Raw genomic sequence first — 72089 nt, 5'->3', positions numbered from 1 at the left:
TATAAATAATGTAATGATAAACATGTCTAAAATTTCAGCTAAAAGAACCCTTTTTCTCTTTTTTTGAAAATCTTTTCTTTTTCATTTATCATTCAAACATATTTGCAGAATATGTCTTCAACATTTTAGCAGAGACAGTGATAGTTTCAGGAATACAGCTTATGAGAGAACATAACTGTTGAATCGTTTAATTTCGCTAAGTCATCAATATTTTACCATTTCTTGGTGACTTCAAAAGGGGGGGGGGGGGGGTTAAAGGCTTCTTGAACACCTCTGACAAAACAACCTCGACTGTGTTCTACATGTGTCCAAGAGACCTCTCTTTGAATGTCACGGTCGGTTAAACTCGGTCATATATTTTTAATCGTAGGGAAGATTTATTCATCAAATAAAAATCATATGCATTGTAGGTAAACAAAAAGCAACCTGTTATTTTCTAACACAATATAAAACTACAAGTAACTAGAATTCATATTTATTTTTTAAACACATTTTTTCATTATAGATGAGTATTAGGAAAAGTTATTGCCATGAGTTATAAGTATCATAGATAAAATAACTAAAAGAAAACTGTGACATATTGTCTAGAACCAATCAGATTCGTGCGTTGTATTAGCATATTATAATGAAGTATAAGATAGCGATATAAAAAAAAATATAGAAGGTAAAGAGGTAAAATTTACCCTATCTATCAAATAGTATAATAAAGAAAGGAAGTGGCTACGATTTTTATGAAATTTTAATGTCCGATTAGGAATTATATTCCCAAAATGTAAGACAAGAGTTTCCAAGGCAATTGAACACTCCATTATTTCAGTTTGTTCATTAACATGTTCATAAACGTAAAAACTATGAGAAATGTGAAAACTTGACTATGTAATTCATATTTCAATATGACTGTACCTCGATCGATCTATATTGAGAAATTCAATGTATTATAAGCTCATGAAAAAATGTACACATTTGACTTTTATTTATACCAACCCCCCCCCCCCACCCCCCACCCCCCCCCCCCCCAAAAAAAAAAGAAAAACCTGTTCATATGACTTCTCGCTCTCAATTTTCACACAAAATTTAATGCATAAAATAAAGGTAAAATAGCACATCTTGTATCGATTAAAATGGAACCAAAAAATTTACTGTGTCTTTTAATAAAAATTCAATGCTAAATTGACATAAAAAAAAAAATACTCACCTTCAATTAGCTATTTTCAAACTGTTTTCCTGTGGGTATTTATTTAATCTTATTTTATTTTCTTCTTTAAAATAACGTTGGTATTCTATAATGGCAGAGATATACAATTATGACTCGTTTATACTGTACTTTCTAACTGTTAGGAATAATTTATATTTCACGAGAAAGGGACGCCATACATTTTTTCAGTAAAAATACATAACACGGCGTTAGTCGTTTAATTTCTTTAATAATAAAATTTCACGTTTTATGAATAGTGCACAAATTACAAAATTAAGTATATGGAATACTTTAATGGGAAATAAAGACAAACGAAGTGTAGTTATTTGATTTTAGAAATTATATTGAAAAATAATAACGCCATTGTGTCCTCTTTGTTACCCCAGCAGTGTTTGTCGTGTGATTTTAAACTTATTTGACAACCGTATGAATTAGGTTTAATAAAAATAAATCCACAAGATACTGATGTACAAGTAACAGTTACTGGCATAATGCGCCGTTGCTTTATTCTTTAGTTTTTATAGAAAGTTGCACGGAATACCCGATTTCGCGGATTCAACGATACCCTAATATCGAGTATTATACGCGATTTCACGAATAATACCCGATTTCGAGTATTCTCTCCGACCTGTATAATAGAACAACACAAAATTACCTTCAATATGGTCAAAAGGTCTTGGTATTACATACTACCGCATATGCATACACATGCCTGTCAGTCCTAGAAAGAATGCATAAAAATGAGTAATCTCCCTTAGCTGATATAAAAATCTTTAATAATGATAACTGATTAATGAAAAATACCTATGCTTTTAATTGAAAAGGATTATTTAAATTATATGAAATAAAAGAAAAAATTCCAAATTTTATGATAAATAGCATTATAGTTATACAAGTTATTTACAAAACTAGTTTTACAACTTTACACTAATTTATTCATTTCACTCAGTCCTACATATGTACAATTTCATGACCGAAACCAGAGTGAAATGTCATATAAAATATTTATGTTTCTCATTTACACAAGTACACAAACTCTCAAACTTTCACTCACCATTCTAACACCTTTTTCACTCATTTTCACACAAAATCAAAATCACAATCATACAAAATAATATAACAACAGACCTGAGATCCTTGAAATACACCCTCAATGAAAATATAGATGAAGTGAATTACAGATTGTACCAAAATAGTACACTCAGGAGTCACCAAGATAAACATGTACACCCTGTCCTCTTGGACACGAAGACTGGTATATGACCAGTTCTACCCAAAAATAACTCTACCCACAAAGAGATTTCCCTCCAAAATTTCGACCAAAGAAATCTCATTGTCGGGTCACTTCATTGGTCACTGACCTCTCAATGTTTATAGCTATAAGTAAGTATAAGGGAAAACTTATATCTAATAATCCTTAATTCATTTCTGAATAATTATAATAAGAGCTTCTTAAGTATAATATACCTTAAATAAATAATAAACTGCTGAAATATAAATAAGTTAAATTAAATAAATTCCTGGAAATAATCATATCAAAATTATTTAGCAGATAATAATATGCATGTCAAATAAATGAAAAATTCTAAAATACTAAAACTAAACACTCTTTTTAAATATTTACACTTTACCACATTACATATATTAGAACTGTTTAATAAAGGCTAAATAAATCAAACACCATAGATTGTGTAAAATTTTGACAATACCGAACATGAATGTATACATGTGTGTGACTTCACTTCTGCATATACTTGACTTCATGAAAAGCGATTCCGTGGTCTAGTGGTATGTTTCTCGCTTCCCCTGAGGTCCCGAGTTCAAGTCCTGGACGGACAACTTTTTTTTTTAAATACTTTTTTTTTTTTTTACTAAATAATAGTATTCAGCACGCGAAATGAAATATTTACGAGGTCTGGCTTGTACAAACTCATAAAATCATTACAGTGTTATAAATATTCCATATAAAAAGAATCTTCTATACACTAATAAAGAATAAGCAATTAAATCTTTATATCGATAATGGTATATTTTATTTGCTTTAGTATACATGCATGTATACATTTAATAATTCTACAAATTCAGTGAGGGGGATCCAACTCCCCCCCCTCCCACCCTCCCCCCGAACTGCGCATGTTTTACTTTTTCCTTAAGCGGGGGACTCAAATTCTCTGAATTAGCTTGTTTTATTTTTCATCTTAATATAATTCCATTGAAATAGGCTCTATTCAAGATAGAAAGATATTTTTTCACGAGTCTTTAAAAATTTGATTAGATGTGTTTAGTGAACACAGGAAGTAAGAACTTCGCTTGACTAGGATTGACACTCGGTCTATGATATCAGAGCAATGGCGCGAACAATTTACTATCAAATTATGCATGATAAGAAATTCATACTTCGAAACTCTAAAACATGAAATACCGGTAAGTTCATTTTCTAACAAAGAAATTTAAAGAAAATATTGATTAAGTGTGTAAATTTTCCCAAATTAAAAAGATGTGTTTGTGAAACACTTATGCCCCAGATTGGCAGCTCATGGCGAGGGTTGAAATTTAATTTATTCTCAAATGCAAATTAAACTCAAAGGTCAATGTCAAAAGGTCAAAATTGTAGTACCCAAAGGAATGTCTTGACACACAGAATACACTTATGCAAATATGAAAGCCTTTGTACTAACTGTTCAAAAGTTATGGTCAAGCTATTTAAAGTTTTTTTTAAAAGTGGGCCAAACTCCAATATCAAGGTCAAGAGGTCAAATATTTTATACTCAGTGAAAGGTCTTGTCACAGCAAATACACATGTGAAGTGTAAAAGCCCTAGCACTAAATATTCAGATTTTAGTTTTGCTATGGTTAAAGTTAGGAATACTTTATAAAGTGGTTCAAACTCCTAGGTCAAAGCCACGAGGTCAAATTTGGGGGTACCTTAAAAAAGGTCTTGTCATAAGGAATACATCTGTGAAATAAGAAAGCAATAGCCCCACCCACTCACAGGTTATGGACAAGGTTAATGTTTTTGTGGACAAACAAACAGACGGACAGGGTAAAAATATATACCCCACAATCTTCGATTACGGGGGCATAAAAATGGACACCAGATTTAGGCTGATCCAGAGGTGTGTTGTACCATAGTGGTTTAATAAATATTTTTTTAAAATTAGGACTATTGATTTTTTTATGTATATACCTGTCTTAATCCTCGGATATTGTCTTTTTAACCATTTGCCTTCACGTTTATCCTCAATTTGAACCAGATTTGCATCTTATTTCCGGCAATTCATTTGTAAAGAGATTTTTATGCAGGTCATTTGGACAGTTTATGTGCCTTTATTTACACATTTAGTTTTATATTGAACCTTTTATGAAGGTTCTATAAACTGTCCATTTTTGCATGAAAAAAAATAAATATTATTTTGACTTAAGGTAGGTCCGTACTTTCAGAATTTTCTGTCAAACTGTTTATTCTTTTCTTTGAATATCTTGAATAAGTCATAAACTAACTAAAATACCCATAAAAGACATATCTTTGCAGGTTAATTATGCAACATGTCTCATTGTGCATACCTCAAAAATTTCAAAAGCCAAAATTCAACATAAAAAAGTGTCACATTATATTTTATCTAGCTATGTAACAAATCACATCATAATTATGATAAAACTTATGAAAATCAAAAACATTCATTTGCCAAGAGAATACAAATGGAATCCTACAAAAAGCGACGAATTTTGTCCGCGAGTGTTCTCTCTGGTCCCTTGAACATTCTTCCTGAAATTTTATTTATTTTATGATTAGTATCTGTAATTGTGCTCATTGCATTTAAAAATTGCAAATTGTCAATAGTTGTCATTTAGTACAAACACGGACATAGAATTCTTAATTGCTTTTATGGACCTAAAGCTTTTTAATTTTTTTTATACAAACTAACTTGAGATCTATATTTTTTACATTTTCATTTTAATCACTATCAAAAAAGTATTATTCACCAGAGATAGTTGTCATTATTAAATCGCCAAATCTTGAAGTAATTGTATTTGACAACATTTTTATATCATAATATCGTGTTCTAAAACAACAACACAATTGCATTGCATCGACGTCTGATTTAAATTAAATTATTCAAATTGAATCAGTAAAATTCCATGCAGAAACCTTCAATGTATATTTTCCATGGTTCAAGTTTATGTGTAAGCCCCCCCCCCACCACCACCCCCACCACCTCCACCATGTGCGTGTATTACTCAGCAAAACGAGTAAAACCAGCAAAACCACTCAAAGTGCACTAATACCATGCATACCAAGCGTGAGGTGATGTCCATAAAAATAAATAACTATATTTTCCTTAAAATTGTGAACAACGAAATTCAGTCCTAAAAGTTGGATTCTACACTGTTAATTTAAGTTGGGCGTAGATGGTTTATTGTAAATCACAATCATACAAAATTTACCTGATAAATTTCAATGGTCGGAAAGGAAGATTTTCAAATAAGTTCATAATATGTAATTATATTATTTAAACAATAAAATGCTTTCTTTGTTTGTTATTACTGGAATTAACGGAAGCAGCTGTTGCAGAAAAAATGCATAACCCGCGTTATGTAATTTTTTCTACAATAGCTGCGACCGTTAATTCCAGTAATAACAAACAGAGAAAGACATTTTATTGTTTATATTTATATCTGTTTAAATAATCATTTAAAGTAGGATTAAAAAGATTAATTATTGTATTTATGATGCGAACGTCTTTATACGTTTCATTGATGGAACAGCCACTGATCAAGAAAACTGTACAGGCGACATGCCGACTATAATTCATGCAGTGATTAACGCAATGGGTTTTCTTAAGAAATAAAGGAGAAAATATTCAGCGGATGTAAATATAATTATGTATATGGTATACAGTTTGAAATTAGAGAATGCACTAGAGCAATTAAAGCCCCGCTTCCAGTACTTTCATTACTTTAATTTTGTTTGTATAATCTGTTCTTAATTTGTTTTATCACAAAGGATCACTTCATTATAAATAGGGATCTGACCTATAGGACCGGCTTGGTTTTATTCTCTACAAAAAACTCGTCGATTTCCGATCTGGTTAATGACATTAGGCTGAATATGTATTTAATAACAATTTGTTTTTCCTTAATCTTTATTTCAGTGAGTAGAGATAGGAGGAACCCTTTCATTGATTTTCTGAGTTTGTTATCTCCAAATGTAATTGATATTTTTCTTTACTTCTGATTTTGCATAATGGTAATGTCTACTGTCTCTGAAATTCTATTTTTTATGTCTAGGCTTTATTTATCTGTGGATATAATAAAACATGCATTAATGTGTGCAAATTATATAGGCCTAAATGAAATCCAAAGGAAAACAGTTACTGATATATGTAGCCAAAATCAACGTGATTAAATTCTACGGAATATACACAATTGAAATTCATCGCAGGTCAATGCTGCCAAGAATACCTGTATCAAGAAACACAAAGCGAGTTATTCTTGTCCTCGGAGAAAGTGTGCTTGTATTGCTCCGCCTGACTGACAACTGTACATTGGATTGTTACGATTTGATCTCTCTTTAGTGTTTCTTATAAAGAAATGGGCATGCATAAAGGATAGATAATTGAAAGAAAATCCACAAGTCAATAAAAAAAACTAAAATAGTCTTTGAAAGGGCGAAAAATTAAAACTTTAAAAGTGTGGTACCAGGTGGATTCGAACCCCCGACTTTAAAAAGAAAGTATCGATAGTATAAAATACAGCCCATTTATCAACTGAGCTAGTCTGACTATAAAATTGTATGGCATAAATTTTAAGCAGATTATCAAAATCAGGTTTCCTTACTTTTTGTAGTTTTTTTTTGGGGGGGGGGGATTTCGACCCTAATGCAGGGGTGCCCCTTAAAATATCCTATCTTAAATCATTCTTTACATCCCAACTCATCAAAATATCACAGTTTTATTTAGAGGCAGGCCTGTCCTGAAGGACTTTTAGGCCAAAATACATGCAAAAATCAACGCTTTAACGGACAAAATGGTGTTTTGGTCAACTTTGGAGTTTTATTGTAAAGTTGTAAATAATAAATTTTAGATATTAAATACAAATTTGAAAAAATTAGACATATATACGTTAAAAACAACAAATAAAGATTAATTTTTAACTGTCACTTTTCCCGGGAAAGTGTTCTCTCCTATAGGTCAATTCTTTTGCCAAAGTGAATACATCCTTTTCGGAATGAATAACATAGAAAACTGGATATTGGCATTAAACGTAAATCACATGCCGTGTTTGGTAACTTGATTCAAGAACATTTTACAGGAAGAAACGTAGGGCATTTTTATTTCAAATATGAAATTAAAGCTTGACATATATATATTGTACATATAGATGTGTTAGATTTAATATTAGCTTCAATCTTAATTTAAACTTACCTATGAACTATTTATATATACCTGGCTGTATTTTAGATGGTTATAAATAAATTTAAATTAGATTTTGTTGACACGCACCTAAAACATAATATTTACTTTTGTTTGTGTTAGGCGTTATACGAAAACGAAAGTAGTCCCACAAATTACATGACATGCACCTAAAATAAAATATCTACTTTCGTAATGTGTTAAACCTAGACTGGCCTTGCCTATCTGACAAACGAAACAGACTGGCAATACCAGTCTAGCGTAAAACCTTAAACAAAAGTAGTCCTGCAAAACTCTTCTTTTACTAACATTTATGATGGATGGATTTGGACTGAATTCTGCCCTGGTATTAGGTGCTGTTTGCTTTGCTACGATGACAGTTGTTGTATTGCTGAAAGGAAATGTTTTAAAAATTGAATATTATTATGAAAAAGACGAAGAAAAAATTCGATCGGGATTCAAAATTGGAAGAGAAAGAAGAATTAACCAGAAATGATGTAAGTCTAAAGAAAACCTTTTTTTAAATTTCACATGCATGTACTTGTACAACTCATTGGTTGAAATTGGTTCAGCAGTTGATCATGTTCAAATGTTAACGGCTAAAGCATGACGAACGACGAAATAGGTTTCCTGAGTGACCTAGGTGAATCAGGTGACCTAAGAAAACCATGATTAGTCACATTGTTGTGGAAGCCCCGCTAGGGTAGTGTAGTTTGTTCAGATCATGACCCCAGGGGTATATGGTAGTGCCACAATAGATGATCAAGGTATTACATGGAAATATAGGGAAAATATACTTTAAAATCATCTTATCAAGAACAAAGTCATGATTAGTCGGATTGATATGAAAACTAGTGCAGATTCATGTTTGTTCAAATCATGAATCCTTGAGGTAGGAATAGGGCCACAATGGGAAATCAATGTTTTACACATTAGTATAAAAGAAAAAAATCTCCTCCTAAACGACAAAGTCAAGGTTACTCATATTCACGTGGAAGCATCCTCAATAAGTGTAGACTCTAGTTTCTTTAGATCAGGATCCCAAGGTATAGCAAGGAGCAACAATGGGTAATCTATCTTCTCAGGAACAGTAGAGCCATGTTCAGTTGTTTTTTATGCCCCCGTAAACGAAGTTTCGGAGGGTATATAGTTTTTGTCGTGTCCATCTGTCTGTCTAGTTCTCTCTCTCTCTCTCTCTCTCTCTCTCTCTGTTTGTCCGCAAAAACTTTAACCTTGCCCATAACTTTTGATTGAGTGGACTATGGCATTCATATTTCACATGTGTATTCCTTGTGATAAGACCTTTCTTGCGTACTTCCAAATTTTACCTTTTGACCTTGGAGTTTGACCCACTTTTACACAAAGATTTTGAACATTTATTTTGGCCATATCTATTGAACAATATATAACAGGACATTTAAACTTGACATATATATTCTTTGGACCTTTCATTGGATACCAACAACTTTGACCTTTTGACCTTGACCTTGGACATTTCTTATGAAAAAACTTTAACCTTGGCTATAAATTTTGAACGATAAGTGATAGAGCTTTCATACTTCACATATGTAATTCCTGTGAAAAGACGCTTTATTGGGTACCAAGAACCTTGACCCTTAGACATTGACCTTGCAGTTTGACCTACTTTAAAATACAACCTTGAACATACTTCACATATGTAATTCCTGTGAAAAGACGCTTTATTGGGTACCAAGAACCTTGACCCTTAGACATTGACCTTGCAGTTTGACCTACTTTAAAATACAACCTTGAACATAATTTTTGAAGGGTTAGAACTAGGGCTTTCATACTTCACATTTTTGATCCTTGTGACAAGACCTTTCATTTGATATCAAGAACCTTGACTCTTTGACATTGGAGTTAGACCCATTCATACACAAAAATTCCAAACTTTTCTTTTGGCCTTAATTTTTAAACGGTAGATACTAGGAAATTAATATTTCAAATATCAATTCTTTTAGGCAAGATCTTTCATTTGAAACCAACAATTTTGACCTTTACCTTTGAGATTTCCGAACTTATGAAAACACTTTAACTTTGGCCATAACTTTTGAACGGTGAGGGCTAGGGCTCTCTTATTTTAAAGATGTAATCCTTGTGAGAAGACCTTTCATTGGATATCAACAATTTTGACCCTTTGACCTTGACCTTGGAGTTTGACCTACTTTTCACAAATTTTAACCTTGGCAATAACATTTTAGCTCACCTGAGCCAAAGGCTCAAGTGAGCTATTCTGATCAAAATTTGTCCGTTGTCTGTCGTCTTTATTGTCGTTGTCGCTGTTGCGTTGTCGTCGTAAACTTTTCACATTTCCATCTTCTTCTCAAGAACCACTGGGCCAATTTCAATCAAACTTCCTACAAAGTATCCTTGGGTGAAAGGGATTCAATTTTGTTCAAATGAAGGGGTAAGCTCTTTTCCAAGGGGAGATAATTATGTATAAATGAAAAATTACTGGCATGTTTTAAAAATCTTCTTCTCCAGAACCACTCGGCCAAGAAAGATGAAACTCCTTTGGAAGCATCCTCTGGTAGTGTAGATTCAAGTTTGTTCAAATCATGACCCCTGGGGGTAGGATGGGGTCACAATGGGGGGTCAAAGTTTAACATAGGAATACATAGGGAATATTTTTAAAAATCTTCTTCTCCAGAACCACTGGGCCAGGAAAAATGAAACTCATATGGAAGCATCCTCATGTAGTGTAGAATTAATTTTGTTCAAATCCTGACCCCCAGGGGTATACTAGGGCCATGAGGGGGGGGGGGGTTTAAAGTTTAACATAGGAATACATAGGGAAAATTTTTAAAAATCTTTTTCTCCAGAACCACTGGGCCATGAAACATGAAACTTATGTGGAAGCATCCTCAGGTAGTGTAGATTTAAGTTTGTTCAAATCATAACCTGGGTTGGATGGGGCAACAATGGGTCGGGGTTCAAAGTTTAACATAGGAATGCATAGGGAAAATCTTTAAAAAATTTCTTTTGAAGAACCACTGTGCCAGGAAAGATGAATCTTATGTGGAAGCATCCTTAGGTAGTGTAGAATCAAGATTGTTCAAATCATATGTATGGTAGGGCCATGATGGGGGGGGGTCAAAGTCTAACATAGGAATACATAGGGAAAATATTTTAAAATCTTCTTCTCAAGAACTAGTTGGCCAGGAAAGGTGAAACCCATGTGGAAGCATCCTCAGGTAGTGCAGATTCAAGTTTGTTCAAGTCATGACCCCAGGGGTAGGGTGAGGCCATGATGGTGGGTAGGGTTCAAATTTTAACATATGAATACATTGGGAAAATGTTTAAAAATCTTCTCAAGAACAGCAAAGCCATCATTGGTCATAGTTATATGGAAGCATCCTTATGTGGTGTAGATTCAAGTTTTTTTTAAATCATGACCCCACTTGACCCCACTTTAATATTTAACTTTTTAAATCAATTTTTGCTTTTAGTTTTATATAGCCAGAGCTCATGTGAGCGTCGTGGCCCCTGGGTCTCTTGTTAACAGTAGGGACTAGAGCTTTCATGTTTCACACATGTAATCCTTGTGACAAGACCTTTTCTTGGATATCAAGAACCTTGACCATTTGACCTTAGAGTTTGACCTACTTTTTACAAACTTTAACATTGACCATAACTTTTGAACGGTAAGGGCCAACGCTTTCAAACTTCCCATATGTAATCTTTGAGACAACGCCTTTCTTTACAAACCAGAAACCTGGACCAATTGACCTTGACCCCGGAGTTTTTTTTATACCTTTTAAAATGTTAACATTGGTCATAACCCTTGAACAGGTGGTGCAAGGGTTTTATATATAACATTTGTATTTCTTGTGAAATGGCCTTACTTTAGGTACCAACATATTTGAACTGCATTTGAGAAAGGTGAACTTTCGCTATGTTGCCATACGGGGGCATCAGTGTTTCACAAACACATCTTGTTCTTTATAGAAACATCCTCAGATACAATGTAGTGTATTTCTGTACAATATCTTTTTTCGGTGTGTATGCCATTTGTTGAAGTTTTGCATTGATAATTTAATTAAATCTTGCTGTAAAACTTAAACTCAATGGTTGAAATATCTAGTTAATCTGTCCTAGTTTTTCGACCAGAGAACTAAAACGCTTCATGATTTGACAGAAATGAAATAATTTAACAGTCTTAAAAACACTAACCCTTTTCCATCTATGGTTTTGTAAAAACATCGCTTTCTCCTAAATAAATTGAAGGGATAGATATTCTACGAATATGTACAGTGCTGATATGGATATTTGTAATTTTACGAATAATATAATGTAATGTCCCTTGTTTTACCATACTTTGTTTTGCTTCTTTGACTTAAGATAAATTAGTATGCATTAAATCCCTTCAGTAACACATTTATTAAATTTTTATAGTTTTTTTTTCTAATTGTAGACTTTTATTTTTAGTGCTGCATGTTTGGTATGGAAGAAGAATGGGAAATATTGGCACTGAATTACAATCCAACACTCATTTACGATATAACCTTGCATTGATATCATAAGAATAAATTGTATGCTGTATACCTTGTTGTCGTCTTTTGTTTGTCGTTAAAATATGCAAATGGTTTTATTTGCAAAAAATTCGGAAAATTTACAAATTATGTATCAAAGAATAAGCTTTTTCTCCTTTAGCACCTATGCAATCGATTAAGAACTGCTGTGCAAACTGTTGAAATCAGCATAAAGTGAACAAATTGTTCGCAAAAAACTGAGAAGAGCTGGTATTCCGGCACGACGTCCGTACATTGGAAATCCACCAGCGCTGAGACGTGTAAAGGACATAATTATGGATTGGATAAGACGTATGTCCCTAGAATTTGCACGCGACGTCAATGACATCAACTTAACTTCTCAATTTGGAACATATGGCATGTTTGATTTTTATCACAACACACCCTAAAATCACTTTTTAAAAATTAGGTTTAAACTGAACACGTAGATTATCATGTTTAATCTGAATATGCATTTCTTTTTTTGTTTAGTCTAGGAAGGTCTTGTCACAGCTAATATACAACTTAAATATGAAAGATCTATCTCTCCTCATTCAAAAGTTATTCGAGTATTGTTTATTTTTTACAAGTATGTCAAACCTTAAGATCAAGGTGACGGACCGGTGTCAAAAATCAGGGGGGATTTATATAGTTCTTGTCAAAGACATTACACAGCTTAAATATGAAAGCACTATCTCTTCTTATTCAAATATTATGACCAAGGTTCAAGTTTTTTTTTTTTTTTTGTTTGAAAAGTAGGTCAAAGTTCAATGTCAAGGTCTTGAGGTGAAAAATCATAGTGTATTGAGAAAGGTCTTGTCACAGGTAATTTACATGTGTAATATGAAACCCTTAATATCTTCTCATGCAGAAGTTATGGCCAATTCAAAGTAATGTTTATTTTTTTATTAGTAAGTCAAACTTAAAGGTCAAAATCACAAGTCAGATCTAGGCAGAGGCAATACACATCTTTGATATAAAAACCCGATCTCTTCTCATTTATCAAGTTATAAATATTTCTGACTTTTTCACCTTGACCTTAGAGTTTTACCCACTTTAAAAAAATTAACTTCGGCCATAACTTTAGAACATCAAAAAAGAACTGTTATATTTCAGATGCATTCCTTCCTTTGGGTACCAACAATTTTGACCTTGACGCTTGGGGTTGACTTGCTTTTGAGAAACCACTACCCATATGCTGCAATACAGGGATACCGGTGTTTCATAAAACATCTTCATGTTCTCCAGTGTAATTTTACAAATTTGCTGTTCAAAGATAGTTTTTTGCACACACCTATAACCTTAATACGTGTCTGCAAAATATTACATTGGTTATATATAGACCATATCACATCCAAATGAAAGTAACACAAATTTTGATGGATGAATTCGTCATTTATTATACATATGTATAAATGACGAAAGATAATCAAAAGATACATCAGATAAAGAAAGGATCACTCTTGAAAAAAATGTGTAATTTATACAAAACATTAGTTGATCTTCCAGTGTAACATATTACATCAAGAAAATCCAAATAAACAATCTAGAATCTACAATTCAAGTAAAAATTATAAACTTTATAACCCTTACATGTAAAGCAAGTACATACACCAATTATATTGTACAGAGAAAATGTGCGTATTCCTTGTTTCTGTTACAATAGATCAGTATTACGTAAAAATAAAAACAATCCAATCAGAATAAACTAATACATGTGAAGATCTGTTGAATGGTCAATAAATATTGTTTTGATTTTTATATTTACAAGTAGATGAAATGTATTTAAAGTTGTACTTAATATTGATGTCAATTACCGAATATATGGATAATGCAAATTCAGCAATTACTATTATTTCGCTTCTAAAACTGACCAAAGTGATTTGAGAGATACGCCACGATGGTATAATTATACATAAATGTTATCACATCTTTCCCTGTACAAATGTCAATCATTCTTTATTTGATTATGATTTTGATTAAAATAACAAGATCCACGCGAGTTTTTGACGAAATAGAAAAAAAAATACTATAAACAAGTTTAATTTCATTTATTACACAATAAAACCTAATCTCATTGTCATGGTTCTCCTAGAAATCATTTCCAAAGTAGTTCAGTAGATCTAATTCAATAACCACGGATACGATATTTAAATATTGATTTTTGCTGAACCATAATATGGGTCATTCATAAAATAATATCGAAACTGAAACTAAAACAATGCTTCTTATGTAAGTATTTTATGTAAAATAACAAAGTAACATGAAAAAGGATTATCCTATATTCTTTTCTCTATTCTTATAGTCAAGGACATATATGATATGTGTCGACATTAAACGTGTTCTTTAATATCCCAGATGAAATCAGTTCGTGTTTACATTTTTGGTTTAACACAGGTGTATGGTTCAAGTAGAAAAATCTTCAATATCACTTTAATCCAGTATCAAGAAATTTGATGAAAATTATAATTATTTGGCCACGTTGCTTCGCCTGCAACACAGAAAATTAAAACATGATCGGTAAATAATACTAAATATGCGTACATTTGTCAAATTACCTCGAACCAAAACTTTTTCCGAGGTAAAGTGAAATAGATTGTTTTTAAACCATCAGTAATTTGTTTATGTGACAGAATCCCCACTTACGTCATGATTCTATTTGTCTTTTCCAATCCTGCCTCTTATACGCCTGCTACGATGTCCGTCTCCGGCGTTCTCACTTTCATATTCCCCTTCAACTGTATTTCCACTGAACATTGCAGCAAGCAAAACTACTGTTGCACAAACCAGAACTACAGAAAGAATTGGTGGCCATGGCATGTTGGATCATAGAAGAATGAATTCAACCAATGTGCAAAGAAGTCGAAAATGAAAGTGAAACATTTACTTTTCCTACGTGGTTTTATTTATAACACGCATGCTTATAACCCGTTTTATCATTGCCGTCGGAAGGAAATTAAAAATTTTATAAGTGCGCTTTAGCGCATGCAATGAAATTAAAAATTTATGAATAAAACTGAAGTAAGGTATAATGATGTATTCTCCCTTGCTTCCGATAATCCCAGCCTATTTAAAGAAAGAGATCTCGCGAGATCTTCCTTATGACTTTTGGCTGAGTTGATAAAAGATAATTTTTTTTTTATACAATATAACATTCATAAAACTTTAAGTTCATTGCAGTAAATTGATAAATGCACAAATAAAATAAGATTTTTTTTTTATTTTGTCATCACGGTAGTGAAGGTACAAAGTACTAAGTTGTTCACGGACTCAGGACTCTAGCTACTTCTTGCCGCCAAAGGTTGGAGCTCTACAAAACATATAAAAATATATGTTGAATCTCAAATGTAATTCTTAAACTGAAATAAACTTCAAATGTATAATAATACATACATGTACACATGTACCCTTAAAACAAGACTAAAACATTCTGGTAAGTGTACCTAGGTACCCTAGGGTGTGGAGGGTGAGGGGCTTATACCTTACTTCAGTTTTATTCATAAAATTTTAATTTCATTGCATGCGCTAAAGCGCACTTATAAAATTTTTAATTTTATTTCATAAAACTGAAGTAAGGTATAATGATGTATGTTTAAAGCCAAATGTTTTAGTTTTGGTTTGATATTATTTACTTCAATCTTAACACAGAATCTGAGAACCCTGAATCATTTTGGACAGGTTTATTGTAGAAAGTATAGACAGTACTTGCTGTTTTCCAGTTTGCTTTCTCCATGATTTGTTTGACAGATAACCCAAACTTGTTTGCTTTAGACGTACTAGCTCCTCTAGTAGAATGAGCTTTAAAAATATCTGTATTAATCCCTGAATCTTCTAACACTGTTTTGAGCCATCTAGCTATTGTGCAAGACTTAACAGACTTGTGTGGTTTCAAAAAACTAAGAAAAAATTTACTTTCTCCTTTTCTAATAGGTTCTGTGCTCTCTAAATATTGCAAAATGTGTTTTCTGACATCAAGTAGTTCACTTTCAAACTGACTGAATACCAACTTCATAGGCTCTTAACCTACCCGTCTTGTTTTAGTCAGCTGCACAACTTTAAATTCTATTTCCTTTGGGTACATTTGCATATGATTCAAATCTAAATGGTACAATTCTGATGACCTGCAAGCTGTTGACAAAGCCATGAGACTGACAACTTTCAATGTTAACAATTTTAGGCCTAAATTTTCACAAGGCCCTAATGAAATTAGATATTTTAATACAATATCAACATCCCATGTTTGAGTGTATCTGGGCATAAGCGGTCTGCAATTAAACACCCCCGACATAACCTGCTTGATGAGGTTGCTTTGGCCTACTTTAATACCATTGATTTCTGGGTGGAAAGCTGAAATTGCTGATCTATAACTGTTTACAGACCTGTACTCATAATCTTTTTGGAACAATTCTGACAAGAAATTAGCTATATGTTCCAAAGAGGAGAGAAAGGGATTAATTTGTCTGCTGTTACACCAGCTAGCCCAGTGTTTCCAGCAGCTGTTGTAAGCTGATTGAGTTCCCTTTCTCCAAGATGCTGCGAGTAATTCGGAAGTGTTTGTTGATAAACCTTGCACCTCTTTATATCGCCTGAAATTTTCCAGGCCACTAATTTCAGTGTCCCTTTGACTATCAGAAGGTGTGGTTCACCCCCTGGTGACAGAAGAAGGTCTCTCTGTGGTGGTAGAAGAATTGGGTTTCTTTTCTAGGCAATACTCCCATAAATCTTTTCCGATGTTTGTTAAATGGGCGATTTTGTCCCCTCCATCTTGTTCACATAAGTAACCGTAGTTACATTGTCCATCCTCAGATGAATGTGTATATTTACCTTGTTCTTTGTTATTGATCTTATAGCAATATTTGCAGCTTTCAGTTCTAAGGCATTTATGTGGATTTTTTTCTCTATCAGGATCCATGGACCCCCCATTTTTTCCTGTGAAAATGGGCAATTGAACCCCCATCCCATTGTGGATGCATCTGTCTCTATCACAAGATCTGGTTCTTTGGTTATTATTTGTTTCCCATTCCAAACTTCTAACTGTTGGGTCCACCAAGAAATTTCTGTTTTGCATTCCTGAGATAGTGTGATTTTGTTCTTGTAACTGTTTTCCTTGACAAGACATTTCGTTTTATACATTTGTAATTCTCTGACATAAAGTGAGGCTGGAATTACTGCCTCTACTGTTGCATTCAATGATCCAATTAAACTTGCCAATTCTTGGATTGTAATGTGGTTGGATCCTAATGCGTTTTGGCATTTCATTTTTATGTTCTGAATTTTGTCCTGAGGTAAATAAACACTCATTTCTACTGAATCCACTTTTAGACCCCAAAACTCTATCATTTGTTTGGGTTCTAGCACTGATTTCTTCCAGTTTATCAACCACCCCAGGTTGTGTAATAACCAAATAAGGGAATCTCTGTCCTTCATCAACCCTTCTTTGGTTTGATTCAGAGTAGAATGTCGTCCAGGTAGATTACCAGTCGAATCCCCATTCTGCGCAGAAATGCTATGATAGGTTTCATAACTTTTGTGAACAGACGGGGACCGGCTGCCAATCCGAAAGGAAGACTCTTGTACTAAAGGAGTTGCCCCCCCCCCCCCAACTGAATCTCAGGTATTTTCTGTGAGCTTGGTGTATTGGAATGCAAAAGTATGCATCCTTCAGATCTATTTTGCACATGAAGTCGTTTTTTATCATCATGTTTTTCACTACCTGAAAACCTTCCATTTTGAAATGTTCGTAAGTCACAAATTCGTTTAGTCGTTTTAGATTGAAAATGGGACGTGACCCCCCATCTCTTTTGGGGCGTACAAACAAAGTGCTTATGAACTGATCATGAACTATGTTATTGGGGTCTACAATCTCCACCGCTCTTTTTTGTAACATCTCTTGAATTTCTGCATCTAGAATTTGAAATTCTTTCTCTGAATAATTTATTTTTGGGACAGATGTTTGACTGGGTGTTTTTAAGAAATCTATTTTGTACCCTTCTAATTCTGTCAAGACTGAAGTGTCTTTTGTAATCTTTTCCCAATTTGAAACAAAAATGTTTTAGTCTGCCCCCCAGTGGGATTTGATTTTGTACAATCTCTCTTAATTTTAATTTTTCTACACCTGGGTGGAGATTGTGATGATCCCTCAGAACTTTTGACATTTGTTCTACTACTATCGGTATGTTTACATGTGACGTCATTGACAAACTTAACATACCTCTGTTTCTTTGTAATGGCGCCTCTGCCGGTGTCGCATAATTAACGTACCGGATATTTCGCGTTCCGGCCGGAACCTTAAAATCATAATATTGGTTCCGAATTTTACTGTAAAATAGGTTCCGGCTATGGCTTCAATGTTTGAATCGCGATATATCTGTCAGATGTCTGCCAGTTGCCATTCTACCTCCAACCATGGAAGGTGTCAGCACCTTCTTGTCTACGGGGAAGAACCCCAGTAACAGCCCCGAGAACGAGAAGAGGCGAATTAGGAAGCAGGCCAAGTCTTTTTCATATGAGAACAACCAACTCTACAGACTGAAAACTGTGGTATGTATAGTAACTATTTTCTCTTTAATTAGATTACTTAGTTTTACGTACTGTAGTATTGTAATTCTTGAAATTAAAAATCGAATTTTGATTTAGTGCTTTTATCTGATTAACTATTAAAATTTGAGAGACTGGTTCTAAAGATGCGATAATTAAAGCCTTTTTCTATCAGCAAAGTTGACTTGCTTGCATTTTGTAAAGCCCCCCCCCCCCTTGAAAGTTCTAGAAAAAATGTTTGGCAGATCCAAATTTTTAGCTTACAGGTGCCCTGACAAGAGTCAACCTCATAAATAATTAGGGTCTTATTCTAGAAAACTATTCATGTATTGCTTTTTTAAATGATTAAGTTTTTTAGGTCACCTGAGTAAACTCAGGTGACCTATTGCTATCTGTTTTCGTCCGTCGTCGTGCGTCGTGCGTTGTCCGTTAACATTTGAACATTTTCAGCTTCTTCTCTGCAACCACTGAACCAATTTCAATCAAATTTCGCACAAAGCATCTATTGGTGAAGGGGAACAAAAATTGTGAATTTCATGGTCCCTGCCCCCCTGGGGCCTGGGGGTGGGGCAAAAACCACTAAAATTAATGCGATCTTTAAAAATCTTCTTCTTTACTCCTGGACATCAAGCAGTCAAACTGTTTGCATGATTGTAATCAGCATTGAGTCCTCTACCAAAGTTATGAAATTCATGGCCCTGGGGTCAGGGCTTCTATTGCTAGGGCGGGGCTAAATAAGTGTATAGTGAAAATGCATTGTTTCTTTGAAAATCTTCTTCTCTGCTCCTGGGTATTAAATAAACTAACTAAGTGCATAGTTATGATGAGCAAGTGTGCCTCTACCAAAATTGTGAATTTTATGGCCCCAGGGTCAGGGGTTCTGGTGTTAGGGCGGGGCTCTATAGATTATATAGTGAAAATTCATGAATTCATTGAAAATCTTCTTCTCTGGTCCTGAGTATGAAATAATCTTACTCAGTGCATAGTTATGATGATCAAGAGTGTGCCTCTACCAAAACTGTGAATTTTATGGCCCTAGGGTTAGGAGTTCTGGTGTTAGGGCGGGGCTCTATTGATTATATAGTGAAAATACATGAATTTTATGAAAATCTTCTTCTCTGCTCCTGGGTATTAAATAAACTAACTAAGTGCATAGTTATGATGAGCAAGAGTGCCTCTAGCAAAATTGTGAATTTTATGGCCCCAGGGTCAGGGGTTCTGGTGTTAGGGCGGGGCTCTATAGATTATATAGTGAAAATACATGAATTCTTTGAAAATCTTCTTCTCTGCTCCTGGGTATTAAATAAACTAACTAAGTGCATAGTTATGATGAGCAAGAGTGCCTCTAGCAAAATTGTGAATTTTATGGCCCCAGGGTCAGGGGTTCTGGTGTTAGGATGAGGCTCTATAGATTATATAGTGAAAATTCATGAATTCTTTGAAAATCTTCTCTGCTCCTGGGTATTAAATAAACTAACTAAGTGCATAGTTATGATGTGCAAGAGTGCCTCTACCAAAACTGTGAAATTCATGGCCCTGTGGTCAGGGGTTCTATTGCTGGGGCGGGGCTAAATAAGTATATAGTGAAAATGCATTGTTTCTTTGAAAATCTTCTTCTCTGCTCCTGGGTATCAAATAAACTAAATAAGTGCATAGTTATGTTGAGCAAGAGTGCCTCTAGCAAAATTGTGAATTTTATGGCCCCAGGGTCAGGGGTTCTGGTGTTAGGATGGGGCTCTATAGATTATATAGTGAAAATTCATGAATTCTTTGAAAATCTTCTTCTCTGCTCCTGGGTATTAAATAAACTAACTAAGTGCATAGTTATGATGTGTAAGAGTGCCTCTACCAAAATTGTGAAATTCATGGCCCTGTGGTCAGGGGTTCTATTGCTAGGGCGGGCTAAATAAGTATATAGTGAAAATGCATTATTTCTTTGAAAATCTTCTTCTCTGCTCCTGGGTATTAAATAAACTAAATAAGTGCATAGTTATGATGAGCAAGAGTGCCTCTAGCAAAATTGTGAATTTTATGGCCCCAGGGTCAGGAGTTCTGGTGTTAGGGCGGGGCTCTATTGATTATATAGTGAAAATTCATGAATTCTTTGAAAATCTTCTTCTCTGCTCCTGGGTATTAAATAAACTAACTAAGTGCATAGTTATGATGATCAAGAGTGTGCCTCTAGCAAAATTGTGAATTTTATGGCCCCAGGGTCAGGGGTTCTGGTGTTAGGGCGGGGCTCTATTGATTATATAGTGAAAATACATGAATTCTTTGAAAAAAATTCTTTTCTGCTCCTAGGAATTAAATAAAATAGTACATAGTTATGATGAGCAAGAATACCTCTTCCAAAATTTTGATTTGATGGCCCTAGGGTCAGGGGTTCTAGTGATATAAATAAAATAGTACATAGTTATGATGAGCAAGAATACCTCTTCCAAAATTTTGATTTGATGGCCCTAGGGTCAGGGGTTCTAGTGATAGGGCGGGGCTCTATTGATTATGTAGTGAAAATACATGAAATCTTTGAAAATTTTCTTCTCTGCTCTTGGGTATTAAGCAGATGAACTACCTATGTAGTTATGATGAGCAAGGACCCTAATCTTCCAGAATTGTGAATTTCAAGGCCCCAGGGTCAGGGGTACCATAGGGGGGGGGGTGTACTTATATACTGAAACTGGATGAATTGTTTGAGATCTGCTCCTTGGTATTAATCAAATATTTTTGAAAAGCAAGGGTGCCTTTTCAAAAATTGTGCAATGTGTGGATCTAGGCCCAAGGGTCAGGGGTTCATGTGTGATAGGGGCATTACTGACTATTGCTGAATATTACTGATTACTTGAAATGCATTTTTTGTTCCCCCATCCTGCCTATGGGTATTAAGTAAACAAACCAAGCAACTGTTAAGTGTATTGTTATGATGATCAATGGTGCCTCTTTCAAAATTGTGAACGCCACAGCATCTGGCTTAAAACATGAATCAAATTAAATCACTGGAAAGTTGTTGCATAATGCTCAGGTGACCTATAAGGCCCATTGGCCTCTTGTTTGAATTTCTCTTTTTTTTATAATCATTGAACTTTCATTTAAAAACATGATTTTTCTAAGGTAAATTTACTGACCAGGGAAAGGAAATGATGAGATTTACCTAAATTTTGAATTAAAAAGAGTATTTTAGCTTTAGAGTGCAGGTATCTGGGATACCTAGAATACACAGTTGTAATGGTACCTTCCAGTGTTTTGATAACCATTTCCTCTGGTTTCTAATTTGTATGCTATGGTATACAGGTGAGAGATACCTATAGTTCACAGCGTCAAAGGTTAAACTCTTAGTGATTTGACTAAAAATGTATTTATTGATTAAAACAAAGAATTGTAAGAATTTTTAATTTCAAAAAACTTTTATAAAATTTCTATAAAAGAATCATTAAAAAACATGTTCCCTTGAAATCTAATGAGAGAAAAACAACTTTTGCAAAAGCATATAATTCTGGTAACTCCCCTTGACTTCAAAACCTCTCATTAATATTGTGCTTGTACTATTATGTGAAAATGTTGCTTTAAATGACAATTGGCTGCTTAAGGTATGTCACTCGTGGAATTTGTTAAATCAGGGATTTTTTAGTTATATTTTGGATAATTACTCATAAAGTGTAACTCAAAATCGCAGAGAAAATAGGGGGTCAGTGTGCATCTTACTGTCAGATCTACAGTAAAATCAAGTTGACCTTTTTGCACTTAAATTTTAACTCTTTGGTTAATTACTTTAACCTTTATCATATTTAATCAGAGGTAACAATGGCAAAAAATATAATTATATTTTACGTAAAATAGTTTGAGTAATATTTATCATTGAACCAATCTTGCAAATTAATGCCAAAAAATTATTGTGTGACCTTTTTGCACAAAAAAGTTACATATTTTGGGGTATTAAAAAAGTAAATAGGCAATAAAACATTTCCTGAAATCAAGCTTTTTAAGACTTGAGTGCCGATCAGTCACAAGTATCGAGTACTTTAAAATAATGAAAGAAAAAGTTGGGGTCATTGATGTTGATTTTGAAATACTGGTCAAAATACCCCCGGTATGCAATTTTCAGGCGAAAAATGGTGTAAATTTTATCTTGACTTATTTGACATATCTTCATTTTTTGGGGAAAGTTTTTTGAAGGAAGGTGTAAAATTTGTTCTAAAATATAAATCTGAAAGCTCAAATGAGCTTTTATGATAACATTTTGTTCGTCGTCCATCAGCCTCTCTGTCTAGCTGTCTCTAAGTCTGTCAGTATGCATGGGCGTCGAAAGCAAATTAAAGCAAATTGAAAGGGGGGCTAATTAAACCAACAAAAAAGGTAAAACCCAATTTTCAATGCATAGAGATTGTCTGTATTTGCAAAAAAATACGGGGGGCCAAAGTTTTACAAAGGAATATGTAGGAAAAATCTTCTTCTCAAGAACAACAAAGCCATAATTGGTCAAATTTATATGGAAGCATCCCCAGGTAGTGCAGATTCAAGATTGTTCAAATTAATACCCCCCGGGGTAGGGTGAGGCCACAATGGCCGACCAAAGTTTTACATATGAATATATAGAAAAAATCTTTAAAAATCTTCTCAAGAACAACACAGACATGATTGATCATATTTATATGGAAGCATCCTCAGATAGTGTAGCTTCAAGTTTGTACAAATCATGACACCCAGGGGTTGGGCAGGGCCACAATGGACGACCATAGTTTTTCATAGGAATATATAGGGAAAATCTTTAAAAATTTTCTTCTCAAGAACAACAACGCCATAATTGGTCATATTTGTTCAAATCATGATCCCCGGGGGTAAGGCGGAGCCACAATGGACGACCAAAGTTTTATATAGAAATATAAGAAAAAATCTTCTTCTCAAGAACAACAAAGCCTTAATTGGTCAAATTTATATGGAAGCATCCCCAGATAGTGCAGATTAAAGATTGTTCAAATCATGATCCCTGGGGGTAGGGCGGGCCACAATGGACGACCAAAGTTTGACATAGGAATACTAGTATATAGGAAAAATCTTTGAAAATGTTCCTCTCAAGAACAGCAAAGCCATGGTTGGTCATATTTATATGGACATAAATTTTTCTATAATTGCTTTTGCAGGTTATCCATGTTTATTTTAGCCTTTTAAAGAAGGAGAGGGCATTGGAACAGTGAATGAAGTTTACATCCTGCCATGCTTCTTGATGGAGAAGTGGAGGAGAAGAGACTACAACTACCTGTATACCAAGGTGAAGTTCTCTTCCTATAGGTATATCCTTGTGACTATATGTGAGAACCGCCACTGGACTCTCCTTGTGGCGGATGTCAAGAGAAGAACCCTTTCCATCCTGGATTCTCTTGGACATCCAACCACAGATGTCGAAAATTTATGGAGGTAAATAATTTGTCTCATAATTTTATTCTGAAATTTTAAACAATAAAATTTCTGAATTGCATTTAAATTTTAGCATCTTAAATAATTTGTAGACTTGATTTTTAAAATCTATTTTAAAAGAAAAAATATTAATTTTGAGATAGATATACAAAATATTGCTAATTAAATTTCTTAATTGCTTAATTATATTCCTAAGAATGCATTAAAAAAAAAGAACAGCCTAAATTCTCTGTTATTTACTATTTACTTTACTTTTATGACGGGAAGTACATGTTCACACGGGAAAAAAATATACCCAAGAGGATCTGCAAAGGAGCATCCTGGGGTAGTGTAGATTCTAAATTGTTAAAATCATGGCCCCGCGGGGTAGGGAGGGACCACATTAGGGAGTCATAATTTTATATAGAAATCTATCCTTCTCTCAAGCACCAGTGGGCCAGGAAAGCTGAAACTTAGGTGGAAGCATTCTGGGGTAGTGTAGATTCTAAATTATTAAAATAAAGATGGGGGTTGGGAGGGGGGTAGGGGGGCCACAATAGATGTAAGTAGAGGGAAAATCTGGTAAAGAACTGCATCACCAAAGTTACTCAGGTGAGCGATGTGGCCCATGGGCCTCTTGTTTCTTGATAAAAACCTGTCTTTACCTTCCATCTCTAGGAAGGCTCTTGATTACTTTTATTTAATTGGTTTGGGAGAGGGTGCAAGGCCACTTTTTTAGTAATTTATTAACTAAAAATTCCAAAGAGGGATCCCCTTTTATCTGTCTTGATGCCGATGCTCCAGATGCAATATTTAAGATTCAAACTCGATATTACATATAAAGTTGTCCTATAAATCCAATATTATGAACATCATATTAAACGTTACGGTTTAGAGTTACTGAAGTAAAGAAATCCATGTTTTGAAATTTTCAATCAGTTCCTATTCACTTTTGTTACTCAGAACAGAAGACCTACTTTACTTTCCCGAGTGTCAATTATTTAGCCTGGGACTAAAATTATACATAATCATAATTAACGGTCTGGGTAACAAATTTCTTAATTTATGTTTGTTTTCTCATTTTAGAAGAAAGATAAAGTAACCCGTAACAAATTCCATGGTAATATTTAACGTTCTGGGTTACAATTTCTGAGAATTTCTCAGGCATATTAATTAGCTGTTTCTTCCTTTCTAACTCTATATCAGGGATCAAATATTTTAGAACCAATACTATGGTCGTAATTAACGTTCTGGGTTGCGATTATTATAAGATAATTCACATATATTTGCTACTTTGTTTGTTTTCAAGTTTTTGACGAAGCCTAGTTAGTCCTGAACCAAAAATAATGGTCGTAATTAATGTTCCGGGTTGCAATTTCTGAAAAAAAATTCATATAATTTTGCTACTTAGCTGTTTTTTCCCAGTTTTTGATGAAGCTGCCCAGAACCAAAAATTATGGTCATAATTAACGTTCCGAGTTGTAATTACTGAAAGATATGTTTCTTTTCCACTTTTTGACGAAGTCACGTAAGCCCGGAACCAAAAATTATGGTCATGATAAACGTTCCGGGTTGCAATTACTGATAGATATTTTATATAATTTTGCTACTTAGTTGTTTGTTTTCAAGTTTTTGACGAAGCCAAGTTAGCCCGGAACCAAAAATTATGGTCATGATAAACGTTCCAGGTTGCAATTACTGAAATATATTTTATATAATTTTGCTACTTAGTTGTTTCTTTTCCACTTTTTGACGAAGTCAAGTTAGCCCGGAACCAAAACTTATGGTCATGATAAACGTTCCGGGTTGCAGTTACTGATAGATATTTCATATATTTTTGCTACTTAGTTGTTTCTTTTCCACTTTTTGACGAAGTCAAGTTAGCCCGGAACCAAAAATTATGATCATGATAAACGTTCCGGGTTGCAATTTCTGAAACATATTTCACATATTTTTGCTACTTTAGTTGTTTGTTTTCAAGTTTTTGACGAAACTAACTAGACCCGGAACCAAAAATTATGGTCATAATAAACGTTCCGGGTTGCAATTACTGATAGATATTTCATATATTTTTGCTACTTAGTTGTTTCTTTTGAAGTTTTTGACGAAGCTAAGTTAGCCCGGAACCAAAAATTATGGTCATGATAAACGTTCCGGGTTGCAACTACTGAAACATATTTCACATATTTTTGCTACTTTAGTTGTTTGTTTTCAAGTTTTTGACGAAGCTAAGTTAGCCCGGAACCAAAAATTATGGTCATGATTAACGTTCCGGGTTGCAATTACTGATAGATATTTTATATAATTTTGCTACTTAGTTGTTTCTTTTCAAGTTTTTGAAGAAGCTAAGTTAGCCCGGAACCAAAAATTATAGTCATAATTATCGTTCCGAGTTGCAATTGCTGAAAGATATTTCATTTTTATTTCCATTCTTAGTTGTTTGTTTTCCATTTTGTTACAAAGCTAAGTTAGCCCGGAACCAAAAATCATGGTCATAATAAATATTCCGGGTTGCAATTACTGATAGATATTTTATATAATTTTGTTGCTTAGTTGTTTCTTTTCAAGTTTTTGACGAAGCTAAGTAAGCCCGGAACCAAAAATTATGGTCATAATAAACGTTCCGGGTTGCAATTACTGATTGATATTTCATATATTTTTTCTACTTTAGTTGTTTCTTTTCCACTTTTTGACGAAGTCAAGTGAGCCCGGAACCAAAAATTATGGTCATTATAAACGTTCCGGGTTGCAATTACTGATAGATATTTTATATAATTTTGCTACTTAGTTGTTTCTTTTCCACTTTTTGACGAAGTCAAGTTAGCCCGGAACCGAAAATTATGGTCATGATAAACGTTCCGGGTTGCAATTACTGATTGATATTTCACATATTTTTGCTACTTAGTTGTTTCTTTTCAAGTTTTTGACGAAGCTAAGTTAGCCCGGAACCAAAAATTATGGTCATAATAAACGTTTCGGGTTGCAATTACTGATAGATATTTCATATATTTTTGCTGCTTAGTTGTTTCTTTTCAAGTTTTTGACGAAGCCAAGTTAGCCCGGAACCAAAAATTATGGTCATGATAAACGTTCCGGGTTGCAATTACTGATAGATATTTTATATAATGGATGTATTCGCTTTGACAAGAGATTTAACCTATAGGAGAGAACAATTTCCCGGAAAAGTGACATTTAAATATTAATCTTTATTTGTTGTTTTCTATCGTATATATGTCTAAATTTTCCAAATTTGTATTTTATACCTAAAATTTATTCTTTACAACTTTACAATAAACCTCCAAAGTTGGCTGAAACACCATTTTGTCCGCTAAAGCATTGATTTTTGCATGAATTTTGGCCGAGAAGTCCTTCAGGGCAGGCCTGCCCCTAAATAAAATTGTGATATTTTGATAGGTTATGATGGAAGGAATGATTTAAGATAGGATTTTTTTAGGGGCACCCCTGCCCTAGGGTCGAAATTCACAAAAAACCTACAAAAAATAAGGAAACCTGATTTCGAAAATCTGCTTCAAATTTATACCATATATTTCTATAAACGGACTAGCTCAGTTGATATATGAGTTGGTTTTGCACCGTACCGTGAAATCCTTCTTTTTAAAGTGGCGGGTTCGAATCCACCTGGCACCACACTTTTAAAGTTTTAAATTTCGCCTTTTCAAAGACTATTTTAATTTCTTTTTAATAGACTTGTGTATTTTCCTTCAATTATCTATCCCTTATGTATGCCCATTCTTGATACAAGAAAAACTAAAGAGATGTCAGATCGTAACAATCAAATGTACAGTTGTCAGTCAGGCGGAACAAACCTCAGTATAAGCACACTTTCTCCGAGGACAAGAATAACTCTCTTTGTGTTATTTGATACAAGTATTCTTGGCAGCATTGAGCTGCGACGAATTTCAATTGTATATATTCCTTAGAATTTAATCACAATGATTTTGGCTACATATATCAGTAACTGTACTCCCTTGGCTTTCATTTAGGCCTATATAATTTGCACACTTTAATGACATGTTTTATTTTATCCACGGATAAATAGCCTAGACACAAAGAATAGAATTTCAGAGACAGTAGACATTACCATTATGCACAATGAGAAGTAAAGACAAATATCAATTATACATTTGGAGATAACAAACTCAGAAAATCAATAAAAGGGTTTCTTCTCTACTCACTGAAATAAAGATTTAGGAAAAAAAACAAATTGTTAAATATATTCGGCCTAATGTCATTAATCGGAACGGAAATCGACAAGCTTTTTGTAGAGAAAAAAACCAAGCCCGGTTGTTACAACGCACTTTGAAAAATTACGCACTTTGAAAAAAAAATTTCAAAGTGCGTTAAAATTTGGGACCAAGCTAACGCACTTTGAAAAAATTATTTTTTTTTCAAAGTGCGTTAATATCGACCACATTAACGCACTTTGAAAAAAATGTAAAGATTGATCAATATTCCTTCAAATAATCGGTATGATAAAAAAACAGATTCTGGTTTGATAATTTTTTCATGATAAAGTCACAGTAGGACCTGAGGTATTGACGTTTTTTAAAAATATTTAAGGTTTTGATAAAATAAAAGGGAAAATTAAAGGGTCTTGAAAAAAAGAGTGACGATTGTTTAAGTTCATTAATTCGTTTCGTCCTTTTTTTTTATTCTAGTCTTTGATAAGTAGATGTAAATGTGTATAGGGGGCACTAACAGAGGACAGCTTCAAGCAACTTAGCATTTATCATGATAAAAAGGGGCCAATTTGATTGTTCAAAACTATGAAAATTCTTTCACTCTCATACATTTTACTGTACTTAAAAATTTCTTGTTTTCATCTGTTTTAATTAGCTCATTTATTATTGAAAGTTTTCAACGTCATACCAGTGAGGTAAATACATAATTATATGAATGCTTTGAGTATAGCATAGACATCAAGACTGGGCGAAGGGCCAGGGGAGGGGATGGGGGGCTAAGCCCCCCATTTATTTTGGAAAGATATATACATCGTATAAGCATTGAAAATGCAGCATACCCTTTTTAGGTTCATTGCTCCCCTCTCCCGTTTGTTACCGACACCTATGTATTGGAAAGATAGAGATTTGGACTGAGGGATCTTATACCCGTCTTCTCCTCTTTTCGACAGGAGTAAATCAATTCATTTTTGAGGTTAGGGTTAGGCTTAGTTTTTTGAAAGATAAATAAGTAAAATAACAAATAAAATCTTTCCATGACTAAAATATGATTTTTTTTTTCAAAGCGCGTTAAGTGTCTCCATGGTAAAATATATTGATGTAGAATCTTAACGCACTTTGAAAATTTTTTTCAAAGTGCGTTGATATTGTTCCACTTTTAACGCACTTTGAAATTTTTTTTCAAAGTGCGTAATTTTTTCAAAGTGCGTTGCCACACCCGGTCCTATAGGTCAGATACCTATTTATGATGAAGTGATCCTTTGCTACTTAGTTGTTTGTTTTCAAGTTTTTGACGAAGCCAAGTTAGCCCGGAACCAAAAATTATGGTCATGATAAACGTTCCGGGTTGCAATTACTGAAAGATATTTTATATAATTTTGCTACTTAGTTGTTTCTTTTCCACTTTTTGACGAAGTCAAGTTAGCCCGGAACCAAAAATTATGGTCATGATAAACGTTTCGGGTTGCAATTACTCATAGATATTTCACATATTTTTGCTACTTAGTTGTTTCTTTTCAAGTTTTTGATGAAGGTAAGTTAGCCCGGAACCAAAAATTATGGTCTTAATAAACGTTCCGGGTTGCAATTACTGATAGATATTTCATATATTTTTGCTACTGGGTTGATTCTTTTGAAGTTTTTGACGAAGTCAAGTTAGCCCGGAACCAAAATTATTCAATATTTCCCCAGTAATACCCTGACCTTATTCAGAGGTTTCTTATGTGAAACCCGAAGTAGATCTACCCTGTGTTTTATAATTTATATTTATTGTTACGTTTCTTTGGATTGCATGAAGGCATCTTTTCTAAAGATTTAGGTGGCCGTGAAAACGGCCGTTTGTGTTTGTCTGAGACAAGGATAGGCTTAGGCTCTCTCGCCACGGATACGTCTGGCAAGCTGGATATCCTTTGGCATGATGGTCACTCTCTTGGCATGGATAGCACACAAGTTGGTATCCTCAAAAAGTCCGACAAGGTAGGCCTCGCTGGCTTCCTGGAGGGCCATGACGGCTGAGCTCTGGAAACGCAGATCGGTCTTGAAATCTTGAGCGATTTCACGGACAAGGCGCTGGAATGGGAGTTTCCTGATGAGCAATTCGGTGCTTTTCTGGTATCTCCTGATCTCACGGAGAGCAACAGTTCCTGGCCTGTATCTGTGAGGTTTCTTAACGCCACCGGTGGCTGGTGCGCTCTTACGGGCTGCCTTGGTAGCCAGCTGTTTTCGTGGGGCTTTGCCTCCTGTAGATTTTCTTGCAGTCTGCTTGGTACGTGCCATCTTCCCTGAATTCAGATAAAATGAATGACGAAGGACGAGTGTAGAATAGTTTTAGGGGAGATCCGTTCAATTCTGGACACGGGGTAATTCCGGACAAATAATACAGTCTTTCTCTTTTGTCTTATTTTTCGGTAATTCTGTATTGTTAATTATAAATAAATGAAGTACATTCGGAAAGCGGGTGTCATTGTTGTCTTTTTTAAAAACATTATAATGATTCTAGGTTATTCTGAATGCTATAATAACGTCAAAAGTTAGACTTTGGACTTTTATGTCAATGAAATCCATTAGGCGGCAAAATTTGATCAAATTAAGGGCAATCTGACATAGAATTAAAACAACAGCTAAGATAAATATTGATTTCCATTTATTATTATAAATTTCTTATGTAGAGAGCATATTTTTAAAAAGAAAAAATATGATGAATAATACAAAATAATGTTAATTTTTTCATTAAATTTATCAAACAATGTGTTCTGATTTCCCCCGCTAATTTTTTTCTAGGTGGGGGAATTCCGGACGCTGGTTTTATGGGTAGACAGACATTTCGGCCCATCGACACCTCGGCCTGTGACGGTTGACACCTATAGGCCTGGACGGGTCGACCCAAAATTATTGACACATCGGCCCATATTAAAGACCCAAGAAAAAGTTAGTCCAGTGTCTGAATTATTGTTTTTATTTAATTAATTACTCTTTCTGACGATTAAACAATTTTCTTCATAAAAATAAATTTGGGAAGGGGGAGGGCTCTATAATATCATTTCTATGCAAGTCCCTAACCGGCATCTCTCTCTCTCTCTCGTGAAAATGTGCAATATACATGCTAAGTAATGTAAAACAAGCATGCTTTGTCTAACAAAGTGGCATGTTGTTGGAATGTATTTTCTCACAATTTTTTTTTTCAAAGCACATATTGCTCTCCTGTCCGGATTTACCCCGCCTCTGTCCGGAATTACCCCATGTTGTCCGGACTTGCACTATTTCACCACCTGAATTCATTTTATTATCAGTAAAAGATATTTAATTGTGTTTCATGATGATATTCATTGCATTTTGTTGCCAAAAAGTGTTTCCATACTTTACCACTTGAAATCAGAGTGTGTTGAGTGTTTATTTTCGTTTGCTGGGTGTTACATATTAAAACATGACAAAAGTGTCCAGAATTGGACGGATCTCCCCTATACGGTTCCGTGGCTCGTGAATATTTTTTGATCAAGCTTCAAGATCAGCGCGCACGAAGTAAGGGTGTTTGTGATTGGTTCGGGATCTAGAAAGACACCTTGTGATTAGCCGCTTGTAGCGCGCTTCGATTGGTCTTAGCTGAAATCATTTCAATCCACCTTTTTGCACAGAATTTGTACTTTGTTAAAATCAATGTTTTGCTGTTTTAAAAAAGAATTTTAACAGACCCACTGGCTGAAAAAAAAGAAAAGTACAGTCACAGTAATTAGGACAATAACCGTGATGACAGACATTCAGCACTCACTTAAAATATTAATTCTATTATTATTTTTAATTGTTATTAATTATGATATCACATATAAACTTTCCTTATTTATTTCTTAAACCTTGATTTTCATTTAAGGTGTTCATGTGCTTTATAGCCATGGGAATACATAAATATTGAATAAATGAAATAAACAAGAGTTTGATGGCTCTTTACTGGTTAGCTTTCTTGGAATCTTGATATTTTGTTTTCACTTCTGCTTTGTGTATTCTTTGTATCAGTTATCCTCTTTAGCTTAAGATACTTTAATAAAAGCATTTATTTAAAAGTATTGTCAAACTTAAGGTCCAAGACCTTAAACCTTGATTATATTTAGAAATAATATTTTGAAGTGTGTCATCTGTACCATGTAAATAAACATGCAAATAAATGAGGGTGTTTCCATTTCAGGCATCTTTCAACCATGTAAAAGCTACAGGCCATTTGCATGAAAATTTGCAGTTGTAGAAATTAATGCAACAAAGTATGCACCCATTCATGCCCAGTGTGAGACATGAAAGTTATGGCCATAACACCTATACTCTGACTTGTGTATTGCATGATAGTTGAATTCTGAATTTCACAACCAGTGCATGAGTGTGGGGGGTTCTGTACATACACATATATAATGATTATATATTTATTTCTTTCACCTGAAAATAAAATGTTCATAAACTTTACTTACTGCTATATGTAAGTGTTTCAGGATATTAGAAGGAGAAAACATGCATGCCTTTATAATATGCCTGCAGGCTATTTTCAAACATTATTAATATATATGCATTCATCTCATAATACCAGTTCACCCTAGGTTTACAGTGCTATGGAGTTTCAATATGTAGAATGAGGGCATGTGTAAGATGATTTAGAAATTTTAACACTATATATCCTCTATTAGTTAGGTATAAGAGAATATCACACACACACGTTTCATTTACGACTGATATTGAGGCATCTTTTCTAAAAATGTGGGTAGCCCTGAAAAGGGCTTTTAATTTTTTTTTTTCTTTTTGGTTCAAGCAGACTGCTTATTTCTTGGCGGCTGCTTTCTTGGGAGTCTTGGTTTTCTTGGCTGCTGCCTTCTTGGGGGTCTTGGCCTTCTTGGGCTTGGCTGCTGCCTTCTTTGGTGACTTGGTGGCTGCCTTTTTCTTGGGGGACTTGGCTTTCTTGGGTCCGGCTGGTTTCTTGGCAGCTGCTGCCTTCTTCTTGGGTGTCTTGGCCTTCTTCTCTCCGGCTGGCTTCTTGGGCTTGGCGGCGGCCTTCTTGGGCTTGGCTGCCTTGGGTTTGGCAACTTTCTTGGCTTTAGGCTTCTTTTCGGTCTTGGGTTTGTCTCCAAGTTTGAAAGAGCCACTAGCGCCTGTGCCCTTTGCCTGCTTCAGAGCACCCTTTTTGACACCGTTCTTCAGGGCCATCTTCAGGTGGGCGTTGATAGAGTTAACATCGTTGCCTACTTTGTAGTTGGCCATGATGTACTTGAGAATGGCCTGTCGGGATGAGCCACCTCGTTCTTTCAGAGATGCAACGGCAGCGCTGATCATGTCAATGTACTTGGGGTGGGCAGCAGGCACCTTAGGCTTTGCGGCCTTCTTCTTGGCTGGGGACTTTGCTGGTGCGGCAGTATCGGCCATGGCTACTTGCGAGTGTAAAAACGTCGACTAACTTCTCAGGAACTGTGAACAGTGAAATAGTCAGGTCACACGCCTAGAAAACATCCAGTGTGTCGAGACGTCTGTATTTTTGTTCCTGCATGTGTGTTTCAATGTGGGTATTTGCACCCTTGCTGCAGCTTAAAGAAGGAACATCATCCCGATATACCAGAAGAATCTCCTACTCTATTAGTCTGTCTATCATTCTATCTATTTGCATTTTTAGATTGTTCTTATTGCAGTGTTCAAATTCAACAAAATAGGCCCCCAGACTGTCATGATTGAATTTCGTAAGATAAATTGTTCACTCGAAAGGACAGAATTCAGTAAAGATATCTAAATTTTTCTTAAAATACACATTTAAGAATGATGATTTGATTTTCCCGGCCTGTAATTATAATCAGTCCCCCCTCAAACTACGAGAAACACCCAACTAAGGACTATGTACTGTACTACACAGTGTTATGCCTGTACTAAACTGGCGCTGTGTGACTATGACAATGACTTTGTTCTCTAAAACGTACAATCTAATATAAATACATGATTGAATATTGTAGAAACGGGACAGGTAAAAATATGCAAACGCCATAAGAAAGGAGAGAGGGAGAGAGAGAGAGAGAGAGAGAGAGAGAGAGAGAGAGAGAGATGAAATAACATTATAATGCATGAAGGCAAATAAGTATAAATAAGCATTAAAGCAGTATTTCTAAAAATAATAATAATAATAAATGAATAAAAAAGAAAAAACAAAACAAAACAAAACAAAACAAAAAAAAAACAAAAACAAACAAAATATGTGTATACTTCTTAAGATTTCTTTGACAATGGACCGTGTAACACTTAACAATTCAAATCTCTAAAATTATTTAGAGTTTCAGAATGTTAATATAATAGTTCAAATTTCTTAATTTCAAAAACTCAGACTGATTTCGTATATTATAATTTTTAGTTCAAAAACCTAAACTTTCAAATTTCAAAACAGGTTTTAACATTTTGAGTTTTTGTATTTTTATCTTAAATATTCACACAACAAATATACTACAGTTCAGTGCCGTACATAAAAAGAGGAAAACTTGTTGGCCAAAATATTTAAAATTGCAAATGAAGTGTTTATAAGTATTATGAGGGTGTTGATTTTTCAAACGAAAACCAGAAATATATTTTGCTATCTTGTATTGGTCCCTGTAACACTTAACAATTCAAATTTCTAAAATGACTTAGAGTTTTTAAGAATGTTAATACTTTTGTTCTAAATTTCAAAAACTCAAAATGTTTTAGTATATTGAAATTTCATATTTTAGTTCAAAAATCTAAATTTTTCAATTTCCAAACAGGTTTTAGAATTTTAATGTTTTAGATTTTTACCTTAAATGTTCAAAATTCAAATTTCCAAAAACAAATTTTGTAATTCAAAATTGTCTTTTGGTTATTTGAAATTAGCTTCAAACTTCTAAAATCCAACTTTGAAACGCTTTAGATTTTGAGAAATTTAGAATGTTGATTCAAATGTTCTGATTTCAAATAACCTAAACACTTTAAGTTTTTAGAATTTTACTTTAGATATCCAAAGTTTAAACCAGGTACAATGTATATGGAATTTGATATTTTGGAGATTTAAAGTAAACTTCTAAAAACTCAAAATGTACAAAAGTGTTTTGATTATTTATAAAAAGTTCCATCTCCATTTCTAAACAAACGGTAGATTAAAAACTCAAAAGTTTAAAATACAAAATTTGCTTTTGGAAATCTGAATTTTGAATATTTAAGATAAAAATACAAAAACTCAAAATGTTAAAACCTGTTTTGAAATTTGAAAGTTTAGGTTTTTGAACTAAAAATTATAATATACGAAATCAGTCTGAGTTTTTGAAATTAAGAAATTTGAACTATTATATTAACATTCTGAAACTCTAAATAATTTTAGAGATTTGAATTGTTAAGTGTTACACGGTCCATTGTCAAAGAAATCTTAAGAAGTATACACATAGTTTGTTTGTTTTTGTTTTTTTTTTTGTTTGTTTTTTTTTTTTGTTTTGTTTTGTTTTTTTTTTTTTTTTGTTTTTTATTCATTTATTATTATTATTATTTTTAGAAATACTGCTTTAATGCTTATTTATACTTATTTGCCTTCATGCATTACAATGTTATTTCATCTCTCTCTCTCTCTCTCTCTCTCTCTCTCTCTCTCTCTCTCCTTTCTTATGGCGTTTGCATATTTTTACCTGTCCCGTTTCTACAATATTCAATCATGTATTTATATTAGATTGTACATTTTAGAGAACAAAGTCATTGTCATAGTCACACAGCGCCAGTTTAGTACAGGCATAACACTGTGTAGTACAGTACATAGTCCTTGGGTGTTTCTCGTAGTTTGAGGGGGAACTGATTATAATTACAGGCCGGGAAAATCAAATCATCATTCTTAAATGTGTATTTTAAGAAAAATTTAGATATCTTTACTGAATTCTGTCCTTTCGAGTGAACAATTTATCTTACGAAATTCAATCATGACAGTCTGGGGGCCTATTTTGTTGAATTTGAACACTGCAATAAGAACAATCTAAAAATGCAAATAGATAGAATGATAGACAGACTAATAGAGCAGGAGATTCTTCTGGTATATCGGGATGATGTTCCTTCTTTAAGCTGCAGCAAGGGTGCAAATACCCACATTGAAACACACATGCAGGAACAAAAATACAGACGTCTCGACACACTGGATGTTTTCTAGGCGGTCCGCGCTCGGTGTAAACAAAAACAGCAAGTGCGTGTGACCTGACTATTTCACTGTTCACAGTTCCTGAGAAGTTAGTCGACGTTTTTACACTCGCAAGTAGCCATGGCCGATACTGCCGCACCAGCAAAGTCCCCAGCCAAGAAGAAGGCCGCAAAGCCTAAGGTGCCTGCTGCCCACCCCAAGTACATTGACATGATCAGCGCTGCCGTTGCATCTCTGAAAGAACGAGGTGGCTCATCCCGACAGGCCATTCTCAAGTACATCATGGCCAACTACAAAGTAGGCAACGATGTTAACTCTATCAACGCCCACCTGAAGATGGCCCTGAAGAACGGTGTCAAAAAGGGTGCACTGAAGCAAGCAAAGGGCACAGGCGCTAGTGGCTCTTTCAAACTTGGAGACAAACCCAAGACCGAAAAGAAGCCTAAAGCCAAAAAAGTTGCCAAACCCAAGGCAGCCAAGCCCAAGAAGGCCGCCGCCAAGCCCAAGAAGCCAGCCGGAGAGAAGAAGGCCAAGACACCCAAGAAGAAGGCAGCAGCTGCCAAGAAACCAGCCGGACCCAAGAAAGCCAAGTCCCCCAAGAAAAAGGCAGCCCCCAAGTCACCAAAGAAGGCAGCAGCCAAGCCCAAGAAGGCCAAGACCCCCAAGAAGGCAGCAGCCAAGAAAACCAAGACTCCCAAGAAAGCAGCCGCCAAGAAATAAGCAGTCTGCTTGAACCAAAAAGAAAAAAAAAATTAAAAGCCCTTTTCAGGGCTACCCACATTTTTAGAAAAGATGCCTCAATATCAGTCGTAAATGAAACGTGTGTGTGTGATATTCTCCTATACCTAACTAATAGAGGATATATAGTGTTAAAATTTCTAAATCATCTTACACATGCCCTCATTCTACATATTGAAACTCCATAGCACTGTAAACCTAGGGTGAACTGGGATTATGAGATGAATGCATATTAATAATGTTTGAAAATAGCCTGCAGGCATATTATATAAAGGCATGCATGTTTTCTCCTTCTAATATCCTGAAACACTTACATATAGCAGTAAGTAAAGTTTATGAACATTTTATTTTCAGGTGAAAGAAATAAATATATAATCATTATATATATGTATGTACAGAACCCCCCACACTCATGCACTGGTTGTGAAATTCAGAATTCAACTATCATGCAATACACAAGTCAGAGTATAGGTGTTATGGCCATTATAACTTTCATGTCTCACACTGGGCATGAATGGGTGCATACTTTGTTGCATTAATTTCTACAACTGCGAATTTTCATGCAAATGGCCTGTAGCTTTTACATGGTTGAAAGATGCCTGAAATGGAAACACCCTCATTTATTTGCATGTTTATTTACATGGTACAGATGACACACTTCAATATTATATTATTTCTACATATAATCAGGGTCTAGGCCTTGGACCTTAAGTTTGACAATACTTTTAAATAAATGCTTTTATTAAAGTATCTTAAGCTAAAGAGGATAACTGATACAAAGAATACACAAAGCAGAAGTGAAAACAAATTATCAAGATTCCAAGAAAGCTAACCAGTAAAGAGCCATCAAACTCTTGTTTATTTCATTTATTCAATATTTATGTATTCCCATGGCTATAAAGCACATGAACACCTTAAATGAAAATCAAGGTTTAAGAAATAAATAAGGAAAGTTTATATGTGATATCATAATTAATAACAATTAAAAATAATAATAGAATTAATATTTTAAGTGAGTGCTGAATGTCTGTCATCACGGTTATTGTCCTAATTACTGTGACTGTACTTTTTTTTTTTTTTCAGCCAGTGGGTCTGTTAAAATTCTTTTTTAAAACAGCAAAACATTGATTTTAACGAAGTACAAATTCTGTGCAAAAAGGTGGATTGAAATGATTTCAGCTAAGACCAATCGAAGCGCGCTACAAGCGGCTAATCACAAGGTGTCTTTCTAGATCCCGAACCAATCACAAACACCCTTACTTCGTGCGCGCTGATCTTGAAGCTTGATCAAAAAATATTCACGAGCCACGGAACCGTATAAAACTATTCTACACTCGTCCTTCGTCATTCATTTTATCTGAATTCAGAGAAGATGGCACGTACCAAGCAGACTGCAAGAAAATCTACAGGAGGCAAAGCCCCACGAAAACAGCTGGCTACCAAGGCAGCCCGTAAGAGCGCACCAGCCACCGGTGGCGTTAAGAAACCTCACAGATACAGGCCAGGAACTGTTGCTCTCCGTGAGATCAGGAGATACCAGAAAAGCACCGAATTGCTCATCAGGAAACTCCCATTCCAGCGCCTTGTCCGTGAAATCGCTCAAGATTTCAAGACCGATCTGCGTTTCCAGAGCTCAGCCGTCATGGCCCTCCAGGAAGCCAGCGAGGCCTACCTTGTCGGACTTTTTGAGGATACCAACTTGTGTGCTATCCATGCCAAGAGAGTGACCATCATGCCAAAGGATATCCAGCTTGCCAGACGTATCCGTGGCGAGAGAGCCTAAGCCTATCCTTGTCTCAGACAAACACAAACGGCCGTTTTCACGGCCACCTAAATCTTTAGAAAAGATGCCTTCATGCAATCCAAAGAAACGTAACAATAAATATAAATTATAAAACACAGGGTAGATCTACTTCGGGTTTCACATAAGAAACCTCTGAATAAGGTCAGGGTATTACTGGGGAAATATAGAATAAAAATTATTGTATTTAGGAAAGTACACAGAAATATACCGGCTAAAATGACGACAGTTTGCAGTCGTATTATTGTTAATGAACAAGCGAGTGTCTCGCACACACACGAAACAAAACAAACAAACAAAAAACACCCTTACACACATTCATTCAGCAGTGTAGAAATAACACAAATGCATCTGATAACATTGATTCATCAAAAGAAGGGAATAATGAAGAAAAACACTCGTATGTCTCTTGTGTATTTCACGTACAAATGACAGATTAATTGTATTTATTAGTCACATTATGCAGAAATATGAATACATCTTGCTTATTCGGATAGAGAGAGAGAGTGTGTGTGTACAAACAATAAAACATTGAATGCTGCTTTTAAAGGAAAATTGAGAAATACTATGACAAAGTTAGTTTATTGATCTCCATTCAACAATTGTGATTTAACCCTTTATACATTGATTATAAAAAACCTATAAAATTTTATTTCATTTTTGTTTGTCTGTTTCTTTCTGGGTTTTTTAATGACACATTCGTTAAATATGTATATAGTGGTGTCAGGTTTAATTCAGATTATTGGTTTTAATGTAATACTCGGATTAAAAAAAATAAATAAATAAAATAAATAAATAAATAAATAAATAAATAAAAAAGAAAGAAAGAAAGAAACCAACCAAACAAAGAAAAAAGTAACAAAATTCCTATCAATAAATATTTAAAAAATCGAAAAATTGAATTATATCTTAATATTGAACGATAAAATATGGAAAGGCTGATTTTTATGATGGCTTAAAAATATGGGACACGGTTTAGTAGCAGCTCAAGGGCATACAAATGTAAACAAAAACATACGTAAGGCGCGCAGAGCGTAAACCAATCGCGCTGTGGCTTTCAGTGTGCTTTCGAGACTTGCCGAGTTTTCAAGACATTGTAGTTTCTAGCGCGTCGTGTAGTGACTGCTATATATACCGTGATCCCGTCGTGTTAGAACATTTCAGAAGATTATCTACTGAGAGCTGAACTATGTCTGGACGTGGTAAAGGAGGAAAAGGTCTTGGAAAGGGGGGCGCTAAGCGTCACAGGAAGGTCCTGAGAGATAACATCCAGGGTATTACCAAACCCGCCATCCGTCGTCTTGCACGCAGAGGTGGAGTCAAACGTATCTCTGGACTCATCTACGAAGAAACCCGTGGTGTCCTGAAAGTTTTCCTTGAGAATGTCATTCGTGATGCTGTCACCTACACAGAGCACGCCAAGAGGAAGACTGTCACAGCCATGGACGTTGTCTATGCCCTGAAGAGACAAGGACGTACCCTCTACGGATTCGGTGGTTAGATACCCCTATGAGCATTTGCTTTTGAAGAAGCAACAACAAACGGCCGTTTTCACGGCCACCCAAATTCTTAGAAAAGATGCCTCTAAACAGACGTGTAAAAAGAAACGTGTGTGTTAATAACTTGACAGTTCTTTGTTAAATTATATAATTGTCAACAAATATATGTTACTGGAATGGGGCATAACATAGCTAGTCCTGCAGTAACTAGTTCACAGGGTAGGGAAAACAAAACTAATTATTTTTTTATGTTCCTATAATCCGAATATAATTGATTTACATTTTATACCATGTCTCCTTTCTGATTTTCAAAGAGGGGGCCGGGTTGAGAGAGAAAACATCCCCCCCTCCCCTAATTGTTAAAATGCATATGATATTCTACAAAGACACATCAAGTACACACAGCAAATTAAACAACGCATAGGGTTAGCTATCGTTACAGCTTTCTAAGACTTGTTGATCAAAGAGACTTTAAAAAAAAAAAATGAATAGATAAATACAACTCTGCACACAACTCTTCTGGTCAATTCTATTCTGACAAGGAAGCAAGAGTTATCCTTCTTGTCATAAACTTCATATTCCTTGAAGTGATTAGATGCTGATTTTTCCTCAACATTTGACCCTTTCATCAATAAATTTATATATAAATTCACAGTTGTCTTTTTTTCTTTTTGGTTCTTCTTCACTTTATTATATTTGCATCCAAAGCCAACACAAGGTACAACAACATTGACATGGTTATTTTTTTTCAAAAGAAACAAAAACATCTATTTCTAAAAACCAGCATGGTTTAATAATGTGATGAATCTTGGTCCTCATCCATGTGGGAAACAAACAAATGCACACACACACATAAAAAGCAAAATGTTAAGCGAGATGACATTTTTATAGGCTAACGTGTGAAACACTAGGATTCATATATTTATTTATTTCATAACATAATATATACATATCCAATATGATCCTGGTACATTTTGCGTTGAAATAATAAATACTAATGTATTCATATAATGAATTGCTAACATGCAATGGGTTTCTTTTCTTGTTCTCAAATTTTCCCCTGAAATACACTTTATATATGAAGACCTTTTTCTCATGCTCTCAGCTTTCATGTCCTGTGAAGATAACCTGTAATGGGTAATGTATTTTGTTTTTTGCATTGTTGAAGGGGTTACTCTTCGCCAGTACACACAATAAGGCATGTATTGAGACAGGTAAGTATAAAACTCGTTTTATTTTACAAAAATCCTATACACTTTACAGCTGATTGATAACTTTTTTTATTTATTTATTTATTTTTTTTAAATGTTTTATTATTTTTTCCTCATATAGTTTCACTGACCTTTAAGCTCACCCAGTGATGTGATTCTGCATATATAAGAGTGTCATATTAAAGTGTATATTACATATTCATACATTGTCATACACAATGTATGTCAAAAACTCCTTTCTCTTTGCTACACGACTCGGACAACTGCAAAATATTTGTATAATTATGATATCATGGTACTCAGAGAACGAAAACAAAAAGAGTCGATGAATGTACGAGAAACTTTCTTAAAATCTGTCTCAGACATATGTAACAATTTCCCTAATCTTGATTTTGATGAGAAGTAATATGGCTTTTTACAAATGAAGATGAGACAATCTTAAGATTACTAAGTCAATTCATATCAAAATATTGTATATGATTTTTGAATATTACTATGTTGTATTTACAATATTTGCATACCACCATGGGTAAATTGTTTTAATGTTTCATTATGTACATTGTCTCTATTTTATGTAATAATATACTTGTATCTGTGTTATGCCCCCAGTGGGACCATGATTGGAAATAAATAAATTCTATTCTATTCTGTATCTCAGAACAGCAGTGAAAACTGCTTTCAGAGTGACAGCCTGTGAACTTGTTACAGTGCTACAGAATATTACTATGCTGCCTAAGTATCATCATTTAATAAATACTTTAATCAAGATCCCCGACTTACTGTGTGTACTGGCCCTAAGACAGATTTGTTTTCGTATGTGATAATCATGTTAATAAATTGTTCTGTGGGGCCCTTGACTTGATATTTTTTTTGTTTTGTTTTGTTTTCTTTTATTCACTGTCTGTAAATATTTAATGTACATAAATGAAGGGCATTAAATATTCAAGTATTCTTCTGAATACTGTGTTTTGTGTGTGTCTAAGTGAGTTTGTTGGTGTTACTAAACACTAATAATTCATAATTGTTATATATTATAAACGAAAGCAACAATTTAATACTAATGTTACTTAGAAATGAATAAAATAATTCAACAAGGTAAACACAACCCATAAACACCTTATACACATTCGTTTCTCAAGACCGTAATGCAGGCATCTTTTCGAAAAATTTGGGTGGCCCTGAAAAGGGCCGTTTTGTTTTGATGAACTACAAAGTTGCAGTTTACTTGCTGCTGGTGTATTTGGTGACAGCCTTGGTTCCCTCAGAGACGGCGTGTTTGGCCAATTCACCGGGCAGGAGGAGACGGACAGCGGTCTGGATCTCTCTGCTGGTGATGGTTGATCGCTTGTTGTAGTGAGCGAGTCGGGAGGCCTCGGCAGCGATTCTCTCAAAGATGTCATTGACAAAAGAGTTCATGATGCTCATGGCCTTGCTGGAAACACCAGTGTCTGGGTGGACCTGTTTCAACACCTTGTAGATGTAGATGGCGTAGGATTCCCTCCTCTTCCTGCGCTTTTTCTTGTCCCCAGTTCTCTGGGCCTTGGCCTTGGTGGCTGCTTTCTTAGCTCCTTTAGATCCGACTTTGGGTGGCATGTTGACAGAATGTGTACAAACTGAAAACTATGAGTGTCGATTCGCGCTTCGCTGCTTATATATCGCACGGACGGATAACGGCGGACAAGTACAGTACGAACCCTCGAGAAAACTAGTGTTGTTCGGCGCGCGACAAAGTGTGTAAGATACGGTCGTGCCGATTGGCTACACATTTCAATCCGCCTGCGTGTTTAAATAGGGTCTCGAAGGCAGTTTATGTTATTCGTTGATTTCCTATCTTGAGCGTCAACTACTCGTAACTATTCAAAGATGTCAGGACGTGGTAAAGGAGGCAAAGTGAAGGGAAAGGCCAAGAGCCGATCATCCCGTGCCGGACTTCAGTTCCCCGTGGGTCGTATCCACCGTCTGCTGAGGAAAGGCAACTACGCCGAGAGAGTGGGAGCCGGTGCCCCCGTGTACCTGGCCGCCGTTCTTGAATACTTGGCCGCCGAAGTCTTGGAGTTGGCAGGCAACGCCGCCCGCGACAACAAGAAGACCAGAATCATCCCCCGTCATCTGCAGCTGGCCATCCGCAACGACGAGGAGTTGAACAAACTGCTGTCCGGCGTGACCATCGCCCAGGGTGGTGTCCTGCCCAACATCCAGGCCGTGCTCCTCCCCAAGAAGACCCAGAAGTCCGCCAGCAAGTAAAAAGTCTGTCTAGGACTTTGAAAATAAACCAAACGGCCGTTTTCACGGCCACCCAAATTTTTCGAAAAGATGCCTCTATCAGAGCATAATTTAAGAAACGAAATGTGTATACTATATTCAAAGAATGCTGCAGCACTATAAGTATAAACGACATGTCATGTGTTTTTTTCCCAATCAAGAAAATTGACAGTCAGATCTGTGCCAATATTAAGTAAGGCAAAGGGTCACTTTTTGTCCAATTTTGTATTTCATTACTTAAACCAGAAGATGTGTACATGTAGTTATTTTCTTTTACTTAAAAAGCTCATTTAATTTTAAGTAAAAGATAGTTCATCACTTAAAACATCAGCTCTAAAATTCAAGATCAGTGTTTATAGTGAGTATGTTACTTAAATTCTCGTTTCTCACTTCAATATATTAATATATATTTTTAACATATCGATGCCGATCAGATTATCAAGAAAGACTCTTTGTGGTAAAATCTGTCAAGAATTATTGTTACACCACTGATTTTACAAAATGTTGTTGCTGTTGTTTTTGTATAATGAAATATATGGAGAGAAAAAAAATAACAAATTATATTCACTTTTGGCACACATCTGTGCATGGTCATATCAAAGTGAGTCTTAATTGCAGTTGTATGCTACTGATTACATTGCAAATTCCAATTTTTATATTAAAATTTGGGAAATAGTCTTGTCTCAACATCCTGAAAGCAAAATGATAAACAAATCCCTGAGAATAAACTGTAAAATTGTCAAGGCAAACATTTCTAACTTCAAATGACTATGATTTCTCTAGTAAATAAGAGTCTTAATTTTTTAATTTTATGGTGCTTAAGTCATTTTAAAAATGGGCTACAAATACATGTAACGCTACAATAATATTTTACAAAATTTCCATTTATTTTCTAGAATTTTGTTTGCAGTTTCTTCTGCATATTAATTTCACAACTATTTAATATGATGTAATTCTGTGATCATTTTAACACCTGCTCAAAACAGAGATACATGTGTTGAGTATATTCTGTTGAGACATTTCAGCATTTTTCTTTTTTCTTGGCGTGTCATCTAAGTGTAGGTGAGTGATCTATTAGAGTGACATGTGTTAAAAGTGAGAAACATTCAATGTCAATTTTTAGGAAGTTGAAACACCAGGGCCACGTTGAAAAACAAACTTATTAAAATGTATAATATATGTACATAAAGTATAGAAGGGAGTACAGGACAAGAAATTTGGGGGGAAATCGAATCGTGCTTGAATTTATCTCACAATATTAATATTTACAGTTGAAATAAATGGCGTACAGATAAATGAAATCAGGATTCACTTAAATGGTTATTAACTGTGTATACATTATAGTTGTTACGTACAATGTCATACATGAGGTTTATAACAGTAATAATGATAAGCTATAAACTATGCGGAAAGTATTTTATAGATGACTCTGTTTTTGGCTAATTTAAGGACGACACAACAAATATACTACAGTTCAGTGCCGTACATAAAAAGAGGAAAACTTGTTGGCCAAAATATTTAAAATTGCAAATGAAGTGTTTATAAGTATTATGAGGGTGTTGATTTTTCAAACGAAAACCAGAAATATATTTTGCTATCTTGTATTGGTCCCTGTAACACTTAACAATTCAAATTTCTAAAATGACTTAGAGTTTTTAAGAATGTTAATACTTTTGTTCTAAATTTCAAAAACTCAAAATGTTTTAGTATATTGAAATTTCATATTTTAGTTCAAAAATCTAAATACCTTAAATGTTCCAAATTCAAATTTCAAAAAACAAATTTTGTAATTCAAAATTGTCTTTTGGTTATTTGAAATTAGCTTCAAACTTCTAAAATCCAACTTTGAAACGCTTTAGATTTTGAGAAATTTAGAATGTTGATTCAAATGTTCTGATTTCAAATAACCTAAACACTTTGAGTTTTTAGAATGTTACTTTAGATATCCAAAGTTTAAACCAGGTACAATGTATATGGAATTTGATATTTTGGAGATTTAAAGTAAACTTCTAAAAACTCAAAATGTACAAAAGTGTTTTGATTATTTATAAAAAGTTCCATTAATATTTCTAAACAAACGGTAGATTAAAAACTCAAAAGTTTAAAATACAAAATTTGCTTTTGGAAATCTGAATTTTGAATATTTAAGATAAAAATACAAAAACTCAAAATGTTAAAACCTGTTTTGAAATTTGAAAGTTTAGGTTTTTGAACTAAAAATTATAATATACGAAATCAGTCTGAGTTTTTGAAATTAAGAAATTTGAACTATTATATTAACATTTTTAAACTCTAAATAATTTTAGAGATTTGAATTGTTAAGTGTTACATTGTACATTGTCAAAGAAATCTTAAGAAGTATACACATAGTTTGTTTGTTTTTGTGTTTTTTTTTGTTTGTTTTTTTTTTTTGTTTTGTTTTGTTTTTTTTTTTTTTATTTTTTATTCATTTATTATTATTATTATTTTTATAAATAATGCTTTAATGCTTATTTATACTTATTTGCCTTCATGCATTAACAATGTTATTTCATCTCTCTCTCTCTCTCTCTCTCTCTCTCTCTCTCTCTCTCTCTCTTCTCCTTAATGGCGTTTGCATATTTTTACCTGTCAGATTTATATTCAATCATGTATTTATATTAGATTGTACATTTTAGAGAACAAAGTCATTGTCATAGTCACACAGCGCCACACACAGGCATAACACTGTGTAGTACAGTACATAGTCACACTGGGTGTTTTCTTTGAGGGGGTCCAGGCCGGGTAAATCAAATCATCATTCTTAAATGTGTATTTTACTTTAGTATCACAGTTCTGTCCTTTCGAGTGAACAATTTTACACTCGTAAGTAGCCATTCAATCATGACCAGCAAAGTCCCCAATTTGAACACTGCAATAAGAACAATCTAAAAATGCAAATAGATAGAATGATAGACAGACTAATAGAGCAAGATTCATTGATATCGATGATGTTGCCTTCTTCTAAGCTGCAAGAACGGGTGCAAATACCCACATTGAAACACACATGCAGGCCAACTAAAAATACAACGATGTCTCGACACACTGGATGTTTTCTATGGCCCGAAGAATGGTGTAAACAAAAACAGCAAGTGCAAAGGTGCACAGGCGCTATTTCACTTTCAAACTTGGAAGTTACAAACCCAACACTCGCAAGTAGAATGGCCTAAAGCCAAAAAAGTCCCCAGCCAAAAGAAGGCCGCAAAGCCTAAGGTGCCTGCTGCCCACCCCAAGTACATTGACATGAGAAGCGCTGCCGTTGCATCTCTGAAAGAAGGCAGCAGCTGCCAAGAAACCATCCCGACAGGCCATTCTCAAGTACAAAGGCATGGCCAACTACAAAGAAGGCAGCAGCCAAGTTAAGAATCAACGCCCACCTGAAGATGGCCCTGAAGAACGGTGTCAAAAAGGGTGCCTGAAGCAAGCAAAAGGCACAGGCGCTAGTGGCTCTTTCAAACTTGGAGACAAACCCAAAAAAAAAGCCTAAAGCCCTTTTCAGTTGCTAAACCCAAGGCAGCCAAGCCCAAGAAGATGCCGCCAAGCCCATCCAGCCGGAGAGAAAAGGTGTGAAATTCTCTTATGTCTAAGGCAGTATAGAAACCAGTGTTAAAATTTCTAAATCATCTTACAAATGCCCCATTGTACATACCAAAACTCAGCCAAGCACTGAAAACCCAGGGTGAACTGGCATGATAGCCAAATCAATATAATCACACATTAATGTTTGAAATTAGCCTGCAGGCATATTACTATATTCTCCTTGAATATCCTGAAACACTTAAAAAAAAGTAAAATTTATGAACATTTTATTTTCAGGTTAAAAAAAAATATCAGATATATATATATGTGTGTGATCATTCTCAACTATTTTAAATCATGCAATATATAGTCTGAATAGGTTTATGCCCATAACATCTCACATGCCTCACACTCGGCATAAAACTCCATAGCACTGCAAACTTTGTTGCATTAATTATGAGATGAATGCATATTAATAAATGTCCCGTAGCTTTTACATGGTTAAAAGATGCCTGAGAGCTAAACACCCTCATTTAATTACAGGTTTATTTACATATTTTATTTTCAGATGACACAAAATCAATATATATTATTATATATATATAATCAGGGTCTAGGTCTTGGACCTTAAGTTTGACAATACTTTAAATGTTCCTATTAAAGTCTCTTAAGCTTAAGAGGATAACTAATACAGAGAACACACAAAGCAGAAGTGAAAACAAATATCAAGTTCACACTGGGCATGAATGGGTGCATACTTTGTTGCAAACCTTTGATCTGAGTTTTTTCATTTATTCAATATTTATGTATTTACATGGCTATGCACATGAACAGGGATGGTAAAACTTCACTGTTTCCTGCATGTTTATTGAAATCCAATGTTCAAGAAATACACACTAAAAATATTTTACATGTCATGTTAATTACAATTAATAACAATTAAAACTAATAATTGAATTCAATATTTTTAAATGAATGCTTTTATGTCTAAAGTCATCACGGTAAAGAGGATTGTCCTAATTATTGTGACTGTAAATTTTTTTAGCCAGTGGGTCTCTTAAAATTATTTTCAATAACAGCAAAACATTGATTTTTCCAATATTTATGTATTCTGTGCAAAAAGGTGGATGAAATGATTTCAGCTAATGAAAATCAAGCGCGCTATAAGCGGCTAATCATATGTGTATCATAATTAATAACAATTAAAAATAATAATACAATTAATATTTAAGTGAGTCTATGAATGTCTGTCATCACGGTTATTGCGCGCTGATTTCGAAGCTTTTTTAACGAAATCAAAATATATTCACGAGCCACGGAACCGTATAAAACTATACTACACTCGGCATTCGTCATTCATTTTATCTGAATTCAGAGAAGATGGCACGTACCAAGCAGACTGCAAGAAAATCTACAGGAGGCAAGGCCCCACGAAAACAGCTGGCTACCAAGGCAGCCCGTAAGAGCGCACCAGCCACCGGTGGCGTTAAGAAACCTCACAGATACAGGCCAGGAACTGTTGCTCTCCGTGAGATCAGGAGATACCAGAAGAGCACCGAATTGCTCATCAGGAAACTCCCATTCCAGCGCCTTGTGCGTGAAATCGCTCAGGATTTCAAGACCGATCTGCGTTTCCAGAGCTCAGCCGTCATGGCCCTCCAGGAAGCCAGCGAGGCCTACCTCGTCGGACTTTTTGAGGATACTAACTTGTGTGCTATCCATGCCAAGAGAGTGACCATCATGCCAAAGGATATCCAGCTTGCCAGACGTATCCGTGGCGAGAGAGCCTAAGCTTATCCTTGTCTCAGACAAACACAAACGGCCGTTTTCACGGCCACCAAAATCTTTAGAAAAGATGCCTTCATGCAATCCTAAGAAACGTAACAATATATAAAACACGGGGTAAATCTACTACAGGTTTCACCTATTAACCTCTGAATAAGGTCTGGGGATTACTGGGGAAATATTGAATGAAAATTATTTATTGTATTTAGGAAAGTACACAGGAATAACATTACGACAGTTTTGCAGTCGTATTATTGTTAATGAACAAGCGAGTGTCTCGCACAAACACGAAAAAACAAACAAACAAAAAACACCCTTACACACATTCATTCAACGGTGTAGAAATAACACAAAGGCATCTGATAACATTGATTCATCAAAAGAAGGGAATATGAAGGAAAAAAAACCGTCTCTTGTGTATTTCACGTACAAATGACAATTGTATTTATTAGTCAATTATGTAGAAATATGAATACATCTTGCTTATTCGGATAGACAGAAAGAGTACAAACAATAAAACATTGAATAATATGACAAAGTTAGTTTATTGAACTCCATTCACGAATGATTGTGATTTAATCCTAGATACATTGATTATACTTTTTTTTTCCTACCTCGATCATTACAACAATAAAAATATGGTGAGAGAGAGAGAGAGAGAAACAAATAAACATAAAATTTGTGCATTCCCTGACAACCTATAATATTAAAAGTTCACTTCATTCCTTTTCTTCCGTTTTTTTTTTGTTTTTGTTTTGTTTTTTGTTTTTTAATGATACACTTGTTAAATTTTTATATCGTGGTTTCAAATTAAATTCTGATTATTGGTTATAATGTAATACTCTGATAAAAGAAAGAAAGAAAGAAAGAAACCAACCAACAAAGAAAAAGTAATAATTATCCTATGAATATAAATATTAAATCGAAATATAAAATAACTGGTATATTCTAAATATTGAACAATAGTTATGGAAAGGCTGAAATTATGATGGCTTAAAAATACGTGACACGGTTTAGTAGCAGCTCAAGGGTATACAAACGTAAACAAAAACATATGTAAGGCGCGCAGAGCGTAAACCAATCGCGCTGTGGCTTTCAAGTGTGCTTTCGGGACTTGCCGAGTTTTCAAGACATTGTAGTTTCTAGCGCGTCGTGTAGTGACTGCTATATATACCGTGATTCTCGTCGTGACAGAGCATTTCAGAAGATTATCTACTGAGAGCTGAACTATGTCTGGACGTGGTAAAGGAGGAAAAGGTCTTGGAAAGGGGGGCGCTAAGCGTCACAGGAAGGTCCTGAGAGATAACATCCAGGGTATTACCAAACCCGCCATCCGTCGTCTTGCACGCAGAGGTGGAGTCAAACGTATCTCTGGACTCATCTACGAAGAAACCCGTGGTGTCCTGAAAGTTTTCCTTGAGAATGTCATTCGTGATGCTGTCACCTACACAGAGCACGCCAAGAGGAAGACTGTCACAGCCATGGACGTTGTCTATGCCCTGAAGAGACAAGGACGTACCCTCTACGGATTCGGTGGTTAGATACCCCTATGAACATTTGCTTTTGAAGAAGCAACAACAAACGGCCGTTTTCACGGCCACCCAAATTCTTAGAAAAGATGCCTCTAAACAGACGTGTAAAAAAGAAACGTGTGTGTTAATAGCTGGGCAGTTAGTTCTATGTAAAATTATTAATTGTCAAGAAATATACCGTATGTTACTGGAATTAGGCGTAACATAGTTGGGTTACTATTCCTGCAGTAACTTGTTCACAGGAAAACAAAACAGTAGTTATTGTTTTATGTTCTTATAATCCGATTATAATTTATTTAACATTTTATGCCAATGTCTCATTTCTGATCTTCAAAGAGGGGCCCAGGTTGAGAGAGACCCCCCCCCCCTCATTGTTAAAATCCAATTGATAATCTCCAAAGACACATCGAGTACACACGGCAAATTAAACGACATGTAGGGGTTAGCTATCGTTACAGCTTTGTAATACTTGTTGATCAACGAAACTTTATAAAAATAAAATAAAAACAAAAAAAAATTCAAGAGCCCAAGTAGTGTGCATACAACTCTTCTGGTCAATTCCACTCTGACAAGGAAGCAAGAGTTATCCTTCTTGTCATAGGCTCCATATTCCTTGAAGTGATTAGATGCTGATTTTCCCTTAAAGGTACTTGGACACAGATTTGAAGTTAATTTTTTCTGTATAATATCACGAATTATATATTTTAATACCATTTCACACAAAAATTAAAAAAATTTTATATTAAAAAGATATTAAAACTTTAAATTTTTTGGCCGGTTTGATTGACACATCCTTGCACTTTCACAATTTTTAACTTTATTCTTTATCCTTAGGAAAAATGGCAATCTTTATTATATATTAAAACAAATCCAGAAAAATAATTTTATTCAGAGTAGAAATGTTAGAAAGCAAAACTCCTTCACAAGTATCGTCATTCCGTTGTGTACAGAGTTTAGCAAATCGAACACACTCGTGTTATGTACACAGTTTTTGTAAACAAGGCAAGAGCGTCTACGTTCGGTGGTTAAACCCCTATGAGCATTTGCTTTTGAAGTTATTGTTTGGTGTTTACGATTCACCGGGTGCGTTTAATTGCCAAAGTCTGCTCAACAACTGCACGGACTGACAATACATTGTGTGTTTGTTTTGCTTTCGAACATGTCTACTCTTAATTTTCTGGATTATAGTATTAATATTTTTCATTAATACACAAGAAATTGTCATTTTTCCTAAGGATTAAGAATAAAGTTAAAATTTGTGAAAGTGCAAGGACACATAAAAAAAAAATAAAAATTTTAATAACTTATAAATGAAATAAGATTTTTAATTAATTTTTGTGTGAAATGCTATTAAAATATATAAGTCGTAATATTATAGATGAAAAAATTACCTTCAAATCTGTGTCCAAGTACCTTTAACATTTAACCCTTTTAACAATATAAAAATTATATTAATTCACAGTTGCCTGTTTTTCTTTTTGATTTTTCTTCACTTTATTATATTTGCATCCAAATCCAACACATGGTACAACAACAATGACATGGGTTTTTTTTGTTTTCAAAAGAAACAAAAACATATATATTTTTGAAAACCAGCATGGTTTAATAATGTGATGAATCTTGATCCTCATCCATGTGAGAAACATGCATACACATAAAAAAACAAAATGTTAAGCGAGATGACATTTTTATAGGCTAACGTGTGAAACACTAGTTCCTAGGATTCATATATCTATTTATTTCATAACATAATATATACATATCCCATATCATCCTTGCACATTTTCCAGTAGAAATAATGAATGCTATCATAATGAATTTCTAACATGCAATGCATTTCTTTTCTCTTTCTCAAACTTTCCCCTCAGTGAAAAACAATTTATCAATAAATGAAGACCTTTTCTCATGCTCTCAGCTTTCATGTCCTGTGAAGATAACCTGTAATGGGTAACGTTGTTTTTATTTTGTTTTTGTATTGTTGAAGGGGTTACTCTTCGCCAGTACACACGATAAGACATGTATTAAGACAGGTAAGTATAAAACTCGTTTTATTTTACAAAAATCTTATGTAATACACTTTACAGCTGACTAATAACATTTTTTTTTTTTTTTTTTTTTTTTTTTAAAAAAAATGTTTTTAATTATTATTTTCCTCATGATATGATTCTGTATAATATATAAGAGTGTCATATTAAAGTGTATATTACATATTCAAGCATTGTCATACACAATGTATGTCAAAAACTCCTTTCTCTTTTCTACACGACTCAGACAACTGCAAAATATTTGTATAAATTATGATATCATGGTACTTAGAGAACTAAAACAAAAAGAGTCAATGAATTATCTCAGAACACCAGTGAAAACTGCTTTCAGAGTAACAGCCTGTGAACTTATCTATTTTCATTGATAGTTGGTTGATTCACCATTCTTGTTACAGTGCTACAGAATATTACTATGCTGCCTAAGTATCATCATTTAATAAATACTTTAATCCAGATCCCAGACTTACTGTGTGTACTGGCCCTAGGACAGATTTGTTTTTTGTATGTGATAATCATGTTATTGAATTGTTCTGTGGGGCCCTTGACTTTTTTTTTTTGTTTTCATTTATTCATCGTCTGTAAATATTTAATGTACATAAATGAAGGGCATTAAATATTCAAGTATTCTTCTGAAAATGTGTGTGTGTGTGTGTGTGTCTAAGTGAGTTTTTAGGTTTTAGAAAACATTAATAATTCATAATTGTTATTGTAAACAAAGGCAATAATTTAAATCTAATGCTACTTAGAAATAAATAAATTGAACAAGGTAAATACAACCCATAAACACCTTATATATACATTCTTTTCTCAACACCGTAATGCAGGTACTATACATGACTCGGATAACATGTTTTGACTTACATGGAAGTGGTCCACGTAAATCTGTAGATGAAATTAAAACTTTTGAACTTTTTTAAAGGTTCCTGAAAATAAATAGATATACCTAAAACAATAGAGATAACTTTTTGTTATACGATATTCTGTTGCTGTGAAAATTAATTTAGAACAATTTTAGTTCATAATTTTTTGCTTGTTAACACTGAAATATTAACGAGGAAGGAACAACAACAAAAATAAGCTAGGTTAAACATTTTTTTTTTTATCTTATTTCATTTAATCTATGAGCATCATTTTATTTATAGTTCTGAAAATAATTTCGCCTCTGTCATTTGTTCATTATTTTGCCAGATTTGAGAAACTTTTAAGAATTATTTTTCTTCTCTATTGGAAGAGATGTTTTAGGATTCATTTTTTAGCATTAAAGCATTTCGGTACAAAACATTATGTAAGATGCACCGATGTTTCAATGTTTACGTGATTGATGTAAATGTTGAGAATGCTGGAGCGGATCTCATACAGAAAAACGATTTCCTTTCCAAGATTTTGATAAAATCCTCGTGTCTTACACCTAACTTTCACGTTGTCTCGTATTAGTATATCAAAATTACATTTATTCATCCGTATTCGATATTTTGAAAAAACACTAAAATGTCTATGCTTCGATTAACATTACGTGTAGGAAATAAATCAATTAGAGACGTATATATAGCGAAATAGCTAGATGTAGCAATGAAACGGGGTCTCAAATTCTAAATAGGTCTACATTTAAATTAACAGTGGACTAGAAGAGTCAACTTGAAAAGTCAGAATTAAGTATAAATAAATGAAATAAAAGAACCAATATAAAAGCTGGACGTGTAAAAACGTAAATTATGTTATGACGTTATCACTCTGTTCTACAAAAATTGCCATTGGGATCTTTTGTTGTGATGGCAATAAAATGTGTTTTGAAATAATATATTCCATTGGGAATCTTTTAATTAATCATTCCTTAACATTTTGATCAGTTTCTCCCAAAAGTCATCAAAAGCACAGGATTCTTCGGGATATTCAATAAAACAGTCTTTCTTCACAAGGCTCCTAACTTTATTGGGATATCCACTGTTGTATACTTCCGGTAGCAAGATCAAAATAACAAATATTCTGTGTTTCCACGATCCTTGATTTCCTCCACTTTAGCCATGTTGAGCTCATAGTCACGCCATTTTGATTTTAAATATCTTTTGGAAACAATACAAAGAACCTTTTTACTTTCATGAATTCCAGTCATAATAGAATCCACTTTGGACAAGCCTGGGAGATAATCCCTGTCTCTTACAAGAAGTCGTAATCCAGCGTTGGTTTCAAGCCAGGGTATGACATCTCTCCGTACAAATGTTCTCTCTATACCAGCATAAGACAGAAAGACATCATATTCATAGTTTAAATCTGTAGAATTATAAACATTATGTTTGTTCCCAACTCGGAATTTTAATTTAGTTTTGTAAATAATATAACGAATCTTCCACCTGTTCCTAACCAACAAAACTCCTGTTAACAAGCTTATACATACAGCAAGTGAAACAGAGCCTGCTATATACCAAGTCAAAAATGATCTACAGTTCTTCTCTAAAATAGAAATGGACCGATCCAGATTTTCAAATGAAAATTTCAGTTTTTCTGGCGAGCACTGATATTGCTGAATATATACAAAATTAGCTCTATTGATCCTTAACCAATTAAGAAATTTTTCATTATCACAGGAACATCCTAATAGATTACCGGAAAGATCTACGATTAACTTAGATCTTTGAAAGGCATTCTCCAAATGTTCGCGGGTTTTTTCATCAAAAGATCTTATCCGATTATCTGATAGGTCCATCAATAATAAATTTGTCATATGATCAATTTTTAAATTCCATCTTGATATCTGGTTGTCACTAATATTTAAATATTTCAACCTCGAAGAATTTTTCAGCAGTAAGTTTGGAAGTTTGGAAATTCTACAGAACGAAATGTCTAAGTTCTCAAGGGATAAAAAAGACTTGAACGTTTCACCCAATACATCTTTCTCCAGATCTTTGCCAATGTCATTGTGAGATACATTTAAATTCAGGACTTGTCCTCCATCATTAAGTATGTATGGGGAAAAGTGGGAGATAAAATTGTTGGAAATGTCCAATGTTATTTCGGTATTCGTATGTTGAAAATAAAGAGGACCTTCCAAATAGTACACGAAATTATTCCGTAAATTTATAATGCGAAGACTCGGTGCAGAGATAAACTTTTTATTAATCTGCCAATAAAGTCTACTAGAGTATGCGTATATTTCTTCCAGATTTTTTGGAAATATAACAGTCACGTTCGTACTAGTGTAGATGTCTTTAGGAGTTTGGTGATTTGTTACTTCTTGGCAACTGGAAACAACATCATTACACAACTCAGTCTTTTCTTTACAATCATTTCCAATACCATCAAAGGACGCCCTTGGTGGATACTTCTGAAAGCTCACATTATATACTCGCAAATTCTCAAGCGTGCTAAATTCTAGATAATATTGACCTGTTGTCAATTTGTTTTCGGCCACCGATAATATCCCTAAGGTTTTTGGAAGATTTCGTAAAACTCCACGAGCAAAATTTTCCAATCGGTTACTGGCAACATTTAATTCGGTAAGGTTAGTGTTTTTGAGAGAAAGAAGATGATGACATTTTATTTCTGTTCCAACTCCAGCTCCACAATTAATTCCATTAATGTTTAGAGATTTTATCATAGTTTTGCTCAAATTATATGTTACATTAGGCAGGGACGCAAATCCTAACTGGCGATTGTACGAAATATTAAGATGTTGTAATTTTGGCATGTTGCTGAATGCTCCCTTATCAATATCCTTTACATTGCAGTAGGATATATCCAAAACCTCAAGGAATGGAACATTTTTAAACATTTGCAAATCAATAGAATCGAGATTACAATTTCCTACATTCCCCGACATATCTAAAACTTTAAAATTCCTTAAACGCAAGAAACTGTTTCCAAATTTTGTACTTGCTATCCCATTCATTTTTATTATTGAAAGACAGGATAAATTTGCAAAACCATCTCCTGGAAAGGCCATGTTATATTGATTGCCACTGTTTCCTTTTATGTTCAGTACTTGTAACGCCGACAGTCCTTTAAAAAGGTTCTCGAAATTTGAATATTTTAACCGATTTCCCTCTAGGTTCAGAAACCGAAGTCTTGCTAAATGTTCGAACGGATTTCCATCAACAGTCGTTAAGTTATTATCAGATAGGTCGAGAGATATCATCTTTTCTGGAAGTTTTAAACTCTTTGACTCGATAGTCCTGATCTTGTTTTTACTGAGGTCTAACCAAGTGATGCTGTCATTCATAACTGGTATTGCAGTAAGATTCCGTTGAGAGCAATCCACACGAATTCCATTCTCGTACGAAAAACAATCACACTCAATACTACTAAACCGACAAGAAATAGTCTTCCCTACAACCATTTGCAAAACGGCTATTGATATAGTCACGGAAAACCATATAAGATTTTGTACTCTGTTATTCATAGTAAGAAAACGCCGTATCTTCTCTGTGTTTTAAGAGTATATACTAAGTGATATATTACTATAATTCTGTAACTTAAGCGTAAAAGATGTTTATATGGAGGAAAAAAAAATCAACAAGGAAGCTTAAATTATGTAATGTTGTACAAGTAGTACGAACACTTCAATTTGTGAAAGTTTTAATTGGATTTCATTTTCATAATTTTATCACAAAGGATTTATATTTGATTGAGATATGTGTAAAATTAAAATGTGATTCGTAGAAAAAACGCTGAGGACAATTACATATTACTCATATATTAGAGATAAAAAAAAAATGTTTGCTGTAATTGTTTCTCTTTCAGTCATGTCAATACTGTAAAATCACATATTTTCGTGGGATCAAATTTTCGTGATTTGATGAAAATCTTTTGGTTTGTGGGGTTTTGATTTCGTGGATCAAGAATTAATGAGTACTTATGCATGTAATATTTTACATTTAGTGGTAAACATGAATTCGTGAGTCTAGTCATACCTCGAGAACAACGAAAATTAAATCCCCACGAAAATTTGTGATTTCACAGTAATACGTTATTCAGTGTTTACTAGAACTAAAATAGCTATTCTTTATGTAATGAATGGGTAGACCTTATTAATATGCATTTTTCCCTACGATTATTAATTTTTTTTAATGGAAGACTTGTTTAAGAAAATAGTTCAGACTTAATTTTGCAAGTGAAAACCGAGTAAGAACAGTCAGGGTTTACTGATGCAAAATATTTTCGTTGAATCACTTTCCACTGAAATGGCACTTCACACTCTCTGAAGATTATCTCTTTATTCACAAACATTGTACTTGTAGCAAGAAACAGGATAGGACTACTTATGATTACAATTACTTGGAGAATTATCTGTAGAATTAAATGTCGATGACTAAGCAGAAAAAGAGGAAACTCACTAATGGCAAAATGTTACAAAACCGTCGTGAATCGTCGTTTTTTGGACAGAAAAATTATAAATTTTGTTTACTTAAGAGAAGGTGTAAATAATTCATACTAAAAGATATAGGCAGACAAAAAAGGAATTATCAACAATTAATTACGAGAGAAATCACAAGATATACTAAGATACAGGTAAACCATGTGTTTTTCAAATTAAGGAGTTTACTTTGAAACTATTTCTATTATTATTCTGGCAGATGTCCAAGAGAAATGCGTAGAAAATTGTTGCTTTATTTTGTATATGTACATTTTAATTTCCTTTTTATTACTACCGGAATCAAAAATAAACATAGAATGTCTACTCATCATCTTTTTCTAAATATAAATATCAAAGAATTCTGTAAGATGAAATTCCTTACCTGGCCGTCTGCTAATAGTGCTGGAATTTCTCAGACTGTATTTGTCCATACGGTATATCATAGCAAACTGGACATAGAATATACCGCTGAGTTTGCCACAATTCTTTCATATTTGGATATTTTACTAACGTTGGACAAGAAGGGCCAACTAAACATAAAACATTTCTAATTATATTCAAATTCGATCATATTGTAAACATTCACATTTTTCAAATGTTGCATGTATCAATGTTTGAGGTGCACTAACGAATACTTTTGAAATGCGCGCAAAAATAACATTGAATAGCCAGATATATTTTGAGTATGCTATGCTAAGCACAGTCCTTAGTACAGACAGTTGAGTAGACGGTTCTCTTGTTTCACTTATTTTCGTTGTTTTTCAGCTATGGAGAGACTCAAAATGTATGACCACCCCGAAATGTAAAGTTTTATATGCAATACCACTCAATACTTCACCAACAATGAAATCAAAACCTCACAAATCAACATTTTTTCCTAAAACTTCTGAAATTAGACCCCAATGGAAATATGTGATTTTACTGTATTCGAATACTTATATCGAATATTCAGATATGAATTATAAACAATTTTGACATCCCTGCTATTGTTTCTTATATATAAGTTATGGCTCGAGAGAAAATGAGATGCATCACATAATACTGTTCATTATCTCCATATGTTTCATAAAAGAAAGACTTCCGAATTGCTTTAGATAGGTCATCTTTATGATGAAAAATATGGCGATGACAAGCAGTATTCAAGCTTAAAAGTCCAATAAACAAGATAGAGAATAGGAACAGAGCAAACACGGACCTCCAGAACATCCAAGGTGGGATCAGGTGCCATGGAGGAGTGAACATCCCCTGTCGACCGGTCACACCCGCAGTGTCCTCCTTGTCATGATCGGGGAAATGAATTGTTTTTTATGACAAGATCACTGTATCGACCAAAGAACTTACATGTACAAAATGATGACAAAAATATTTGCTTGCCCTCTCCCGACTAAAGGTAAAATTATTTGGTCGGCATGTAGGTTGGTTAATCTTTTTTTTTTCCAGGAAATGTCAACATACATGTATTTGTTTACGGGATAAGAGGAAGAAAAAGGAATTTGTTCTGGAATCTTGGGAAAGAAGTTTTGACTCGTGCTATTATAGTCAGTCGGTTCGGAAAGGGCAACCAGATATTTTTTTAAAAATATTCATGAAAGCATAAACTTTTTCTCGATAGTCAATGTATTATGACGTCAGAACTAGCGATATTACCCTAAAAACCATCGTCCAGGCTCTATGTTAGCCTCTTTGATAATATATACAATGTTGGCTTTCAATATTACCTGTTACCGAATGGTCATTCGACTGTTTTCATTTCCTGTATTCTTTATTGTTATCAAATTTGCTTCAAAGATATTATAAGATAAGATATCATAAGATAAGAAAGATTAAAATGTATATTAGTATCCTTTCTAGTTGTCTATAGCTAATACAGTTAGGGTTACTATGCTTTGTTTTCGAACAGGAAAAACTAAACAAGCTGTATGATTTCAATATATTTGATTCTTACTAATTGAGAAAAAATGGATATAGAATAAAGCTGCTATCAATTGCAATTATGAAGGCTAATTAATAAAGTTAACCTTATAAACGTAAGTTGCAACCTTTGTAATTTTAAAATTGTTAAAACATAGACTTTTTCTTTTAGATATGCAACAACGACTGTTTATCATATTTCATAATTACAGATAGATGGCTTTAAAATATGGATGCTTGGATTGCTAATTGTTAATTAAATGCGACCATTCTAACTAATCAATGCAATTTACTGTCACTGAATAAATATGCAAATTGTGAAATAAAAATGATCTTTGCGGTAACAATTATTTATTTTATTTATTTACGTTTCTTAGGTTATTTCACTATTTTTGATGAAAAGGATTTTTGTATGATCTGTCTTTAGATTAAGATAAGATATTAAAAACTTCTAATAAGTTTAATCTGTTTTTTATTTGCAAATTATTTTTTCATTTTAAAATACTTTTTTATTAGTCTCTCTCCCTCTCATGTCTTTATAAAAAGAGTTTAAAAACAATTTTTAATTTTCTTTTGAAATGTAATTTCTATCAATGATAATGAAGAAGGTAGAGTTTTGGCTTTATTTTGCCGGAAAAAAAATCATTAGTTAATCCTGTTATATAATATTGTTAACGTCCTTTAACGTTTTTAATTTACCTGTTTTTTATCAGTTGGTTTTGTGACAGGAAAGATGTTTGATAACATAGTCGAATGTTTGAATGCAAAGATTTCTTTGTCTTTAGTTAAAGCTAATGTCACAATGGAAAAGAGGCAAACCCATGAGTTCTTCATTTTCTATCCAGAAATTAGATGAAGAAATGCTCAGACGTCAATATTGTTCAAAGTACATTACGCCACACACGTATGATGTCTTAATAATTCTCTGTGGTGCTTACTCAAAGTTCACCTGCATCTGAAATTTACAAAAAAATTGAAAACAACGACTTGAATCAATGTAAAGAAGTATACTTTGTTTTAAAAATATGACAGTCAAAAGTATGTAAAAGAACGTGACAGATCTTATGAAACATGAGGAAGAAGTGAAAATAAATGCCAAGTATTAACTTCATTGCAAGTCAACCACAGGTTCATGTGGCCAGGACCCCCTCCCCATATTCAACCCCGGGGCGTTCTTGACATCTTTTCACAAATTATATTTATTACACTTATTTATAATTTTTTACAATGGGAAAAAATCGTCAAAACCCCAAAATAATCGCTTCACAAAACAATACTCCACAATACATTATAAGGGAGAAAGGTATGCCACTCCGGTTTGTTTATGTTGTACCCCCACTGGTCTTTCTGTGTATAAAAGCATTTCTTTATTTTATTTCAACCTAAAATATCGATTCACACTGTCTGTACATATATTTCTGTCTTGTCCATGCTATCGGGTTGACTCTGCATCTCGTAAGAATCCCACAATTTCTCTATAAGCAGCATTCTAGTCAGTTCGTTGAAATTTCCTTACTAGGTAAACGCAACGGAAGTGCTTATTACACATTATGATGACACCTAAAAGTGCTTATTACGTCAGGTCAAAAGTCTTTCGGACATTATCATAATAAGTAAATCCTTCTCTATGCACGTCCGTTGCGATTACCTAAGGAAATTTCAGCGTTCTGACTGGAATGCTGCTTATAGAGAAATTGTGGGATTTTTTTGGCGTCTCCACATGATTGAAGAGTTCTCTAGAGGGATGTTAAACAACAAGCAAACAAAACAATCTCAGTCCAAATTTCTATCATGTCTAATACATTTAATTAAATTTGATTATATGTAAATAATTTATCTCGATTTTTTTTTTAAAATTTTCGTTCTGTTTTTTTCCCTAAAAAGATACAAATGAATTTAATACGTTAAATTTACTTCATTAGAAGTCAAAAAGATATATGGTATCTGATGTTTTGGAGGTCCGTGTTTGCTCTGCTCCTAATTTGATTTGCTTTATGGACTTTTGATCTGGAATACTGTTCGTTATCTTCATATATTTCATTCAAGCAAAATGAAGAAGAATACATTTAAATTCCCAGTACAGCCTTAAATTTCACAATTAATTTCCTTCACTGAATAAATTTTATGTTTAGAGATTAAATCTGAAACCCATATAGCTTATTCCCCACAGATACAGTAAGACACATGAGATAAACCTACCTTCAGCGCCTGTCCATACTGATAAGAGTCCTTAACCAGGTTGTTCTATATACGGTATACAGTAAATGATGCTGAAGCGTAGTCTTCAACTATACACTTGTACTAGAAATATACGTACCGCAGTTTTATTTTTCTTTATCTGGACAAACTTTGTTACTTGGTGATTTTTCCAATATAAACTGTATATCTGTCTATTGTTTTAGTCAAATTTGAGAAAGGTTCAATAGATATGCCCTGTCCATATAGCAATTACTAGTACCTGATCAAGTACAAGTCCCACTTTGAACATCAATATAAATACTTTGTGCTTTCATTTCAAATAAAACGGTTTCCTCTGAAAGTTAAAGTTTGGAAAAAATATAGGCATTGTGACATTGCAGCGTTGCAGCGTTCTTAAATTTTGAAAAAAAGAGTGGAATTTAGCATCTTCAATTAAAGATCAAAATATGAGTCCACACTGATATCGAAAAAAAAATATTATGAATTAGCTATACAATCTTCTGAAAAATATCTTTCATTAAAAATATTTAAATATTTTAGATCAGGGATTGTGAGCTATACAAAATAGTCAAAAATGCTAACATTTATTTTTAAATTTTCAAAGAAATTTTAAAGTTGTAAGGAAATTGACACAATTCATGACATCATTATGAATAAACTTTGTCATAAATAATTGTTAAGATCGAGTCTTCAAATGTTCAACTTTTATATTATATTCACAGGGCAAAGAGGTTGAACATTGTTCTTTATTTCTTTAATTGTATGCGTTAAAAGAAAAAAAAACACTTGCTGTGGCCTTCAACTCGACATTTAGATACTGGTATATCGACGCATTGTCAATTAACAATGGTAATTTCCATTCTTATGTCGATACAATATATCCTGCTGAGTTTAAGATAAAAAATACTACAGAGTCTGACACACCTCTTTCATATTTGGATATTATTCTTGAAAGAACACGGTGATGGTAATCTAACAATCAAGCTCTATGATACTTTAACTTTACTATCGTCAACTTACATTTCATCCATATGCAAGAGCATGTGGATGCTCAATGTATGAACAATTCCTGAAACGGCGCAAATTACTATTAAACAAGTTGATGAAACAAGAATTTCAGCAGTCTAGTTTAAAGTCATCATTTTATTAGTTTTATAGTCAATACAATGACCTTGTCAGCAAATACAATTTATCATTGAGTTAAATACTGACTAACGTTTTTCATACTGATTGTAAGTCTATTATTTATACACATAATTGACGACGGGTTTTCTCGTTATTTTTCGATCATGACAAGAAGCACAAGTCGGTAGTGACCGGTCGGCAGGGGATGCTCACTCCTCCATAGCACCTGATTCCACCTCTGATGTTTTGGAGGTCCGTATTTGCTCTGCTCCTAATTTGCTTTATGAACTTTTGATCTTGAATACTGTTCGTTATCTCCATATGTTTCATGAATAAAAGTATGTACCAAACTATTCATCAAATATGCTAAATGCCGAAAAAAATTTGTTCCTTTGCGGGGCGCAATATCCATATCAGTTTATAAAACAGAAAATCAACTTTACTTTACAAAATTACTTGAGTTAATAATTCATATAAATGAAGAAAGTCGAAACAAATTTTAATAATTGAATTAATGGATTATTGTAAGATTTATCCTCGTCATATTATTTGTTGTCTTTCATCTGTGTATCGTAGCGTCCAGACGATTTCAGACAAGCAGATTGGTTCTCGATTCCGACGTCGCTTGGCGCAGTGGCTAGTATCTTTGCTCAAAGTCGCGAAGGAGTTGATTCTGATAAAATAACACTGTTAAAACAATGTTACAAGGATTCAACAATCTCCTTTAAAAATGCTATTTCGGCAATTCTATGCTCTCTTTAATGACCTAGTAAGCACAATTGATCTATCCTTGTGCCTAAGCCCTTTGATTTCACTCTGAATTTGACTACAAATTGTCCCGTCTTCATTATCAATGCAAAGGGCTAACGGTGGTTGTGAACAACCAATAGGGATGCTTACTCCTCTTTTATACCTGACCCCTATATGTGAAATTTCCAGGAGTCTGGGTCTTATCTCTTTATATATTTAACATAGGTGTATTTTGATTTTTTTATTATTATCATCACCTTTATATCAGGAAACGCTTTATCTGTTTCCTTGTCACACTAGTTCTTTTGCAAGGAGATCTTTAAAAACATTCAGTACTTCACAATGTTTAAAGCATACCTACATGTATAAGAACATCTTCTGGAAAGAATTTTTTGTCTGTTATATGCTCAAAATGAGAACTTTTTTATAACTAGTACTCTAATTTGACGTTTTTTATTTAAAAAGCTTGTAGGCTTTTATGCATTTTTTTCATTAAAGGAAAGCAATCTTTTGAAGCATCTTATTACACAATACGAACCAGAAAAACATTCCCTTTTAAAAAACTAATTTTCTATTATTTCTTTCTCTTATTTTTTTTGACAAAATAACTTTTCAGACAAAGATATATAGACGAAATATACTTTCAATATATGACGAACTTTATTGAATATATCTTATTCCCCCTAGGAATGAAACAAAAATCATTTCCTTTTTAGTAATAATGCTTAAATGATATTTGGAGCATATAGTTTTTCGAGCGTACAGAAATACATGTTAAAACAGAAATTAGAAACTGTTATAGACATATATAAAGAGTATGCTTGAGTATACGAGTACGAGTAAAGAAACAAACAAGAGTTTCTGTATGTCGTGAGCACATTTTTTCAAATCTAAATAAGAGTAAATTAAACAAATATTTTTCTTATTCACATTTTTTAAAACATCTTTTAAGCCCCCCCCCTACATATTTATGTAAAAGCACAAATGGAAATTCATTTGAAAAACAGGAAAAACCTATGACATCATATGAGGGTGAATGCTAAAACAGGCACAAATATTGAATTAATTTTTTGTTTGCAGAAACTTTGAAATTTGGATGTCATACATGAAGATATGCATCTCTTTGTTTCTCGAGTCGTATATTTCTTTTGCTCCGTAAAATCTTTCTTATTATGTTCTTAAGAAATGAAGGAAGTTTAATTAAATTTGATGCACTGAATTGTTTCCTGCTTTAATAACCTCCATGTTGCACCTGTGATAGCTTATACGCTTTTGGTGTTGTTTAGTCTTCCATAAACTTTTAAGGACATTTTTAATGTCAAATAAATATCTTCTATTTGGCAAGGATATCTTGCGCAATGTTGAATAAAATATTCAGGAAGTAATTGCTTTTGATTTTATAATCCCAGATTTTTTAAAACTACTGCTAATGATGTGGCATATCCAATACAAGGTAGACAAGAACTCAATTCTTAAAAAAAATTAGATGAATTAAAAATGCTACCTAATCAATTTCAAATTGAAGATGAATTTAATTTCATATTTCACATTTACCCAAGTCACGATGAATAAGAGGCCCGTGGGCCACAAAGCTCACCTGAGTAACTTTGGTCTTGCTTTTTTGGCAAGATTTCCCCTTGTGATACCTATTGGCCCGTCATTTTAATTAGTTAAATTTTCCTTCACCCAATGATGCTTTTAGGCTGAAGCATGTGCTGAAATAGGCTGAAACTGTGTAAATCAGAGTTGAAACCAGCAGAAATAAAATTACCGACTTGCAATTTTATTTTAAAGTCCATCACATTAAAAATTAAAAATTTTCAATGCTTTCTACAAATATTCCTCACAATAAAATGAAATTAAAAAATCCCAGAGACAACTGCTTCTTAAATCAGAACAGAAGTACAAAATTATTTGGTAAAAAATCATTCTGATTCTAAACAATATTACTCCGAAATTGATATTAAAAGGATGTTATAGTATGAAACTTATGGGGATGATGAACAGTATTCGAGATCAAAAGTCCATAAAACAATACAAGATTGAGCAGGATATCCAAAACATCAGAGGTGAGATCGGCTGCCATGAAGAAGTGAGCACCCCTACTGACCGGTCACACCCGCAGTGTGCTCTTTTTAATGATCGGGTAATAACGGAAAAATCTATCGTCAATTCATACATTACATGTGTACGACTACTTTATATCTGAATGTCGTATTGAAAGCAACGACAAGTGATTATTTCTTCTTATGTGAACTTTTTGTGTCATGGAAATACTAAAAGAGTTCGGTTATTTAGTTAGCTAGGAGAATTAGTGCCCCCTCAGAATTCCAACAGTTTGTTGGAAGACTTGGTCCTCGAAGACTACATTAATATTTTCATTTAATAACTTTCTGAGTTCCGTTCTACTAGTAATTAAAATACAGATGTCTACGATATCAAAAGCATAATCTTTAATCAATTATGAGGAATAGTTGAAAACACTTGCTGTGGCCTTCAACTCAACATTTAGATATATCGACGACGTATTGTCAATTAATAATGATAATTTCCATTCCTACGTTGATACGATATATCCTGGTGAGCTTGAGATAAAAGGTACCACAAAGTCCGACACTTCTGCTTCATACTTGGATATTTTACTTGAAAAAGACACTAATGGTAATCTAACAATCAAGCTATATTATAAACGTGATGAATTTAACTTTTCTATCGTCAAGTTTCCTTACTTATGCAGCAATATACCTTCATCACCTGCATACGGAGTATATCTCAGTTGATTCGATACGCAAGAGCATGCTCTACGTATGAACAATTTCTAAAACGAGGTAAATTATTGACAAGCAAGTTGATGAAACAAGAATATCAGCAGTCTCGTTTAAAGTCATTATTTCGTAAGTTCTATGGTCGATACAATGACCTTGTCAGCAAATACAATTTATCATAGAGTCAAATGCTGACTGACATTTTTCATACCAATTGTTAGTCCATTATTTATACACTGAATTACGGATACTTTTCCGTTATTTCCTGATCATGACAAGGAGCACACGGCACACCGGTCGGCAGGGGATGCTCACTCCTCCATGGCACCTGATCCCACCTCTAATGTTTTAGGGGTATGTATTTGCTCTGCTCTTGTTTTGTATTGTTTTATGGACCTTGAGATTGAACACTGTTCGTTATCTCCATATCCTTCTTTTAACCACCGAACATGTATCTCTGCTGGTGGACAGTTTGTCCCCGAGGATACTTGTCGTTCGGTACCTATTCATTTATGAGAACACAGAATAACGAAATGATACTGGCAGGCGCGTCGCCCAGTATAAAAAGGCGTCACTCCTTTGAATCTATAAGGGTCACAGACTCAAGGAGTTCATTTGGTGCCCCTCGGATAATCCTCAGGGATATTAAACATATGTCATATGTACAGTCTTCAGATTCCCAGTTTTGGTATAAAACGAATACATCATACACCAAATTGAAAGAATGTAAGGTTTCTATTACAGATATATTGGATAATTCCTTTTCCGATTCCATGTCTTCTGTTTCAAAATGTTCTGTGCGAAACTGTAAAACCTGTGACATTTTGATAACTGACACTTCTTTCACCAGTAATCTTACTTGACAGAGCTTCTATACCAAAACTTGGGAAAATCTGAACTGCAAATCTTCTAATGTTGTCTATGGAATAGAATGTAATCTGTGTAGACTTGTTTATGTTGGTGAAACCAAGGGATCGCTTAACAAAAGAATATCAGGTCATCGATTTCAATAAATCATGGTGGTCATCAGCTTTTATACAAACATTTTAATTTACCTGATCATTCCGATGAGGACTAATTTGTGAAATTGAACATGACATAGATAAACCGCAAAAACAATGTTGAAACTTTGAAGTTATGAAGAAGTTGACATATACCATGGTATAAATATTTCGAAAAAAGTTCACGTAATTTTGTACGCGATTTACAAAATATTGTTAATTTGAAACGTCAATTTCTTTCAATATCTCCTGTCTTAGAGTTTCCCAGAACACTTGTTGTCCAAAAGCCTCCTCGGGATATTCCAGATAATAACCTTTCTTTATAAAATCACTGGCTTTCTGGGGATATTTTGACTTGCATACATCTGGCATAAGAATTAAGTGAACAAAGTTCAATGCTTTTCTTGTCTGAACTCCTTCCATTCTGGCCATATTTAATTCGTAATCCTGCCAGTCCGATTCCAGAAATTTTCTACTGACTACACAAATGGTTCTTTTACTTCGACTGATGTAGTCCATGATATTATTTGCATGATCTCCGCTTGGCTCCATATCTCTATGCATTACTGCTAGTTTTATTTGACCACTACTCTTATCTTCAAGGTTGGGTATCATATCTTCTTTTACGAACGATACATCTTTTGCGGAGTATGATATGTATGCGTCATATTCGAAATCCCCAATGCTAGAACTCGATTGAAGACGATGATACCCCCGTACTTTCTTTCCTGCCACATATCGTATGTAACGTATTTTCCAGCGATTTTTGTAAATCAAGTAACATGCGGTAATGGTGACCACTAAAGTACATCCAATACAACTGATTACGTACCAAATCAGATAGGATTTACACTTTTTATTTAAGATAAACAATGATTTCTGAAGATTTTCTACATGGATAGACTCATCCAAGCAAAAATATTCGTTGAAGTCTTGAAAATGAGAATAAAATCTTACAATCCAATGTAGAAAAATAATGTTTTCGCAGGTGCAAGAAAGGCGATTATTGCTTAAGTCCACAGTTAGATTTTCGGATTGAAAATGCTGATTAAGGTGTTCTATGTCAACAGGAGTAAACGTCTCTAAACGATTACCTGAGATATCTAAAAATATTAAATATCTCATATGATTTATTTTCACTCCCCACTTATATAGTCTATTACCTTGCAACAATAATTGCTTAATATTTATTGCATTTTTAAATATTTTCCCCGGTAGATATTCAATATCATTATAAGATAAGTCTAGGAGTTCAAGGTTTTTCTGATTTCTGAACATTAATCCTTGAGAATCTGAAGATAAACTCTTTGCAATATTATTTTCTCTCAGTTTTAATACTTTCAAACCTGAAAAATGTGACAAAAATTCTGCTGAAATATTGTAGCAAAAATTCTGAGAGAGATCAAGTTCTTCTATAGAATCCGATCCATGAATTGGACCTATCCATGAGTATAAAATGTTGTTTTGCATAAATATCTTTCTGAGAAGGGTTGCATTAATTCCAAATTGACCTAAAGTTCCAAACAAACGACTAGACGACCAATACAAAACCTGAAGCTTTGGCGGTAGATAAAAAGTAATTATTGCTGGTCCAAAATTAATATTTCTTTCTTTGCACTCCAAATACGAATCCCCTCCCTCATCCATTTCATAAGGAAGAGTGCTTGAGAGCTTTTGGAGATTTTGCGCGCCTGGTGTGCAGTTGCAAGGAAGTATGTCGGGATTCTCATCACACTTCTGAAATAGTTTAGCTGTTACATTTGGTAGGTTCAGCTGATTGCTTACATTCATCTCTTTCAATTCTTTCAGTAATCGATAATCAAAAGCATACACTCCAATGGATAGTCTGTTATTTGCCAGGGATAGTGTTTGGAGAGTTTTGGGAAGATTACGTAAGACGTTTTTTCCAATCCACTGCAGCCGATTGCCTGCTAGGTTTAATTCTTTTAAAGTTGTATTTGAAAGGTATTTTAGATGACCCTCATAAAGTTCTGTGTCAGGTCCCCTAAAGCACCTGATATTTTCCAAATGTAGTTTCTCTATCTTTGTATATCGTAGATTATATGTTATGTTTTGTAAAGCTGCAAATCCTAATTCTAGGTTGTACGAAAGAAACAATTCTGATAATTTTTCAAGAAAACCAAAAGCCCCAGCATCAATATTTTTAATCATACATGCCGAGAGATCCAAAATTCTCAGATATGGAAAGTATTGAAAAGTTGTGTTTTCAATCCGTCTAATATAACAGTATCCATTTACTCCTGAAAGATCCAAATTATACAGCTTCTTTAACTGAGAAAAGTGTTCTCCAAAAACGGTTCCATTTGGCGTGTCCATGCGAAGCACCTTTAATTCGATCAATTCTCCAAAAACTGTGTCATTTATAACTCCATCTTTTGAGTTGTGTTTGATATTCAGATCGCGCAAGGATACCAAAGGCGAAAACAATCCTTTGTAGTAAATTTCATTTGAAAGTTTCACCTTATTTCTTTCGAGATTTAAGACTTTCAAATTCACGAGACAATAGAATGGGTTGTGAGAAAAATTTTTGATGCTGTTGTTTGATAAGTCCAGCTCTGTAATTTGCTTCGGGGTAAAAGTTATTGTTTTATTGGAAACAGTTTTCAAAGTCTGGTTATTTTTGCATAAATAATCTGGCACGGCTTTGTGTTCTTGGGAGGAGCAATTTACTTTTACTCCATCTCTTTCCTTAATATAGGTACACCTTTGAGTCGGATCACGATGTGCATCAATGTTTGTGTACATTAACAGAATACAAAGGTAAACAATGCTTTCCATCATACCGGAAAAAGTGGGCTGCTAAACAAAAGTGGGCTGCTACATGGAAACAGTATTAATAATAACAATCTTAAAACACTTATTATCATCCAAAGCAATACGATTTTATTCCAGTTTGAAACATCAGATCGTTTACGATGCTGTTATTCTGTCATCTTTTGCTTAAATGGATGAGGGGACTTTAAAAGGAATTATTATAAATCCTCAACCGGAATTAAACATTTACGACTTCCCTATGGAAGCAATTATTTGTTATTGTGTTGCTTATGTCTTTTTCGCCATCAAAGATTCTTTATTAGATAAAAAATAATTTGACTCAATGGAGAGGGAAAAGCAATGCAAGAGGAATTATCTAACAAGCATACAAATATATTTACAGGAAAGCAAACGGATAGCTCAAAGGCTGGGACTTAAAGACCGTAAAATATATCCTACAAATTAAAAGTTCTTTTCTCCTCTCTGTTCCTTTTTATTTTACTTTTCAATAAAATGCAGTTAACTATATTCAAAATTGATATAAACATTGAATCATATTTAATTAAAATTTTTCACTAATTGCAGTCAGAGTTTTAAACATTGGACTTAAATCAACGAGAAGTCGTAGTTTGCATTATAAATTGTTGTTGACAGCTTCTTTTCGTTTATATTTTTATGTCTGTAAAAATGTATTATACAAAGTATTCTAAACCTTATTACATAATTAAAGTAGAGCACTTAAAAATAACATATAGAGAGAACACTCATAATAGAGTTTCAGGAAGCAACCATAGACACTGAATTTGACGTAATATTACTACAAGAAAATAAGCTGACTTGATGACTTTTAATTAACAGATTGTGGAATTAGAAATAGCGCATGAACATAGATTATCGGATGATTTGATTAACTGTTTCATAATACAAGCCATGAAAAATACAATGAAAAAAATATCTTTTTTCCTCTATCTTTTAATCAGTTGTCAAAATTGTTAAATGTACCAGAAAAACATTTGTTGAAACGGCGAGCCCAAATTTCCTCGATTCTTGCTGATATTCTTTTGAACTCATGAGGAATAAAACATTTTTTTTTCTAAATCTATATAAAGTGTATAAAATGTCCTTGTCGGAATTTGTTATTTCTTACATAAGTCAATCTTTGAAGGATTAAGAAATAAATAAAAAAGTACAGATCTTCACCGAGATTCCAACTTAATAAAAACGAGTAACAATTATATTAGCATTAGTTCTGACAACAATATCAACTAAAATTAGCTTTATGTTATACATGTATTGGTGATCTGGCAAAATTCTATATCATACAACACAACTATCAAAACGTTACATAACATAGGTTTTCTGTAAAAAAGTGTCATTTATTAGATGACAATAAGTCAAATATTCATTCTAT

The 72089-nt window shown here is 33.9% G+C and overlaps 9 protein-coding genes and 2 pseudogenes across 9 annotated transcripts; 5 read left to right on the top strand and 6 right to left on the bottom strand.

Annotated features, from left to right (window-relative positions):
- The window catches only part of LOC134252947 (uncharacterized), a 17332-nt pseudogene extending 12856 nt beyond the window's left edge, over positions 1-4476 (bottom strand).
- A 25480-nt stretch (positions 4477-29956) lies between these two features.
- LOC134252955 (histone H3) lies at positions 29957-30541 on the bottom strand. The gene has a single exon (XM_062735487.1). It carries the CDS (start codon positions 30539-30541, stop codon positions 30131-30133), a length of 411 nt encoding a protein of 136 aa, XP_062591471.1. The 3' UTR covers positions 29957-30130.
- Positions 30542-32843: 2302 nt separating this feature from the next.
- On the bottom strand, positions 32844-33716 carry LOC134252949 (histone H1-delta-like). The gene has a single exon (XM_062735481.1). It carries the CDS (start codon positions 33656-33658, stop codon positions 33059-33061), a length of 600 nt encoding a protein of 199 aa, XP_062591465.1. The 5' UTR covers positions 33659-33716; the 3' UTR covers positions 32844-33058.
- Positions 33717-36457: 2741 nt separating this feature from the next.
- On the top strand, positions 36458-37165 carry LOC134252948 (histone H1-delta-like). The gene has a single exon (XM_062735479.1). The coding sequence runs from the start codon at positions 36516-36518 to the stop codon at positions 37113-37115; it is 600 nt and encodes a 199-aa protein (XP_062591463.1). The 5' UTR covers positions 36458-36515; the 3' UTR covers positions 37116-37165.
- Positions 37166-38226: 1061 nt separating this feature from the next.
- LOC134252954 (uncharacterized) lies at positions 38227-49335 on the top strand. Its single transcript, XM_062735486.1, has 6 exons — positions 38227-38913; positions 39126-39129; positions 40143-40430; positions 42999-43132; positions 43508-43880; positions 48819-49335. Exons 1-6 carry the CDS (start codon positions 38506-38508, stop codon positions 49232-49234), a joined length of 1623 nt encoding a protein of 540 aa, XP_062591470.1. The 5' UTR covers positions 38227-38505; the 3' UTR covers positions 49235-49335.
- Positions 40054-40662, top strand: LOC134252952 (histone H4). Its single transcript, XM_062735484.1, has one exon. It carries the CDS (start codon positions 40124-40126, stop codon positions 40433-40435), a length of 312 nt encoding a protein of 103 aa, XP_062591468.1. The 5' UTR covers positions 40054-40123; the 3' UTR covers positions 40436-40662.
- On the bottom strand, positions 42364-43434 carry LOC134252951 (histone H2B-like). The gene has a single exon (XM_062735483.1). It carries the CDS (start codon positions 43235-43237, stop codon positions 42866-42868), a length of 372 nt encoding a protein of 123 aa, XP_062591467.1. The 5' UTR covers positions 43238-43434; the 3' UTR covers positions 42364-42865.
- LOC134252950 (histone H2A) lies at positions 43473-44038 on the top strand. The gene has a single exon (XM_062735482.1). The coding sequence runs from the start codon at positions 43508-43510 to the stop codon at positions 43886-43888; it is 381 nt and encodes a 126-aa protein (XP_062591466.1). The 5' UTR covers positions 43473-43507; the 3' UTR covers positions 43889-44038.
- A 1093-nt stretch (positions 49336-50428) lies between the features above and the next one.
- LOC134252953 (histone H4) lies at positions 50429-50893 on the top strand. The gene has a single exon (XM_062735485.1). It carries the CDS (start codon positions 50458-50460, stop codon positions 50767-50769), a length of 312 nt encoding a protein of 103 aa, XP_062591469.1. The 5' UTR covers positions 50429-50457; the 3' UTR covers positions 50770-50893.
- A 3683-nt stretch (positions 50894-54576) lies between these two features.
- On the bottom strand, positions 54577-57218 carry LOC134252945 (toll-like receptor 4; annotated as a pseudogene).
- Positions 57219-68119: 10901 nt separating this feature from the next.
- Positions 68120-70707, bottom strand: LOC134252946 (toll-like receptor 4). The gene has a single exon (XM_062735478.1). It carries the CDS (start codon positions 70703-70705, stop codon positions 68120-68122), a length of 2586 nt encoding a protein of 861 aa, XP_062591462.1. The 5' UTR covers positions 70706-70707.
- Between the last annotated feature and the right edge of the window lie 1382 nt (positions 70708-72089).

Source organism: Saccostrea cucullata, unplaced genomic scaffold, assembly GCF_032062105.1.
Source record: "Saccostrea cucullata isolate Sc308-1 unplaced genomic scaffold, CSIRO_AGI_Scuc_v1 ctg6818, whole genome shotgun sequence".
NCBI classification, from domain to species: domain Eukaryota; kingdom Metazoa; phylum Mollusca; class Bivalvia; order Ostreida; family Ostreidae; genus Saccostrea; species Saccostrea cuccullata.
This window is presented reverse-complemented; position numbering and strand designations above follow the sequence as displayed.

Excerpts from the sequence above, each read along its gene's own strand:
- LOC134252955 (XM_062735487.1), bottom strand. The coding sequence starts at position 30,541 with ATGGCACGTACCAAGCAGACTGCAAGAAAATCTACAGGAGGCAAAGCC.
- LOC134252949 (XM_062735481.1), bottom strand. The coding sequence starts at position 33,658 with ATGGCCGATACTGCCGCACCAGCAAAGTCCCCAGCCAAGAAGAAGGCC.
- LOC134252948 (XM_062735479.1), top strand. The coding sequence starts at position 36,516 with ATGGCCGATACTGCCGCACCAGCAAAGTCCCCAGCCAAGAAGAAGGCC.
- LOC134252954 (XM_062735486.1), top strand. The coding sequence starts at position 38,506 with ATGGCACGTACCAAGCAGACTGCAAGAAAATCTACAGGAGGCAAAGCC. Across the intron at positions 43,133-43,507 it reads ACCTTGTAGATGTAGATGGC|ATGTCAGGACGTGGTAAAGG; the intron begins GTAGGATTCCCT and ends AACTATTCAAAG. Across the intron at positions 43,881-48,818 it reads GAAGACCCAGAAGTCCGCCA|AGAAGATGGCACGTACCAAG; the intron begins GCAAGTAAAAAG and ends ATCTGAATTCAG.
- LOC134252952 (XM_062735484.1), top strand. The coding sequence starts at position 40,124 with ATGTCTGGACGTGGTAAAGGAGGAAAAGGTCTTGGAAAGGGGGGCGCT.
- LOC134252951 (XM_062735483.1), bottom strand. The coding sequence starts at position 43,237 with ATGCCACCCAAAGTCGGATCTAAAGGAGCTAAGAAAGCAGCCACCAAG.
- LOC134252950 (XM_062735482.1), top strand. The coding sequence starts at position 43,508 with ATGTCAGGACGTGGTAAAGGAGGCAAAGTGAAGGGAAAGGCCAAGAGC.
- LOC134252953 (XM_062735485.1), top strand. The coding sequence starts at position 50,458 with ATGTCTGGACGTGGTAAAGGAGGAAAAGGTCTTGGAAAGGGGGGCGCT.
- LOC134252946 (XM_062735478.1), bottom strand. The coding sequence starts at position 70,705 with ATGATGGAAAGCATTGTTTACCTTTGTATTCTGTTAATGTACACAAAC.